Below are 72089 nucleotides of genomic sequence, written 5' to 3'. Positions count from 1 at the left end.
TCTGCTAAGATTTTTCAAATCATTCAATGAACAAAAAGAATTTTTCAAAATAGGTTGACGGGAAAGCTATAAGCATTTGAATATTTTATCAAAATGATGGCCATATTGTTTCCATAGCAACATGAAATAAGATGGCAGATTTATTGAAGAAACATATGAAATTAATCTATTTGAAAGCTCATTTGCTTTTTTATTTTTTTTTTTTTTTTTGCTTTTTTTTTTGGTTGGGTTTAACGTCGCACCGACACAATGTTAGGTCATATGGCGACTTACCAGCTTTGATGTTGGAGGAAGACCCCAGGTGTCCCTCCGTGCATTATTTCATCACGAACGGGCACCTGGGTAGAACCACCGAACCTCCGTAAGCCAGCTGGATGGCTTCCTCACATGAAGAATTCAACACCCCGAGTGAGGCTCGAACCTACATCGATGAGGGGCAAGTGATTTGAAGTCAGCGACCTTAACCACTCGGCAAAGGAGGCCCCTAGCTCATTTGCTAAATATAGAATACAGCGGTGTGTAAATGACGTCATAAGCACACTAAAATAGCCGCCTTCATGATCAGACATTCTTTTAAATTTCAAACTACCATATCTTTTTCAGTAGTGGTTCGATTTTAAAACTTCTTTCACCTGTATGAAATATCTGAGGATGGATTTCATATAAAATTAACCTATGGTGCGGCTTTCCTTGCCCTGTTAAATATATCCCCCCTGCACATGCTTCTTGTCAGGGATTGTAGGAGGACTTAGGACAAACAGCAGAAGATTCTGCTTTATCTCCATTTTTCATCCGCACTAACTCAGATTTATCATTTATCTTAGTGTTTCGGACAATTTTGAACATAACAGAAAATCAGTTTCACTCACATCGGAGTTTAGTATCTTTTTAACTGAAGTAGATATCAAAAGTACTTGTCTGTTCATTCTTGTCCGACTGTCACTCAGTTTGCATCGCATGGCAGACTACACCAGTTTCCTGTTCGCTATGTGCACTTGGTTTCGTTGATATGAGCCCTGTATTGGTGGACTGATAAACGTGTACTTTGTTTCACACTTAATGTAAGAATTTGGGAAAAGGATAAAACCTTCTCTACATTGTTCAATAAAACTTGCACAAGACATAAATCATGGAAACTTGTACAGCGTAGACAGTACAGGCAACTTGTACAGTGTAGACAGTACATTGTGTCCACCATTAGTGTCTTTTTGAGTGGCAGCTTCCAGACAATTTTCGTCTACAAGATCTTGTAGCGTTTAGAAATCTTCCTATTCTTCTTGGAAGGTTGTGCTGTCTAATGCTCAGATGAGGAGCACCTTCCCAGTATAGTATTTTGTTTACAGATTTTTTTAATTAAATGTGTATTGAGATCTATTGAGATCTATTATCGCATGACTGTGGCATTTTCCTTTGAAGTTTAGTGTTTAATAAATTCTGGTATCGCCACGGTTAGCCGTGCTCTAAATTCCGTTGCACTCGGATATCGCTCACAGTTTCAAAGGAACATGTGTTTTTCTTATAACACGTTATGGGACTCTCTTTAGTCTATTTATAGTCAAAATATACCCGTGTAAGAATATAAACAAAATTTATGCTGACCACATTTATTTAAAGCTACCCTTAATATTTTAATACTGTGAGTAATTATTCAAAACCAAAAAAGCTTTTCGAGTGCAGAAATATAGTTTTACGCCTAAAATAAGTAATCTACAATTATAAAAAGTATTTCCCGTCCCGAATGCTTTGAGAATTGCCTTTTGCAGAACTATTTGACTTAAACAGTTCAGATGAAACTTTTTATTTCTCACTGTAGATTTTGGACATCTCTTCATTGATTAAAGCGTTTGCATCTTCACTGGTTTTCTCTGTTGCAAATCTGTCTGTCAGTGAGCTATCTCCGTCAGGCTATACAGATTTAACGGCAGAGCTGAAAATGGAAAAAAGCAATGTATCTCATGTTGCGTAACGTTAAATTTATTAAAGATTTTCACAAAAATGACCAAAGCTATCCTTTACACATCAAATCATTTCATGTGTTAATGTTTAGAAGACAAGAACTCAAGAATTTTAATAAATGCTGAATGTTCGGGAAATATGACAAATTTCCTTCAAAATGCAGAAAAAACACTCTGAATTCATTTTATTTCTTTGAACTGAAATGCAGGAAAAGTTTGTTAGCTATCCGCTATACCCTAAAACACTGTACTTTAAACTTTGGACAACAATACATAATTCTCTATGGCAAATGATGAAGTATTTAAAAAGTATTTTAAAATATCCTGTATGCAACACAGTTTACTAGATATGAAAAGCGAATGTAAGCATTTCATTTTTAGTGGACACATTTTTTTGAAATCCTTAATCAATGGTTTGCAAACGTTATCTCTACGTGGCTCGTTTGCTACCCAGATAACGTTCCTCGAGATTCCCCCGCGCATGATGATGATACCAGCCGGTAACACACTTGTATGTATTATCTAACTTATACATACAACCACCATTTTATACTGGGCTTATTTAAGAAATAAACATGGCAGTGTTATCAGCAGACAAAATTTATGTTTTGATTGAATCATATGCTCAAAGGCGATGTTTTATATCAGACAACATCTACAGACTACCATAACCGGGATCTGAGATAATATATTAAAAGTAGCTTTGCTCGTCAACTGGATATGTATCACTGTAACTAGAGTTTCTCTCAATCAATGTTTTCACTAATGATTCATTTTTTAAAAGCACAAATATTTTATATTTATAAACACTTTGTATCAGTTCGGCCATCTTTTTTATTTATCTGTCATGATTTCCCTCCATTTGTAATTAATGTGTCTTCAAAGTTCAAGAAATATTGCAAAGGAGTAATTGCTTGTGCAAAAGATAAATTTTTTAGTGATTAATTGGGCCTACAAGATCTTTCTTGAAGTAAGTAGACGGGGCATTAAAAATGTAAATGTCATGAAAAATATCTGGAATCATATAGATCTTCAACTGTGATAACTCCTTCTGTGCCAGACTTAAGCCCTACATACTTATCTACATACTGCAAGAACATCTTGTAAAGCCCATTAATCACTAAATAATTTGTCTCTTTTACAAGCAGTTAGTGTTTTGCAATATTTCTGGAACTTGGAAGACACGTAAATTTTAAATGGAGAGAAATAATGACACATTAGTGAAAGTTATAGTTATAGTGATACATAGTCAGTTGAAGAACAAAGTTACTTAAAAGATATTAATTTAGGAAATATTATAAATCAGTCATATTTTGCCAAAGTTTTGAAAAGTGTTATTGTACAATTGTGTTACGAAAAATATTTTCTAATATGTGAATTTGTGGGAAACATTATTGATAATGTGAAAATACTTTTCTTAGAACGCTGAACTTGTTGTTGTTACTATTCAACCAGATTACTATATATCATTTATTATTAAATAATATAAACTTGGCTTTTGAGCATATCGTTCAACTAAAACATCATTTTTTTCCCGCTGTCCACACTCCCATGTTAATTTCTTAAATATGCCCAATCATACAATGGTGGTTGTATAGATTTCGATACATTTAATAAAAATGTAAACAAAATACTATACTGGGCAGGTGCTCCTCATCTAAAACCCTTTATCAGAGCATTTAGACACCACAACCTTCCAAAAAATAGGAAGAGTTCTAAACGCTACAAGATCTTGTAGCCGTAAATTATCTGGAAGCTGCCACTCGAAAAAACACTAATGATGGACACAATGTACTGTCTACACTGTACAAGTTGCCATGATTTATGTCTTGTGCAAGTTTTATTGAACAATGTAGAGGAGGTTTTATCCTTTTCCCAAATTCTTACATTCTTACGTTTATTTATTTTATCTCGAAAACAAGATCATTATATCTGACTGCCTTATGTTTTCTTTCAAGGTTTAAATTGTTCGGAGCCATCTGGGAAATTGATCGGAATTTCATGATGAACATTCTTTACATTTCAAATCTGAAATTCTAAAGAAATAATTTTCTCTATTTCAAGACTTACAATGCTTTCGAGGTCGTAACTCAATGCACCTAGAGACATGAAAGCAGTATGGAGTCGTCGTGTACGGCATACTTTTTCCAAGTAATCTATGCGACAAAAAATGCTTATGGTTAAGTAAACTATATATATTTGAATTTTCAGAAACAGTTAAAATTGATTTGGCTGACGGTATAAAATGCTTTTACTGAAAGTGATCTATTTTGATTAAAACAATAATAGCAATACAATAAAAATATAATATTTGAAATCATTGAAATAAATTTAAGAATGACAAAAAATAATAAAAGTGTTCTCATCTTACATTTTGGTAATGTTAAAGATATTGACAAAACAGCAAAATGTCTGCGTTTAACTATAATTAATGTCTTTTATCAAATTGTCATACATGAAATGCTAAATAATGACATTTTAGTTTTTATGAACAAAAGCATAAACAAAAAGATAGAGATAAAATCTTATATACAATGAAATCGCCTGAAACTATTTAATTAACCATAAAGAAAGTTATTTTAACGAGCCATTTAAAATAAATACAAAAATAAATGATAGAATTAGTATCGCTTACGCCGCGCCGCCGTTTGTTTGGATTATTGTATTAGATATGGATACCGTTCAAATTAAAACTTGAAAGAAATCGGTGACCCTTTGACTTTGTAAAAGCGAGGTATTAACCTGTGTTTATCTCCTAGGAAGGTATTTATTTCGTTCAAATCGACGTAGCCTGTTTATAGTAGTTTTGTATCTTGTCATCTATAACTGTTCTTTGATAACTGGTTTAGCGCAGATATTTTGTATAATTTTTACGTCCATTAAACATAATAATTATGACTAATTTGAACGCCAATAATACAATTTTTCGTACTTAAGCAATCCAGTTATAGAACTTGTTCAAAATATACAGACCATACACGTTACAAACAATTAATGTATAAGTTTCTTGAAAATTGTTAAAGATCTGAGATCTTCATGTGTAAACAAAGATTTTTGACAGTTGTTTCAAAGATGAATAAGTCACATTTTTGGAGTGTGCTCAGATGAGCTGAGAAAAAGAAAAAGCCCTACGTGTTTGAACAATGATTCTCATAACCTGGATGCTTAAATGCAAGTATTATAGGAACCAATCAAAAGCTGATTTATATATATAATTATCTGCGTAAGATATAAAAAAATCGTCCTCTCTTTTATAAACCAGAAACTGATTTATTTCCACATTTTTACATATTTGACTCAGTGTCAGGCAACAAGGACATGTCCCAAGTCCTTGACATTTCATTTCAAGTTGTAGACTCAGATTCAGGCAACTAGGGACATGTACCAAGTCATGGACATTTCATTTCCAGTTGCAGAGTCAGAGTCAGGCAACTAGGAACATGTCCCAAGTCCTGAACATTTCATTTACAGTTGTAGACTCAGAGTCAAAACTCAGAGTCAGGCAACTAGGGACATGTCCCAAGTCCTAAACGTTTCATTTCCGGTTGCAGACGCAGAGTCAGGCAACAAGGGACATGTCCCATGTCCTGGACATTTCATAGGGACATGTCCCAAGTCCTGAACATTTCATTTCCAGTTGCAGACTCAGAGTCAGGCAACTAGGGAGATGTCCCAATTCCTGAACATTTCATTTCCAGTTGCAGACTCAGAGTCAGGCAGCTAGGAACATGTCCCAAGTCCTGAACATTTCATTTACAGTTGCAGACGCAGAGTCAGGCAACTAGGGACATGTCACAAGTCCTGAACATTTCATTTCCAGTTGCAGACTCAGAGTCAGGCAACTAGGTACATGTCCCCGTCCCAAGTCCTGAACATTTCATTTACAGTTGCAGACTCAGAGTCAGGCAGCTAGGAACATATCCCAAGTCCCGAACATTTCATTTACAGTTGCAGACTCAGAGTCAGGCAGCTAGGAACATGTCCCAAATCCTGAACATTTCATTTACAGTTGCAGGCTCAGTCAGAGATGCTTTAAGGTTAATCACTAAATTTACACCATTCCAAAAGTTACAATTAACACAAACACTTTTGCTGGCTCTTCATATCAAAGATGCCTTAAAATAGGCATAAATTAAGAATCTCTCCAAGAATCGATCCATGTAAACATTTTCATTTTATAATGAAAAATATACAATGATGTCATTAAGTGCTATTGTCTGCGAAATGAAAATTGAGACAGATATATCTAAAGAAATTACAAGAACTAGTTGATATATCAGAATCTGTTTTGTTCAGCAACATCAAACTGAGCTCTAAATGAAGTGCAAGTGTAATCTGGGAAGAAAATGATGTAAAAACTAGTCCGTCAATATGACAGTAGCTTAATTCTAATCAAAAGTCAATGGCCTGATATCAAAATAAAATGTCAAGTGGTATCAGGTAATTTGAAAGGTAGCTGCATTATAAACAATGATATTGAATTGTTAGATCTAATGCCATTATTTTCATTTAAATAAATTTATCATATATACAGTAAATTTAAATTCTTTTATCAGATTCCTCATTTCTCTAATTATTTGAAATATCATCTTATAAAGTTCAAACTGATGTTAATTAGATTGTCACACTTCCATAATTGGATAAATTGATTATTTTTCTTGCTGGATTACTTTCATTTAAAGTAATTTATTGTTGTTTGAATCTTTTCATTATATTATTTTTAATCTCTGATCATGTTCAACCCTTACATTTCATTTTGATAAGAGTTAATATTGATTAGATTATTTCCACAAAATAGTTAATCTCTGAAACAAATTGCTCAATTAAAGACTTTTCGAGTAGATCTTTATACTAAATTATGTCATATGGTCTATAGTTGTATTTTCGGGTTAAAAAGCTCTATTTTATGGCATTGAAGTTACTTTAGTGTTGTCAAAAGTAATTTTAGACATATCTGTAGATAATGTTCTTAGTATTCTTATCTGGTAAATAACTTTGTTGTTTTTATAACACCCGTTAAATATGTTTGCTAATCAAACTACAGATGATCTGATCATATGTAGATTCTTTATCTTAAGACCATTTTTTAACTGTCGTGCATTAGTACCATTATCATGATTATACAAAATCAGTGTCTTATTTTCATTTTCTTATGGCAGTTATTAGTATACGGATCAGCAAATACATTTTACCTTTTACCTGTTTAAATGAAAATATAGGTATTAGAGTCATAAGAGGCATTTCTATTAAAGTAACTCTGCATACTTGTTAGCTCGACTTTTCGAAGAAAAAGTAGAGCTATTGTACTCGCCCCGGCGTCGGCGTCGCCGTTCGTTAAAGTTTTTGATGAATAAAATCTGGAAAGGAGATCCCTCGGAAGCACCGAGAACAATGCAAACAGTGAAAATTGCAGACTCGGTTTGATTGAGTATGTTCATGAGCAGTAATGGAAAATGCAACACTGCCCACGCCCCCTAACACCGGCTTAAGCAGTATTTAATCTTCAAATCTAAATGAATTGAAATCAATGATCCCGAAGGACCAGAAAATATAACAAGACCTGACACCCGTTTTAGCATTGAAAGTGATACTTAGTTAAGTGATATGTTTGTCATCATGGATTGATTTATCATTACAGGCCGATGATTTTTTAAACATATGGGTACAATTAAAAACCAGTTGAATAAATGTGAAACCTGGGCGGATGAATTGTTATTATCTATAGCAATATCACCGTGTTAAAAACTGACTTTTTAAATACTTTTTCAACATAACTACTGAATTTTACCGACGTTTTTAATTTCCTTCTCTGTGAAGTTTGACTTATATGATTTATGTAGATTCGCCTTAATCAAATGCATTCTCTCAGTATTCGAAGATCTTGCAATATTTTACATGCGTATACAATTTAACTTAAATTGCTTAACGAATTTATACAACCAGATATTACACAAGGTGAGAAAATGTGTATTGAGTCCGGACTTGAGTGCCCAACCGACTGCACTACCCTTAGCTCCAGCTGTTTCATTAAAAGGACTAACGCACATATTGTGCATGAAAATGTAACTGTTAAAAATTTATAAAATAATGAGTTCCCTGAATGTGATTAAAGGTACAAAGTTACTGCTAAAGATTTGCAAGATATTCTGACAAATAATCGAATTAATGTGCAGGTACGGTGCTTCTAAAATTATGTAGAAAAGTTACATTCTTTTTGTTTTTCTCGCAAACATCTCACTCTTATTTCCACACACTTTAGCCTTTTAGTCATATAGTATAGGCATAAAGTATATGTTCTATTCCATACGTGATAGGAATAAATAGTTTGAAAAATTGTACTCAAACTGTGGGCGACTAGCTTTATTGTGTCATAAATAGTACCGCACTGTATTTCAGTGGTACATAATAGTTGCAAGAGTCGTAAGCCTGTCCATAAAAACACAGTACAAAATCGTGTAAGAATTGTCACAGTGTGAGAAATAGGTGCGCAATCAGTCCACTCCTTGAACCATTGTAGACGATTTTATACTAGTTAATCATTTATGTGACCAAATTCGTATCATTAGTGATATTATGTTTTTGTTAAATTTCTTCCAAATATTGCAGTTATTATACAATTATATATATTCCAAATAATATTAGACCGCAGTGCAACTAAATCAGAGTCGAAGGAAAATATCGGCAATCACTATTTCAATATTTACTCATAAAGTTTGAATTCTGTTAGATTTTATATTACACAGACTCACGTTCTTTAAGATTTGTTCTTATGATTTTTGATATTTTCCTATTGGTGAGAAAACTCGGAGGTGTTGTCATATAAGCAAAAATCCCACAAAGAATTGACGAGTACTGACACAGACTGATTTACTGAAGTTGATTGATTCCAGTATCTTTCATTTTGATTACAACTTTAATTAGAACTATTTAAAAGCAAACATTTCCCTCTTTTCTTTTAAGAGATATAAAGTGATAAGCAACTAACCAGCCGTATGAATAACACCTGAAAATATTCTTTGGTATAATCGTTTGTTATCTACTTGGTATAAAAGAGAGTTTTTTATATTTCATTCACCATATGTTTGATTGCCGCTGAGTACGTTTCTGTTGCGAGTGCGTTTGCATTTAAGATTCATATGTCATAAATGTAAAGATAATTCTTTGCCATTAGGATATCCAGGTAGGCCCATAGTATCTGCATGCAATTCCCCTACTGATAACATATCTAAATATCTAGACTATGTATTGCAACCACATATGCAATCATTACCTTCGTATATCAAAGATACTACGGATTTCCTTTCAAAACTTAAGAATTGCAGTTTATCATCCAACAGTTATTTGGTGACTTTGGATGTAACCTCTCTATATACGAACATTCCACATGATGAGGGTATTGAAGCCTGCAGATTTTTCTTAAACAGGGACAAGAGTCTGTCTGATACTAGTTTGTCCGTAGAAAGTATATGTAAACTTATTGAACTTACACTTAAGAATAACCATTTTCAGTTCAATGGTGATAATTACATTCAAACAATGGGGACGGCCATGGGCAGTCCGTTCGCCCCTACCTATGCATCATTGTTCATGGGTAAGTTAGAGCAAGACTTTTTACAAGCCAGCAGCTGAAACCTACTTTGTGGCTTCGGTTTCTGGATGATGTTTCATGATCTGGGATCATTCACTCGACGAATTGAATAGCTTTGTTAAAGCCCTTAATGAATTACATAGCTCTGTTAAATTCACGTATGAAATTTCAACGAAACATGTGTCATTCCTGGATGTTGATCTTACGAAGATACCAGTAATAACATATGCACCAATGTACATGTTAAAAATACTAACATCCATCAGTACCTTCTCTACTCCTCTAATCATCCAAAGACTTGTAAAGACGGTATTCCCTACAGTCAGGCTAAGCGATATCGTCGTATTATATCTGACGATAATCAATTTGCTAAATCTCTGGACACTCTACGTGAATTTTCAAATCCAGAAATTACCCAGACAGTGTAATAGATGCTGCATTTAACAAGATGCATAATGTTACACAAGACGAAGCTCTGAAATACAATAACAATTCTGATCAGGTTGATATTGTGCCTTTTGTTACTGAATATAATCCCTCCCTCCCTAACATTGGTAGTATCATACATAAATACTGGGATTTATTTAAACTATCGCCAAATGTCTCAGTCCAACAGTTGCATTCCTCTAGACCCGTGTTAGCATACAAACGTGGTAAAAATCTTAAAGACTTCCTTGTAAAGTCTAGATATTCTGCAATGCCCCCTACCCCATCAGCGCCCGTTCCAGCAAATGCTACCGACCTAGATGTACACATTGTAGCAAGATAGTAGAAACTGATGAATTCGTTAGTTCTTCTAATTCTTCTATGTATAAACTTAGATTTAATACAGACTGCACATCATCAAATGTCATTTATGTCATAACTTGTAAAAAGTGCAACATGCAATATGTGGGTCAAACACGACAACAGGTTTCTAAACGTATGAACAGTCATAAATTTGACATTAACAATTTCAGCGATCCAGCATATGCTAGCGGTTGTGGCTGCCCATTTCAACAGTACTCATCACAATTTAGATGATTTCAGTTTTTTACCAATTGACATTGTTGATAATGATTTAGATAGGTTATTACGTGAAACGTCCTGGATTCACCGGTTAAATACCGTGCACCCATCTGGCATGAACACCAGCGTATTGTTTACTATGTGATTACAGTTACCAAGTAACATTTAATAGGGTCTTATATACTAACTTTTTCATAATATCCCTACAAGTTAAATATTTTCACTGTATAGTATTGTTTTTAATATATTTTCTAACTTTAAAATAATATTAATAATTTTTGTAGAAGTTAAGAATATATCGGCTCTATTTTCCAGCATTTTGATATTTTATTGCCGTTTTATTACCTCCCCTTATTACTGCTTCAAGGTTCCCTTTTCCGCCGTTTGACTGCATTTTGTCTTTAATCGTATTTTAATGAAAGTTTTTAATTTTTTGATTGTTTCTGTAATTATATATGTGCGGTTAGCTTTTAAATTAATGTTATTTTACTATTTATGTAATTATAAGTAGATCTATCGTTAATTCTCGCTTATGCTTCACATGTATACTTCAAAATTTGTCATGTAGATATGTTGGGTTTTATTTTTTTCTCTCTGCTTCATATTGCAGAAATATGTTTTCGATAAATACCCGCCGTATCATTATGATCCGTATCTATATGTACATTAATACAAATATATTCTATATTTGCGCTTTTTGTCACGTTGACGTTCGCGTCCAAACGGACGTGACGTCGTTTGTTTTGTAAGTTGTTATTTCTGACGAAGACATAAAGGTCGAAACTAGTCAAGAATGTGTTGTCTTGGTATTTTTAAATCCTTTTGAAGTATTCGTAGAAATCTATCAAATACCAAGGATCGGGTTTTCTGTTTACAAAACAATGCTTTATCATGTAGAAACATAGGCCCGGCGTCTCTGCTATTAATTTTACCATGTTTCAAACAAACAAACCAATCAGTAAACGTTAAGCAAAACGGGACCCTCATAAGCGTGTTATCAGTTTTTTTCTTTTTAAAATATGTACAGGGTTGTTTCTCTTTTAAAGTTCATAGACATGAAATTTATTACTTTTAAGTATACAATTATCAAACGGAACAGCGCTGTATGATGTGTCTACTATTAACAATTACAAATGTATTAACTGAGATAAAACATGACAGCAGTTGTATCAAACGTGTGGCAGTAGTTACGCATAAAGATACGTTACAAGAGATGGAACATTATTAAACATAATATGTTTACGCATACTTCAATACTTTCAAATCATAATTCAATATGTTTAAGAAAAATCTTTGTATCTGAGTCTGACAAACCAAACTGAATTCATTGACAAAATTGTAGAAAGAGTTTGAAATTTAAGAATTTAAATCTTAAAAATATAAAGCGTAATAGTGTAATATAAAGCTATAATTATACCCCCACAAAACGAAGTTTGAGGGGGGGGGGGGGGGGGGGGGAAAGAATATTAGGAGTGAGCTTGGTGGTCGTCCGGTCGGTCGGTCGGTCGGTCGGTCCGTTGGTTTTGCATGGCTTCCGGATGATAACTCAAGAAAGGATTGACCAATTGAAATAATTTTTAATACACAGGTGTAACATCAGAAAATACAGGTCAAGTTTGAATTTGGGGTCAGTAGGTCAAAGGTCAAGGTCACAGTGACCCTGAACAGTTAAACGGTTTCCGGATGATAACTTGAAAACGCTTGGGCCTAGGATCATAAATTTTGGTACACAGGTGTAACATCATGAAATGCAGGTCAAGTTTGACTTTGAGGTTTGTAGGTCAAAGGTCAATGTCACAGTGACTCAGAACAGTTAAATGGTTTCCGGATAATAACTTGAGAACGCTTTGGCCAAGGATCATAAATTTTAGTACACAGGTGTAACATCTTAAAATACAGGTCAAGTTCTACTTTGAGATCAGTAGGTCAGAGGTCAAGGTCACAGTGACTTGGAACATTTAAACGGTTTCCGGATGATAACTTAAGAATGCTTGAGTCTAGGATCATAAAAATTGATAGGGAGGTTGGTTATGACTAGCAGATGACCCCTAATGATTTTGAGGTCAGTAGGTCACAGGTCAAGGTGACAGTGACCCGGAACATTTAAACAGTTTTAAAATTTCGGACAATAACTTGAGAATGCTTGGGACTAGGATCAGGAAACTTAATCTGGAGGTTGGTCATGTCAAGCAGATGACCCATATTGATTTTAAGTTCCAAAGGTCAAAGGTCATTTAAACCTTTTACGGACAATAACTTGAGAACGCTTGGACGGAGGATCATGAAACTGCATAGGGAGGTTGATCATGACTAGCAGATGACCTCTGTTGATTTTGTGGTCAGAAGCAAGTTCGGCTTTGATATTGGCTTAGTTCTGTGACAAGGCCATATTGTGGGGGTATAATTCGTCACTCTTGTGACAATTCTAGTTTAAAATATTCACGCATTTTCTTTTAATGTCCTGAATGTCTTCCAGACAAATATGTCTGCTAAACCAGACATTGCAATCCCTTGCTGACAAATCAAATGGAGGTGATTGACAAAATAAGGAAAATGCATAAAAATTGGGAAATGTAATATTCGGCCTTAATTCAAAATGATCATGCATTTTCCTTGATTTTTAATGCCTTATACTATTAGACAAATGTATCTGCAAAACAAGGCACTGCTGTCCCTAGCTGACAAACCAAATTGAAGCGATTGACAAGATTGTAGGAAGAGCATGAAATTTAAGGTTTTGAATGTTTATTGTAAAAATAAGCTTTATATAATTCAAATAATCACCCATTTTTGATATTTGTGAATGGCTTCCAGACAAATGTGTCTGCTAAACCAGGCATTGCCGTCCCTAACTGACAAACCAAATTGAAGCGATTGACAAAATGAGGAATTTTAGAAATTAAATGTTTAGTGTAATATTAGACTATAATTCAATATATCCACGCATTTTTTTTTGATATTTGTTAATGGTTCCAAGACAAATGTGTCTGCTAAACCAGGCCTTGCCGACCCTAGCTGACAAACCAAATTATTGACAAAATGAGGAAAATGCATGGAATTTTAGAACTTAAATATTTAGTGTAATATTATGCTATAATTCAAAATAATCACTCATTTTCTTTGAATTTTGTAAATGTCTTCAAGAAAAATATGTGTGCTACACCAGGCATTACCATCTCTAGCTGACGAATCAATTTGAATCGATTGACAGAATTTTAGAAAGTGCACGAAATTTAAGAATTTAAATGTTTAGTGTAATATTCGCACACCCTATCCCCCTCTTCCTCTTGCGAGTGATCAAAACAATAAATAGACATGCGAAAGGTAAGAAATCGTCTTCATATTAATTATTTTGCATAAAGCTGTATGTGTATTCAAGTTTAACCGTAAGTCTAACATAAATATGTATATATGGTGATATAATATATAAAACTGACAGGTAATGTTTACAAAATGCTGCTATAATGTTGAATGATCGCACTTATCGCATAAAAATGCACTCGACCAAGTCACGAAACTAATGCATAGCACGACAAATTGATTTGTCATCCAATAATCAATGATGATTTCTGAAATAAGTATGCATACTCCATAAATATATTTTAACAAAATGTTTCATATCTGTTGCGTTTTTGAATAAAATTAATTTCTATCTAGTCGGTGAAAAAATATTCACTGTATTTCGACTTGCCAATTTTGATATTTGATTTGAACGCGTATTTTCGAGTGACACTGTATTCTATCTTGCGAGTACAGTAGGCGATTTATGTCCTTTAAAAGCGTAAATGGAATATGGAATAAAAAAAATGCATACAAAATTGTTTCTTGATCAGTCGTCAGGTATATAATGTCATTGAATTTCGAACCCCTCATGCTATGACTCTCTTTTCTTCTTAATTATATAATGAATTGAATGCTTCAGCATCGTTTACATGCAAGTATTTAGTGTTAGATTCACACATATACTGTCATAAAATACAGAATTAGAAACTGAAAATATACAGGGTTCCTACTATGTCATGCAAGAAATTAACCGTAGATTTCCTATGGAAATCACGCGAGAAAATATTACCTGACGATTTCAAAATACCGATGAGATGAGACAGGACGGGACTATAGGTTGACTCCCGTCTGTCCGTCCGTCTGCCAACAAAATGATCTTCTGATATTTTAGAAACTTTTGCACCCGCAAGTATCCTGCGAATGGACGTATAAATAGAAAACGATAACGAAATCATTATCGGAAAAGCCGATTAAAACTTTTCCTTTGATTTTATCCGGTGACCTAGTTTTTGACCCTACTTGACCCAGATTTAAACGTCACCTATAGATTATCAAGATAATATTCTGACAAAGTTTCATTGAGATATGGTCATAGATGTGGCCTCTAGAGTCTTAACTAGCTTTTCCTTTGATTTGACCTGGTGACCAAATTTTTGACCCATCTGATCCAGATTTGAACTCGACCTAAATATCATCAAAAGTAACATTCTGAAAAAAGTTTCATTAATAAATGGTCACAAATGTGGCCTCTGGAGTGTTAACTAGCTTTTCCTTTGATTTGATTTGGTGACTTAGTTTTTGAACCCAGACGACTCAATATCAAACTCGTCCAAAATTTTATTGAGGTTAATATTCTGACTAAGTTTCATATAGATTGGGCCAAACTGTGATCTCTAGACTATTAACAACTTTTCCTTTGTTTTGACCCGGTGACCTAGTTTTTAGCCAAAAAAGTGACCTCTACAGCCAATTTTTGCCGACGACGACGGGCGACGTGAACAGGGTGACCACAAAAGCTCACTTTGAGCACTTCTTGCTCAAGTGATCTAATATTTTTTCCTTCTACTTCTAAAATGGGGACTTATTTCATTCACAGAATGTATTTTCAGTAAAATAAAACAAGTTTCATGTCTTTTTACCAAACTCGCAAGCACTTGTACAATACTTAAGCAAGCATACATACAGTCAGAAAATAACACCAAATCTTCTTTCATTGACAATTATAAACAAACTGGAGAATTTATCAATGATTTTATTTAATTTTACAAGACTAGTATTGTTTCTCTATCCATGAAACAGTGGAATTTACATATAGGCTATTCTTCAAGCAAGAAAATAAGTACTTTTGACGCCGAGAAGGTACAATTTCTGGACAAAATCAGTGATCAATCGATTTTTTTGGCTATAATTCTACCTGTAATCTGACTAATACATTATATACAAAAAAAAATCATGTTCAGCTTCCAATAAAATATACATATACATATCTTCAAAGCAAATCAGTCACTTTTAAATGCTGTTTTTCAACTTTAAGCTGTCGGTCTATTGTTTTGATCACTCGCAAGAGGAAGAGGGGGAGTACACTGGCTTATAGGGTGTGATTCGGCTACAGTTCAAAATTATCACGCATTTTTTATGAATGTCTACAAGAGAGAAAAGTGTCTGCTATACCAGGCATGGCTGTCCGTAGCTGACAAACAAACTTTGAATGAATGACAAATCACGCATTTTTCTTTGATATTTAATAATGCATGAAATTTTAGAACTTAAATATCTAGTGTAATATCAGCTATAAAATAGGGTTATTATAACAGTAGCTTGATCTGGGATGCAGTATTCGGCTCGAGTGGATTTTGCCAGATCGGATCTCACGAGGCGCGCAAGCGCCGAGTGTGATCCGACCTTGCAAAATCCACGAGAGCCGAATACAAAGTCCAAGATCTAGCTACTGTTATAATGACCCTTTTATTATATACCTTTACCATTTTGATTCTTGTTTTGTTCTTGAACGAAATCTTCAATGTTTATCGATATTAAATGGAACTTAGTGAAGTTTTTATGTGCGCTATTTATAGAAATGTGTCGGATCATGCATATTAATGAAAATAGTCCGGCAGCATACAATACGGAAGGTACAATACGGAATTTGAAAGGTACAATACGGAATTTTTGTCTGTCTGTTCATATTTGATTGTGAAATACAAGCCGAATGTTTACAGAATTTATATAGGTATATAATAATTCAAAATATCACGCATTTTCGTTGATGTTTGTGAATATCTGCAAGAAAAATATGTCTGTTAAACCAAGCATTGCAAACTAGCTGACAAATCAAATTGAAACGATTGGCAAAATTGTAGAAAGTGCACGAAATTTAAGAATTTAAATGTTTACTGTAATATTCGGCTTCAATTTAAAATAATCACGCATTCTCTATGATTTTGGTGACTGTCTTCAAGACAAACCTGTCTGCTAAACCAGAAAGCGCATGAAATTTAGTGTACTTAGGCAATATTTCAAAATAATCACGATTTTCTTTGATTTCTTTTAATGGCTATAAGAAAAATGGGTCAGCTAAACTAGGCATTGCTGACCCTAATGACAAACCCATTTGAATTCATTTACAAAATTGTAGAAAGTGTATGAAATTTAAGAATTTAAATGTTTAGTGTAATAGTGTAACATAAGGCTATCATTTAAATTATCCGAGCGTTTTATTTGATTGTTTTGAATGTCTTCCAGACAAATATGTCTGTTAAACCAAGCATTGCCGCCCCTAGCTGACAAATCAAATGGAGGCGATTGACAAAATGAGAATAATGCATGAAATTTAAGAATTTAAATGTTTAGTGTAATATACTGCTATAATACAAAATATCCACGCATTTTCTTTGATATTTGTTAATGGCTTATAGACAAATGTATCTGCTAAACAAAGCATTTTTGTGATTGTCTTTAAGACAAATCTGTCTGCCAAACCAGGCATTGCTGTCCCTAGTTGACAAACCAAATTGAAGCTATTGTCAAAATTGGAGAAAGTGCATGAAATTTAAGGAAATAAATGTTAAGTGTAATTTCAAAATAATCACGCCTTTTTCTTTGATATTTAATAATGGCTTCAAGACAAATGTGTCTACTAAACCAGGCATTGCCGTCCCGAGCTGACAAACCAACTTGAAGCGATTGAATAAATAAGGAAAATGGATGAAATTTAAGATTTCAAATGTTTCATGTAATATTAGGCTATAATTCAAAATATCCACGCATTTACTTTGATATTTATGAATAGTTTCAAGACAAATGATCTGGTAAACCATGCATTGCCGTCCCTAACTGACAAATCAAATTGAAGCGATTTACAAAATGAGGACAATGCATGAAATTTAAGATTTTATGTTGAATATAACAATACAGGTGAAGGGATTTTTGGTACACATGTATATAACCAAAACATTGCAGGTAATGTTCGACTTTGGCTGCGGTCTAATATTTTGAACGAATTATTGCCGCTTTTCGACTTTTTGGACAAAAATACCTTGTCTGCACAAAACTTTCAAAAAGGCTCATTCTGGGGCATTAGTCATCTACTGTGACATTTCTTGTTTTCAATGGCTTTTTCATTTTTTTATTGTCCACAGACACTTGATTGCAAAGAAAAATAATAAAAGCAAATTGATGGGGGGGGGGGTGGGGGGGAGAGGGGGGCGTGGGGGGGAGATGGGGGCGTGGGGGGGGGGTAAACCGGGGCCAGTGTGGGATTCGAACCCATGACTCTCCGGGAACGTTGGATTTAGACTAGTTAAACTACTTTACAACAATTAAAATCTTGTGATGATAAACATTTTAAACAAAAGTGTGCAGCCAAGAATGTCCTCTAGAACAATGCGCTTTTTCAGACTTTTTCCGAAAGGACGAAACATGATAAGATATACAAATGTACGAAATGGCCCCATAAATAATAAAGATATGAAAACTCCATGATTAAAATTTTAACTAAGGAAGATCATAATCGTTAGAACAGTGACTTTAAAAATCTTTAAAACCAAGATATTTGTACGACTTAGATCTTTAATTTAAAAGTACTCGAGATCCGTGACTTTTCGATTTTCATTGTGAGCCGGACCTGGTATCAGACTGAAGGTTTGCTGAGAATATTACTCAGAAAAATCAGCTTGAAACTCGGTCCAGCTCATTGAACTCACACTTTTTCGCATTCTTAGCCGCATTCTACTTTGAAGGGAATAGGATAAAATGCGCTCTTCTCTAAGTAACCGAGCATCTGATCAGACTGTGTGTTTATAAGGAAATGTTCAGAGGTTTATTTCTACTGCAAAAATGAAACTGAAAGAAGATATTCTGATGATTTATTAAATGTCAGATCTTTTTTTTACATATAATAAAGACAAAGTACCTATGCGAGCGTAGCGAGCGAAAAAAATGCATATGTTATATATTTGACCAGAGCAAGAGACAAATTACGTATGCGAGTGGGAGAGAAAAAAAAAAAACGAGTATTTTGCACATTTGTCACCCGGAACTGAAGACAAATTACCTATGCTCCGGCGATTTGGGGTGGGAAGGAAGTGCCATTGCATGTTTCAATCTTTATAGCAATGAAGAGACGGTCTAAGACTTTAAATCTGCGTCAGACAAATACTTATTCAAAGACATACCTTTCTCAAACGTTAAGGCTATGAGATCTGTGAGTGCTTTACCGAAAAAGACACTGAGTGCATGCTTCACTTCATGCCAAACAAAAGATGACTGGTTATTCATGGAACAATTGTCTCAGATTGGTCGAAAAAGAACCCCAGAATGAAATTATTCACCACTTGTCTTGGTGAAGGATTTTAAGACCTTCTTTTGGAAATAGCATGGTGTTAGCATTGTAATATTTATGTTTCAAAAGGTACACTTTATGTAACATTACCACTGTTACACGTTTAGACAGAAAGACATATTATCAATACAGATTAAGCGTTACACAAGTGGAGATGCTTTAAAGATTTAAGCTGCTTTAGTACATGTACTTATACTTGTAATAACATTTTGCCACAGTAGCTGTCTTTAAGTGTCAGAGAATACCAGTGGTACACTCAGTGTTATAACCGTTTTAAATGTTTTTGAACGGATGACATGTTTTCAAAGTGTAAAGCATTAAGATTGTTTGTTCACATTTATTACATTTGTGACCATTTTTTTCACATTTGTAACTGGATTCAGATTTTGTAGGTAAGGTCTCTGTAAACGGTTTTACTGATTATATTTATGTTTAAATGTTTTTGCGGTTTCAGCAAAAGCATTCTTCACTCACGGATGCAGTAAAAGTTATCAAAATGTATTAAACGCAGATAAGTTGTCAGCCACCCGAATTGTATATCTACCAGCTACTATAACATATATTATATCTCTAACAGATAATGCTTAAGATTTATATAGAAATCATTTTGTCTTTCCGCGGGTACGTCTGTTATTCCTTAAACAAGGGTGAAATTTCTCTAGGTAGCTGTACAATGTCAAAACAAGTCTGGCTCTTGACGACACACATCGTGTTAAGTCTTAAGAAATAAAATGGAATTCCCATAATGAAATATCAATGCAAGCAGAAAGTTTTACTACATGGAAAAAAATTATGATCAGCTGAATCTTTAAACTCAATTTTTACGGAAACAACAAATTGATGGACAATTTAAGAGTAAGGCGACGTAATGAATTGACAGACACAATGTCGTCCATCAAATAGTCACGGAGAACATACGCCCTGCCCGAGAATCGAACTCACGACCCCGCGATCCGTAGATCAACGCTCTACCTACTGAGCTAACCGGGCGGGCATCTGTCATTGCAAATGAAAACACAATCCTAAAAGGATAATCTGTTGCATGAAATGATCCGTTTCTGTCTGCTGTCTACACGACAACCAAAATTACAAGAAATGGCACAGAAACAAAGCCTGATAAAATAAATTACTATGTCGGCAAAACATCAAATCGAGATATATAACGCACAACAAAAAGGCATACCGATCTGCTTCTTCTGTCATAAGGTACTAATATGGTATATTAGTATTCTTAATTGATAAAGCACAGAGATCACGATAATGCTTACACCTTCGGAGCTCATTACATCCTCCATCCCTGTATATGAAATGAATTGTAACATTTGTCATGCCTTACTCTGAATTTAGAATACAGTAGCTGGTAAGTGACTTTGTTATCCACGAATCGACAAATGATAACTCCTGGACGGTTGCCATATGAATTATCTTTACTCAGTTTTCAGTCTGAAATGTTTACCATTGTTTGATAAGATGTTATTGAATGTACAATGTCAGTTCAAACTGACTAATAACGAATACGTAACAACATATTTATATTGAAAACACAAATGTTCTGCTTCTTAAACCTCCCCTTGCAAATATATACGGGTACAAGCAATTTGTTGTTGTTTGATGTTATATACACGATATTTATGTTGTTTGATTGTTCTACCGAGATGTCTTTTGGAAGTCTACAAAGCATGACACCTGGAAGTAAGAACTTTTAAAAGTGTTGTATATTACATCTAAGTCAGGTATGGCAATTAACGATAGTGAAGGCAGCACCATTGATTATGCTTTTCGCATCATTTATTCCTACAGTGAAGATAATGACTTATTGTCTCCGGAGGTAGCTTGGCATACAGAAAGGGTTCTAATAGCATTCAAAATAACTGGAATGTTGGCTACATCCGCTTCGTCAATTCCCATTTTTATCCCAAGTACGGTATTTCGTATCTAGACAGACTTAATGTTAATAGGACTTTTATTATCAATATATGTAACTGTTCTCTATAAATATGATTTACAGAATGCATTTAAAGGTGCTAGGAAACATCATTTGCTTTAGTGAAAGATACCTCAATGATTATGGTAGCTGAGATCAGATCCTGTTATATGTTTCAGCTTAAAATCTTAAACTCATCGTCCCTGTAACGAAGTTCTTTGGAAACATGAAATGAAACCAAGCAAAATATAGCAAAAATAAATTTCAGATGGATGCTGTCCATGGTAATTGAGATGGAGTTTTTCCGAGCACCATAAAGGTCATTTTAACAGGGTTTAGATATGATAAAATTGCCGTTTGCTATTTCTATTTTACATTTTCTGTGAGACACAGCATCTAAAAGACAATGTTATTGGGGAGATAGATTAATGGTTCTTGCATACCAGACGGGGATTTCCGGTATTTTTACCGGTGCTGGAAAAAGGAAAAATCCATTTTACACCCCGGGGTGTAAGATGACTCTCGTGCTTTATATAACGTATTACGAACTACATATATGAAGAAGGTTTATGTAGTTATTTATATTTAACGGAATAAAAATGCAATACCTTGACAGTTCCTCTTTTTTCTGATAGTGCATTTCTCCATTCAAAACACGTTTTTTGTCAATAATATATAACGTAACACTGCAACTGATAAAACAAAGCCAGAACTAAACATTGTTATTAATTTTTGAAATGACATGACGTCTTTCCTGTTTACGGACGTTGCTTTCCCGCGCTTTGTTTAAATACGCTGCTATAAGAATAGTTCTAAAAAGAAAGCCGTTCGATTGATTTTATCTTAAGTATAAATTCTTGATATCGGTATGCAAGAGAAAGATTCTGTCACTGGTTATAGGTGCAGATGGGAATATCCGGCTCCCGGGAACTGTTTAGGCGGTAACTCGGCTGGAGCCTCGTTACCGCCTAAACAGTTACCCTCGAGGCCGGAAATTCCTTTTTGCACCAACAAACAGTGAAAGAATCTTATAAAATAAGAGCTGTATCTGTTTAATAGTAGTTATTATATCAATGAAACTATTGTAATGCAATTCTAATGCGATCTTTGGCATATACTCTACGAAAAAGCATCTTTAACGGCATGCCTGGAGACATGCCGGGGGTCTATACTCTTACTTAACTTAAAGCTATACTGTGCCTGAAAGGGCGGATTGACCCTTAAATAAACTTAAATACTGACTGACTGACTGAAAAAATATTTGGATATCTTGCCACATAATGTAGCTATAACTTTTTGTAAATTTGAAACTATGAATCACTCTTTACCTATTGAGAAGGGAAGACATTACAACATTGAACGTTGTGAAAGAAAATGGTCACGTTGTGACAAGCATTCAATTTGGGATGAATTTCATTATCTATTTGAATGTGGCTTTTTCAGTGCCAGTAGAAAAAGTTTTGTCCAAAGTATTATTTTAACCATCCTAGTTCATTCAAACTAGATGAGTTAACACAAAACTTTTTAAACTAGCATTATTTTGCAAAACCATTTTGTCTAAGTTTAAATAATTTCATTCTCCATATAAAATATACTGATCTCATAGTTGGATGCACATTTGTAACTCTTAGTAACTCTTAGAAATAGTAAAATGATTTATAGCTTTTAAATGTTTTAGACATACAATATGCTGCTTTGTTGTTTATTACACTTAGCATTGTCTTTGTAATTACTGGTCTAATAGAGAAATGAAAGACTGAATAGGATCGGCACTTTAAACATGAATTGCTCGATTCATGGATTTGCCGATCCTATTTTGTCGTTCATTTAACATGAACACCGAAATAATATATTTCGTTTATTAAGTACATGTAAGATTAAAATATCTTTCACTCTTAAAGACAGTATCTTACATTTTCACTCGTCAGTACGGTACTCGTGAAAACATTGCACATGGTGTTTACTCGTGAAAGATATTTCAATATTAACAAATAAGATCGGAAGTCTCAATATTGAAAAAAAAAACATTATATGAAAAACAATTCAATTAAGACAATAACATGAGTGTAATGTCCGCTGACGTCTTTATTACTTTCGACGACGTCTTTGAAGTCATTTTTGGCATCTTTTGAATTTTCCGTTGGCAGCGAAAGTGTTAAAAGCGTTAAAGCATTTGTAGTTTTATACTTGTACCTGTGTTAATAATGAACGCAAAATGATTTACAAGTACCAAGACAACACATTCTTACTAGTTTCGATTTTTATCTCTTCGTCAGAAATAACAACATTCAATCTAGCAAACATTCTAACAAATATTCATCTAGATTGAGTCACAACTGTTGCCTTTAGAATGTTCACAAACTTTTCATTTGATTTGACCATGTGACCTACTTTTTGACCCCAAATGACCCAGATTAAAGCTGGACTGAGAGATCATTAACACAAACATTCTGACCAAGTTCGACACTTGAAATTTTGTCATTTTTTAACATTTCCGTAGCACTATTTTCTTTTCTTTAAAAAAATAAGATTGAGACAATTTGCTCAAGCCACTGAACTTTTTTTATAAAATCAATACGCCTTAAGTATATATAAATAGAATGATTTATCGTGTTTTTAAACATTGGCGTGCTTAAATCGAGAGCCAAAAAGCGTTCTTTTCGACGCTAGAAATATTCAACAGATATAAAATTTATGAATTAAAATTATGAACACTAAAATTGTGTTTGTAATTGTCATTATTTTTCTCATATGATTTAAATACTTGTGTTGAAAGTAAATGAACTTCTACAATGTGCGTTAAAACGAGGAAAATTTTGTTGTGAATACGTGAAAATCTGAAAACAGTAACTGAACAAATCGACAATGGATTTGGACATTTGGAGGCAAATTCAATGGAATAGACAAATATAGCTTACTAGGTAATTATTGTTGAACTTAATTAGGTTAGTGTTTCATTTCGAGTGTATACTTTTACTAACCTCATTAATTTGGTTTCAGTGTGATTGTGTGACTGTACTGTCTATGTGCCTGCCAGCTTAGCTCACTAGGGGGAGCTTTGGTCTACGGATCGCGGGGTCGCGAGTTTGATCCCCGGGCAGGACGTATGTTCTCCGTGACGATTTGATAAAAAACATTGTGTCTCAAAATATTCGTCCCCCCACCCTCCGATAATTCATGTGAGGAAGTTGGCAGTTACTTGCGGAGAACAGGTGTGTGCTGGTACAGATTCTAGTAACACTGATTAAGTTAACTGCCCACAGTTACATAACTGAAATATAGTTGGAAAACGGCATTAAACCCCAAAAATTAAATGTACTGTCTATTTCCTTTTTGTTGATTAAGGGTCATTTTAACTGTAAATATGTTCGCCTTATTTACACAATTATTGTAAATTGAATGCTAGTATTAAAATATGTAAAATGAATTGCGCAATATATAATTTCTATAGACGTATCCTGTAGCGACAGGCTTGATAAACAACTAAATTTACTGTACGAATAAATTAAGTCTAGTTTATTTTATGTATCTAATCGTATAAATGCATATTCAGAGCTTAAGTATTACCCATTTATAGCTATAAAAGTAGACAGTATGCAAATGTAACTGTGTTTATATGTCATATGTTTGCAGAAAGAATAAGGTAAACATAAGCTCCAACTAGAAAAAATGGTTAAAAGTTATTTCGCGACAAGTTTTCTTTTTAGGAAAATTGGCGCAGTGACATGCCTGTCTTAAAATGCCATGAAACATCGAACAATTATTTTATCAAGCTGAAACTTGGTATTTGTCATGTTAATATAGTAAATGAAACTTCCATTATTACAAAAAGCCACTTTTTCTGATCATGTCATCAACTGACCATCATACATGTACCTAAATAATTTATTGAAATATTTTTCCTTCAGATACGAAATTAAAATATTTTAATTGCATTGGAATTCATGTGTTTGATTTTTAATCAATGGGGCTGCTTAGTTGATGTTATAGAAATGCTACAAGTGCCTGACAGGAATATTGTTTTATCTGCGTAATGAATCATGGCTTTTTAACGAAATTTATTACAATACAAAACTATTTTTGTCACAGGCGATCATTTCATGTTCGAGTTCTAAAGCTTTGGTTTATAGCACGCTGATAAATACTTACGGTAACACATAAGCCAGATTTTGAAGAAAAAATATTTAAAATAACATTCTCAGTTATGTCAAGTATATTAAAATAAATTTCATTTCCTTATGTCAGCGACAAAATTTTTTATACCCGTAAAGGTAAAACATTAATATAATATTTTTACCTGATTTCCTGTCTGAAACGCGATTAAAACTCAAGCGTGTAAAAGGGTAGTGTTATTATTAAAATGTGCGTTGATGAATTTTTTTGTCATACATGTACTGACCAAACTTATACAGTTAGTGAAATTACGCAGTGATACAAGATTTAATACCAGTTTGATTACGTACAACACCGGTATTTTCTATATGAAAAAAAAAACCCCTCAGTTTTAGTGAAAAGAGCTAATTATTGACACTCTACACAATTTTTAAAATCGTTCTATGTCACAGATAACAGTTGTTGTATGCTATTTTTGTAATTCATATTCATAAGATAATATCAGTACTTTAGTCTCCATTCATGAAAAAAAGGTTAACAATATGATATAAAATGTAGTCTTTAAAAATGCATTCAAATAAAGACATAATTTCCGCAAGATTAAAGATATTGGCAAAACAGCAAAACATCTGTTTTTATGTACTAAATCTGTCAATATCGATTCATGTTTTGATCATTGCAAACATTATATTAGTATATTATTTTTCTTTGTACCGTTAAAACCGATAATTCATTATTTGTTGAAATGTAGACATTTTAGTAATAGTGAACAAAAGCATTGAACAATACAACAAATATTTAATTACTACAGAAGATCGTTCCTCACAAGTTATCAAAACTGTTTATTATAGTTAAACAATAGAAATTCACACACGTCGCGCCGCGTGGTCTCAAATGTCGGTGATTTTGATCATTATATCAGAAATGGATAACCTCCAAATAAAACTTGTAAGAAATAAGTGACCCTAGCGTAATTACACCTGATTTGTCTCTCTGGGAAGGTATTCATTTTTTTACAATCGACGTAGTTGTCAAGTGCAATAATAATTTTAAAAAGAAAATAAGAAAAGAAAAAAAAAAACAGCTTCGAATATTGTCTTCAATAATTGTTCTTTAGTAGCTGGTTAAGGCCAGAGCTTACAAATAGTTTGTTAATTTTACATATGGCAGATATTTATTTTGTCACGTGATCCGATTTGTAAAGTTGGAATTGCTTTGTATACTCATATACCTTTATGTATGGTGTGAGTTTAATAAAGTGCTTGTTCTGTTCTGTTCTGTTCTGTTCTGTGTAAAAGGTATTATCGGTTAGCATGATCAATGGTGCCTTGAAGCTAATTACTTGAAATTCTGCAGTTAAAATAGTACTTATAGACATCCATCTAAAAATATTTAAGTTGAAAAAATGGATATTAAACCCCATTATTATTGTGGGTGTTATCGTCATTTATGTCAGTAACAGTGAGATATTTCGTCATTTTCTCAAACATTGAATCTATAAAATAGAACAATATAATGAATATCAAGATGACATTATACACTGAATTCGTCAGATTAAACAAGAAGGACTCATAAAAATTGTTTGAAGTACACTGGATATCTGAGAAAGTTAGAAAATACACGAAAATTGAAACTGAATATTCATCAAATCTCTGGAGAGTACATTTTTCTTTGCAATTGCATTAACATGATAGTCTCTATTTCTACGTAAAATGATGGCTTGAACAATATGAACAGTGTGTTGCCTTTTAAAGTCATGATGCGAAGGCGTTAGTTTTAGCTGTACTATCCAATACAGAGGATAATTAAAAATTATTAAAAATGCTAAACTAGTTTTGTAGAGAAGGTTCCTTATATTCACCTATTTACATTAAAAGTCGAGTTCACCTAGAATTTGAAATATTTTAAAATACCACATTCATATTTATTTTGCTCATTTCTTATTAAATCTTATTGTCAAAAGTTTATATTGCAATATTTCGAATATTGGTCACTGGTTCTACATGCAAGATCACGGAAATCAGGTTTCCAAAGGTCTCTGGAATTTGACTCAGTCGACTCTTTGGCTGAGTGATTAGGGTATTGAATTTTCACCCATGCGATCCGGGTTCAAATCACATGGAATTTTATATAACATAAGTCTATCTTCTTCGATTTCTGTTAAGATGGGGTTCGTCTGGGAAACAGACTTTATCTAGTGCCTAAAATGGCACTGTGTGTGCCAATATGGCATTCACATCACATATGATGATTCCTTTGAAGAGGGGCAGTCTTACCGTCGCTTACGCCTAGCCAGTAGTCTGACAACTACGTCAGAGTGTCGACTCATTGGCTCAGTGGTTAGAGCATTAGACTTCCTCCCGTGCGAGCTGAGTTCAAATCTCGCCTCAGGCACGTGGGACTTTTTCATAGTAAAAGTCTCTACTTTTCATTTTTTTTGTCAAGCAGTTAATTCGTTACTCGTACGAACTTTATCTTGTGCCTAAAATGGCACTTTCTTTGCCAATATGGCATTCACGTCGTCATATATGATGACTTTTTTGAAGATTAAAACCAGCCTCTGTCAACTGCGTCAGGGGGTCGACTCTTCCGCTTAGTGATTAGAGCATTGATCTTCCACCCGAGCGGCCGGGGTGTGAATTCCCTCCTCAGGCACATGGGATTTTTCATGATAAAATTCTATCCTCTTTATTTTCTGCTACGCTCTTACGTAGGAAGAATGGTGTAAAAATAATGTTTGTTTCCGGTATTTCGACCTACCCTAAGTTTTTTGGCCCAGCCTTAAATGTTTTTTTATTGCCTTGGAGAATATCTTTTCTTCAGCATTTTAACAAAAAGTTGCAAGACTGATTTTTTATGCCTTAAACTTGGCAGTGATGTTAGAAATCAACTTACTAATGCATTTAAGGCATAACCCCCTTATTTGTATTCATTTTTTGACACAAAAATAATTTCCGAAAAGTCTTATTTAAATAAAAAAGTAAATAAAAATAAATAAATAAATAATAATAATAAAAAAATCCGATTTACCTACCCTAAATTTTTTGAGCATGTTATCGGAAAAAAGAAGGTATTTAATGCCTCCGCTGCTATTTCCTATGTAGAAATAAAAATTTATAACATATCTTTATCAACATTTCTAGCCTTTCCCACCTGCGAGACTACTCTAGTCTTGGAGGTCTGTATTTAGGCAATCAAAAGATACCAAAAATATTGGGTTGACCATAATGCAGTGAAACCATGGTCACGTGACTGACACACGTGATGAAAAGGCTGATATGGCGTAGGTAAGACATCAGGAAATAGCTACTTTCACTTTCATTTTACAAGACAGCTTCATTTCAACTTTTAGCTTAAAATCATTCGTAGACAATGAAGCATCAATAAAGCTTATATCTGACATGAAAATGGCCTTTAGTATGCGCAAAGTTGGCCTTGGTGTCCAAGACAAATTCATTTCGTTCGTTGTTTCGACTTGGCTTGATGTCTTATATCAGCCATCATAAATAAAATGTCAATACCTTCAAAATATCTATATCATGAAGATTAAAGCGTAAAGGAAAAATATCAATGTCAGTAATAACCAATACGCTCCTTATATGTCGTCAGTTTTCTGATCTGAATAGCGATATTATAGAAATCGTTTTATTTGCGTCTTGAGGCTTTTTCGTAAATGTGTTGTTTTTTTAAATCTTTATATAATGTAATGAAAAATCGTGTTGAAATGCGATATACCAACAAACATAATGACCTTCTAACGCTATAACTGTATTTGTATAAACGTTATACATTTCTTTGTCAACGCGACAATAAGTAGTAATATATTATATTTATTATCTAACATAATTAAAATTTAATTATGTTAGATAATAAATATAATATATTGTAAATGTTGAGGTAAGCAGATCCTTTAAAGCATAAGCACGAGTTTCGTATCTGGATAGAAAATATATGACCAGACTGATAAAATTCCTGTGTACATCGAAATGTGTTCAAAATAAAACCCATGTACTAAAATATGAGCCCGATTCATGTGATATGTATAATCTTTTGAATGCCGGAATCCATAGATTCGAGCCTGGTTCCCTTCCTAGGCAGTTGAAAAATAAATCCTTCAGAAAATTACACAAATTGTCCATCACTATTTCATCTATTTTGTCTATGATTTAGTTAGAAAAGACCGGTCCCAAGTCTCTAGCCCTTCCTGTTAATGAAATATCTATCAGGAAACAAGTGCCTTTAATGAAAGTAAGGTATGGCATTTAACGACAGTGAACGTAGCACCATTGATATAATTATGTTTAACTTTATCCTTTTCGCAATATTTAATTTTTACATTGAATATAATTACTTATTGTCTCCGGAGGTAGCATGGCATACAGAAATTATTCTAATAGCGTTCAAATAAAATGAAAAGTGTAAAATAAGCAACTAGATCCGCTGTGGTAATTGCCGTTTTGTCGCAAGCACTGGTAGCTCGTAACTAGACAGACTTTACCTGAGATCTGATCCTGTTACGTTCTTTCAACTTAAAATTTTACTCTCATCAGCGCTGTAACGAGATCCCTCGGAAACATAAAATGAAACCAAGCAAAATATAGTAAAAAAAAACTTCAGATGGGTGCTTTCCTTAATAATTAAGATGGAGATTTGATTTTTTTTGGGAGCACCGGGTCATTTCAACAGGGACTAGATATGATAAAAATGCTATTTACTATTGTATTGCAAGCAAACCCGTTTGTTGATTATATCTTACTTATTATCGCCTTTCTACTATCGTCAGATTTTACACAGAGACTAATCCCTTAAAGGAAACACATTTTCTATGTGGCACAACACCTAAATGGCAATGTTATTGGCGGAGATAGATCAGCTGGGTCTGTTTAAAAGTGAATATTACATAACTGAAACTATTGTCACGCAATTCTAATGCGACCTTGGCCGTAGCCAAATTCAATATAAAGACTTCGAAGCAACCCACCCGTATGCATATCTTTCTACTACAGTTTCTATTTTTGGCGGATGCGAATTTGGCTGTATTTTGTCCGGGGAAATCTACTTTTAACTTTGACATTTTATCGCTTAATTGTGCTCTTGACATTCTATTTCATTGAGGCGAAACAATAAGTATTACAAAAGGTTTGAGGCGGACTGGCTCCAGGGTGACCTTTCATCACTGAATGTGACCTTGTCCTTGGACAACGGTCTGTTGGTATGAGCGACACTTCGTGTCATTTAGGATGACATTGCTGCTAAAAACTCATTGCTCCGTTCATGTTAAAGTTACGGCCAGGACAAGCTTAAGAATGACATTGTACCCATAACCTAGACATTAGCTTAAATGGGACAGAGGAATATGGAGTATAAGCGCGACAGCCAATCAAATTGAGGCAATTGTTCCAGCTAAATAATGAATTGCGCTATGGATATCACAGTTACGACCGGCACGAAAATTAATATATCATGAGACTTGAACGTATGGCCTTGATTTGCGCTTGCCACTCTTAAAGAAAAATACATCTGGAGAATATATAATTCATTGCTCATTGATGCTCAAAATTTTTATACGACAAAACGTACACAATAACGTACATAAGGAAAGCGTGTATATATTAAACATAAATTTCCTTGACTTTGCTGAATTCAAATTGAGCGATCTAAATAAAGTATTAGGGGTAAGCAGTTAATACCAAAGATGCGTTGAATTAGATGATTTTAAAAAGTAAACAAATAACGCAATTTTAACTGCAGCTATTTTTTTTTTCTCGCCTAAAAACAGCAAATAATAAAATACGGCCACCCCATGATATTATCAGTTAAACGGTAAAATTACAGTTATTGAACCACGCAGCATTTGTATTCATCACGCCAAGTAAGATATGTAGGCCCAAATATCAAACATTTAGATCTGATAAACAAATTGATAGAAGAGTAGTTAAAAAAATCAGTAAATTTACATTTTCAAGCTTTTGATTAGGACATTTAACTTCATAGACGTAATATTATGCTATTTTCAGATATCTTATTGTTATTGCAAGGCTGTAGAAAATTAATTTCGACATAAATCAAATGATTACGACAATTGAAATCAAATCTTTAATGTGCCTTTAGTACTTGAAAACCAATTTACTGATAGATAATTATGTTCTTTATAATATTTCAACGACATCACGGGTACCTCAATAAAATGTATTGTATTTCAGAAGGCCTTACAAAGTTTACAGATCGTCAATGAAGATTTTAGAGATAAATGAGTTTGGTTTAAAATGCCAATACCGGCAATACGATATATCAACAATTACGCTCTTTACGTTTTAAAATTTGTTTTATGGTTCAAAATAAGGGATAATACATTGTATTATGTATTGTAAAATCCTTGTATAAAAATACTGAAAATGATATTTTGAGAAATGATATTTTGAGTGTTGCTATGACCTGTGTGAAAGTTTAACAATTATTTTTATGCAATCTAGAGCATCTTGAAAAAACTCCAAAACTAGATATATGTCCTAAGTATATGCGTAAGTGCACTTCACAGTAGGTAACGAAGAACGGACACCGTGAAAGTATCAATACACACAAACTGCCTTTTTGAATTGCCTGTATATAAATCTCTGTAACTTAGATTTAGAAAAACTACTTATTTAAAAGGATATCTGAAGGGAGAGTTACTATAATAAGAAATAGCTGTGTAACATGTTTCAAAAGGTTTTCATATAACCTTGTGTTAAATTTTAGGCTGAAGCCCAACGGATGTGATAGTCCCATCAGGCTGCCTTTTTAATATATGGAGCGGAGTTTCATATCAGGGGTCCACGGCCATGGCCTCGTGCTGCTGGAAAATGTTGATAGCCAGGAATCGTGCGTATGTATGACCTTCAATATGTTATCCTTGTTTACACGTTGATAGCTAGGAAATAGGATCGTGCGTATGCGTGCCTTTCATTATGTTATTCTTGTTTACATGTTGTTAGCCAAGGATTTGGATCGTGCGTATGCATGACTTTCGGTATGTTATCCTTGTTTACACGTTGACAGCTAGGAATTAGGATCTTGCGTATGCGTGCCTTTCAGTATGTTATCCTTGTTTACATGTTGATAGCCAGGGATTTTGATCGTGCGTATGTGTGACTTTCAGTATGTTATCCTTGCTTACACGATAATAGCTTGGGATTAGAATCGTGCGTATGCTTGACCTTTAGCATGCTATCCTTGTTCACACGGAAAATGTTGATAGCTAGGAATTAGGATCGTGCGAGTGCGTGGCCTTCAGTATGTTATCCTTGATACACAACCTGCGCTCGTGCGCTTTTCAGGTTGAAACGTTCAAAAATAACTCCGTCTAAACAAATGAACCATACGGTAAGTGGCATAAAAATACATTTACATCGATAACTTTCAACTTTTTCGAAAGCATAGGCACCCATTTGTGAGAACATTGCAAAGCTTATACCTATTTCTCATACAAATTGATAAAATTCTAATTCTTGCTTGCAGAATAATATCTGATGTCTAAATAAAAGCATACTTCTGTCCCTTGATGAGTGTAATGTTGGCCATTAAATTGTTTTTTTCCCTGCATGTGACATTACTTGTCACATGTCGACCAGCACCAAGTTTCACTAATTCGGGATTATGTAATCAGTATGTTAACAGATACATTTTCCTTATAATTATCTAAACAATGTTAACGACAAATCAGTTATGCAATGAAGTTCTACAATCAATTACATACATACATTTACAAGCTCAAGTTCTTGTGCAAAACAAGATTATGCATCAGCATAAACTATATGTCCTTTACTTTGAACCATTGTATAATCGTTGTGGATTCTTGTAACGCAAACAGCCACTGTGTCTCCCAAGATATCTACCCTATTTGAATTAATCCCCAGATAGTAGTCAAACTACCCTATGATTAAACCTCTGTCAAATAAAACAAATAGAACATATCAAGTTACAACTGAAATGATCTGACAAAACGTTTTAAACTTTGATGACGTGGTAGAATACCAAATTGTGGGTTTTTATTACTCAAAATAATTTAGTGATTTGTGCATATCTAACAATAGTAAAGCAAATATTTCAATCTGACTGAAATACGTGATCATAATAAGACTTATGATGATCACGTATTTCAGTCAGATTGAAATATTTGCTTTACTATTGTTAGATGTGCACAAAACACTAAATTATTTTGAGTAATAAAAACCCACAATTTGGTAAAGGTAAACGTAGCATTTAGGAAATGATTTAAATCAGATTGACAAATATTTAAATCAGTGATCGACATTGGGTTGAAAAAAAAGAGATATAAAAGCCTTATCTTCATTGTGTATTTTTTCTGCAGTTTTCTACTATACTCATAATACAGATATTTAAACGTGTGGGGCTTAAAAACCAGAAATAGAGAATATTAGGTTACTGTCTTATAAATTTAAAAAGCCTGCCAGCTTATCTCAGTAGTTGAGAACGTTGGTCTACGGATCGCGGGGTCGTGAGTTCGATCATCGGGCGAGGCATGTTCCCGTGAGTATTTGATAAACGACATTGTGTCTAAAATCATTAATCCTCCACCTCTGATACATGTGGGAAAGTTGGTTTGTACTGGTACAAAATCCAAGAACACTGGTTAGGTTAATTGCCCGCCGTTACATGACTGAAATACTGTTGATTAAAGGGGTTTAAACCAAAACAAACAAACAAAATATAGTCGGAGAAAATATAAAATTTGAGGTTTTATTTATCCTACCGTCTGATCTAAAAATCATTCTTTAAATAATTTGTTTGTGGTTATTTCAAATACTGTGTGCATACGCTATATATCTGTACCAAGGTCCCACGTACCTAATAAAAGTGCGTTTATATAAGAATAATTGCATAAATATGTCCATTATTTTCAAAAAACAAGAAATTCAAAAAGAAGTCCACCAAAATTTATCATACTCCTTGAGTTTTGCATTTCCTTTGCATGAAAGTAGGATAAAATGTTATATGTATGGTACAGACTCGGCGTTATATTATCTTTTAAAAAATCGTTGTTAAAAATGTACCTTACCAATTAACAAAATATGTCCACCCAATTATTATAAAGCTAAAATTATAGCTATTCTACTATGCAGCATTTGTATAAATCACGTCAAGTAAGTTATATAGACCCAAATTTCAAACATTTAAATCTGATATCTATGTAATAGTTGTTGTTTGAGGAATAGATCTGCATGATGTTTATAAACATATGAGGAATTTTGTTTTCATCTGTAATTACCATGCAGGTCTTTAGGCCTGGATTTCCTGTTATTATTTGGAAACGCTGGTGACAAACAAGTAATTTGTCTTTCTGGCTAAGATGTTTTAAAGATTTTATTTGACATTTTCCAAACTGTTTTAATGACATGTAGATATGATATTGATAGTTACTAGTGTATTACTTTAAATGTAGAACCAGAAAATTCAATCAATGCAGCATTTCGTCCGCCTCGAGCCCACAGCCCGAGGGAGGCAACGTTTTGTCCTCTTAGTTATCTGCACATCGGACAAAATGTCAATAGGAAATGCATATTTTTAGTTATATCGCTATTTAGGTTCGGACATCGAAATCTAACTTACGGAAGTATCGGAATATTCATGAAGGCCAAGTCAAGATTTAGATAACCATTAAACAATGTCGCCAGTTTCATTCGATTGTGTCAAAATTTGGTAGAGATGAAATAAAAGGTTAGAATAGTGGTTGACTATATTTTACAGATATTTTGAACAAAGATATTACTTTCTCCTTGCGTGCAAAGTTGACGGCATAATAATTTGTACAGAGTTTTGAACAAACAGACCTTTAACGACAAAATTTACTTTCAAAGAAGACTGTTTTGTTTAAATAAGATATCTCCATAATATGGTTATCAAGCTATTATTCTATTCAACAAAACGGATGTTTCAATGACATTGTAATGTAAAGACCGGTCTCTTGTTAGTCTGTATTTTGTTCTTAAGTGTGTAGTAGTTTACTTTTACGTTATGTTTGCAAAACTTGCAGTTACTTGACATTTACAGGTGTTACAACCTTTTTCCTGCTTACGCTACTTTCAATAATATGTGGAATAAGTATTTACTATAATAAATTCTAAAATGAAGTAGTTTGAATTAATCCAGTGATATGAATTTTTGAAAGCCGAATTAAAAATACATAGCTGTTATAATATTATGTTTATTTCTAAACAAAATTTACGTTCCCCATGTATTTGTAGAGAAAAGAAAATTAATTACATTTTCGTGTAACAAGATTAGGGCACTAATATTATAGGTTATTTACATAAAATGGCGTCATTCGAAATAAATCTTTCAAAACAACAAATTTTTCAGCATGTTAATTTCGATCAAGTTTTGCATAGAATGTGTATATGACACTAAAACTGAGAGAGTGAGTAAAATTCAAGTCAAATATGGATAGAAATGAATTAAGAATGTAAATTTCCTGCATTATTTCAAAAGCGTTGCAACAGTTTACTACCCTCTGCACAACATTTTTGATTACTTAGAACAATATCTTGCAAAAATCTTAAGTCATTTAATTTGGACCACTAGAAACTTTTGGAGTACTCACTTTAAATAAAATATGTCGGTTAGTTCCTTTAAAACTTAATCTCGAATACGACGCAGCTATTTATTTTACGGTCAGGAACTATTTTGTTATCGGAATGCGAATAATAACAAAACTGTCTTTTATTTTCTATCTAATGCGGCAAGTGGCCGTAACCTCATAGCTACGGATGTTCCGTTTTAGCTAGATTTCATTTTGTATGATATATATGGTGGTGTTTAAAGTATATTCAAACTGTAGACCTACACTATCACTTTTAATACAACCTGGCACTTTATGTCTATATAGAAAATATTTTGTCATGAGTTATATATCATAAATAAAAGGGTCGTATATTAATATTTTATTATTTCTTATATTCTCAGCTAGGTTTTCTATTGTTGTCGGTGCTTGAACTCTGAGTAAGTTTGCTCATAAAGTGTATTCAGTAATATTTCGCATAGAGACGCTCCACAGAATAACTGTAACTGTATTGTTTATGTTGTCATGATGGTAAATCAACATGTTTTTGTATAAAATTGTTGGGAAATACTAGTATCTAGAGACAAAGTGACACTGATATATATTAGGCTAAAATATATGTAATAAACTGAAAATACTTCAGGCCTGACCGGAAATCGGACCCGGGATCTCTCACACCTAAGGCAGACACTACACAACGCCGCTATAAAACCTAGCTCAATAGGAAGTTAGTATAAATGCACCCTTATACTTTACCCTACTACACCCCTCCCCCAATCCTCCATTTTAGAATTCGTCCTCGAATTCCAGAGTTTTGACCTCTGTGGGACGTTCCAAGTTGGCCATTCGTATCTACTTGTGAGCTGTTTACATCGGGTGCCAAATGTAACAGTCTGAAAATACTTCAAGCCGGGCGGGGAATCGAACCCGAGACCTCTTCCACCTAAGGCAAACAGTCTATCATGTTGTTATAAAAGCTAGCCCAATAGCAAGGAAGTTTAAGTGCACCTTTATACTTTACCTTATTAAATGTGTTTTAATGTCTAAATAGCGGAATAGACGTAACAGTATGCTATTTGCATGAGACATGTATTTAAGTTCATATAATAGTTTCGTTGTAAAGTTGTAAAACTTTACTGAAAGAAATTGACTGAACAAGTTTGCATATATATTTGTTTAACACATTAATTCAGAAAAAGGCCTAAATCGACAGCCTGCCATTTTATAGTACAACTGTATAATTTATCTGTATTTGTAAACTTAGATTTATAAAGCTTATGCTGTGAACTGTAAGTCACTAAGTTGAGACGAGCCTTTAAGTAGGTGTTACTGACACTTTATTATCGTCCTTTGCTCACATGAATAGATTCAGTCAAATTGACACTACCATCATTCAATGTGCAGGTGTTCAATGTTCCATTTGAAATTTAAATAGATTTAATTGAATGCGACACATCGCTCAAAACGATCCTTATTTATGTATGCATAGGTCTTTTCCATTGCAATCAAATACGGAATGATACTTGGTCTAGATGATTTTGTATAGTCTTTTGTCCTCTTTGTATGCATTCAATACTTGGGGTGATGACACACCATAAATTATTGTCGTAAAAAAATTATATTTACTTTAAACCAAATAAATTCCCCTAAACAAGTCGTTTTTAAATCTATTTTATTATTAAAATTTAATAAAACGTTATTATCGTCTTCTATTCTACAGTTTAAATTGATTTGAATAGAAATCCTATATCTAAAGTGTTTTCAATGACAACACTCATTTAACGTTTTAAGTTTTAAATTATACATAACCAATACTCAATCATAATCAATTTATTAAAGTTTTCAAACTGACACGGCTCCATTATTAGATAGCTTGACCCTGAATGCCACCTAGCATATAAGAAGTACATATTTGTGTATGGTTGCTAGCAACGGGTGTGGCAACTACTAGCAACCCAAATATCTATCTGACTTACACGGATGGATAAAGAAAACAGGTTCCGTTCTGTATAAAGGCTTCTTGTTGAGTCTCTTTGAAATTGACAAAAAATCTACCATAACAATTTGTATATATTTGCATCATCAAAGAGCTAGATAGTAATGAATTTCTACTTTGTCTTTGATGTGACAATGCATAACCCTTTCTTGGCAAAAACCCGAATTTGGCTAGATTGTTCTGGCCCTTTTTAGCCCTTTACAATTACGTATCTAAGTTATTAACAGACAGGCAGTTACCGTAATAATCAGATTTTTTATTATTCAAATGTTGCTTGAGATGGCAAGGGAAGTCTTCTAGGTGAGGAGGGTAGGTATCATATTCTAACCCGCTGTTTTCTGAAGAGGCAATGCGGCGAATGTGTTAATAACTTTTAAATTAAACTTGGGTGTTCTTTCTTGTTAACGTACCTTCGAAACATCTTATTTCTAACGTAAGTAATATTTTCGTATTATTTCCATTTCAAATTCCACAGCTTAAAAAATTTACAGCAGTACCCTCAGTCTGACGTTTTTATTGAAAAAATCGTTCTGCAAAGTGTCAACGTGTTTGAATAATGTGTTAAGATATACAGGTCACGGACTTCGTTTCCATGGTAACATCTATCTAATTCAAGAAACCACGTTTTTCTATTGAAATTTGAACAATTTTAAACATTGGGTCTAGATTTAAGTAGTAAATTATCAACGAAAACAGGAAAATAGATATTACAAAACAAACTGCCCATTTTTATTTGAAAATGGCCATAATAAGCAACGTTGCACCCAACTATCTTCCCTATAACATCAGTTACCATCATCCATTTTTTTTACATTCCGCATAATATTTCAATATACCAAGATATAAGAAGCTACATTTTCATCATTATTCAGTGCGAACGACTCTTTAAAAGTGGACTATTTATTTAATGACGCACATAGCAAACAAACTATTTCCATATATGGTATTCAAGCATACCACCGGTATTCAATGAAACAGGTGTTTCGTAGACCTTTAAAACAATTTCGCAGGAGTCTATCTTTTTTCTAGCATTTTGTAGTATTAAAAGTTCAACGTTTAAGTTCTGTTTGCAAAATATGCACTTATTCGATGTTAAGAGCTAGTCTAATTTGATGTCCACATGTCACTTTTTCACGGCTTGCTACACCTTGAAAGATAAGTGAATTATACATTTGATATCAAAACTTCTTGAAAAATACAGATGATTTGTACTTGCTCGCTCGGAATAAATCTATGACAACTGAGCACAAAATACATAGAAATAAATTAAACATGATGTGTGCAATAATATTATTTACAACAAATTGTGTCATTTAAATGAAATCAATTAAAAGCGACAACTAAATTTTAAAAGAAACATTCCATTCCATAGAACCTTAAGCTCCATTTCGAAACGTGTATGTATTTTCTTTCATATACTTAATGAAATCGTTTGCTATTGGCGTAATTTATATTGAAAGTAAATTTGTGACTTTCTGTGCTTTTAAAGGAAATTCCGACAGTTTTTTATGCGCATCTTTCTGCGCAGCCGACACATTCTATGGAAAACTGAACTGAAGTCAAAATTTGTTGGAACATGTTACAGACAGTCTTAAATATGACTAATCTTGAATGAAATAACATTTTTGATAAGTTTTATCAGTAATCAAATGTTGATACTGGTTTATGTTGTATTGATAAGTATCATGCCTGACAGGTATCTTGCTATTTTTGTGGTTGTGTTTTCACATCGCATTTTAGTACAAAGACATTGTTGTTCATACAATGTAAGGTAATTGACTTAGTACTGATAAGACATTATCACCTTTCAGATTATTTAGTATTCAATTATAGAAAGAATTAAGAATTTTTAAAACCTTTTTTAAGTTCTAGCAGACATACATGTAATCAGTTTGGCCGGTTTCGCGCATTTTCCGTCCGAACAGGTGTTGTATGCTAGCGGTCTTAACATAAAAATTAGCCTGGTGACCCATACATTTTTAGCCATTTTTATGCTCACAATACAATTGTCTATACATAAGAAAAATAGGAAAAAATTCTATGAAAGAGTTTTTTTCAAAATTTAAAAAAATATTCTTCACTATGGGCATTTTTCACTGAAAAAGTTCACAAAAGTAAATATGAAACAATATTTTTTTTTATTTGTACCCATTATTGTAAGGATAGAGTATTACAAATATGACTATGATATCAAATAAGTAAATAATAAAATCTGTAAAAAAGAAAAAACTTATTGTGCTGTCTTGATGTACATTTTGGTTGGTATTTACAAGAAAGCAGGAAATTATGAAAATGTTGAGAAATCGCTAGCAGTTTCAGCAACAGTGGGTGTGTTCAAAACAATTTTTCACAAAAACAAGCCTGGTGACCTATTGTTTTTATTTGTTCATTGTTTTCAGCACAAATTTTCCTAACATATATGTGAATTTAAAAAAATTCTATGAAAGGAAAAAAACTATAGGAATTCTCTTTAAATGTAATACTATATTTAATTGAGAAACAAATCATGCTCAGGTCATGTGCTTTTTACATAAAACCGATACGCTAAATAGAGTACATACGCTGTAACGATCGTTTACAAAGTTTAAAATGTTTTAACACAGCTATTAATTACATTTGTAGTTATAAATGAATACCTGTTTGAATATTATTTTGTAAAAGCATAAGAAATTCGAAATATCTATGGTTTAAACAATGATGTTAGAATTAAACATGCTCATACAAAGTGAAAGTTTTTAGTGTTGTGAATACGTGAATATCTGAAAAAAAAAACGAAAAAAAAAACAAACAAAAAAACTCAACAATGGATTGGAACGTTTAGAATCTCAATCAATGGAAATAGATTAATATAGCTCAGGTTACATTCGTAACACTTCTATCGATCTGTTTTGGATGATATTCAATTAAGAAACTGTTTTATTGATAGGGCATATATCAATTAACCCTATTACATATGTTTCAGATCCGAATAATATATAACTTTCTTCTAGTGTATTATCCCTAACCAAAAACTAAAACTTTCAGCAGACACAGTTAACAAAACTGCATTTACGAAAGTCAGTTCTTCAACAGATCTTTAGTCGCCGTACGTTTTCCGAGCCTGTCTCACTGACCAGCAACAAAGCCACGACGCGGTGGTGTATGTGCCTGCGGCTTTCTCTCGTCTAGTTCCATTGCCTTCTTATTTAAAGGGACTTCTCAAATGCATTACGTGTGCAATAAATATACTACATCGGATAATAACTGATTGATTTCTAAAATAATGAGCGGGTCAATTGACAGTATTGCTAATATTCTTTTCATTTAAATGACATCACTAAAGAAATGTCCAAACATATTGCAATGTAATCGCTGCAGTTTGTAAAATTAGATATTATCTAATCATATTTTGCACATAATCCTAATTGGCAAGAGTAAAGTTATAAAAGCTTAGATTTTCTCTAGGATGAGGATTCAGTATGTTCACAGACACATTTTCCTTACAATTATCTAAACAATGCCTACGACAAATCAATTATCAGTTCGACATTGAATTACATTAATACATTTACAAGCTCAAGTTCTTGTGCAAAACAAAAATATGCATCGGAATAAACTTTATGTTCTTTATTTTGAACCATTCTTGTTAATCGTTTTGGATTCTTGTCGCCCCAAACGGCCACTGTGTCTCCCAAGAAGACATCTGCCCCTATTTTGAATTAGTCCTTGGACGATAAAGTCAAATTACCATATGGCTAAACCTCTGTCAAATAAAGCAAATATAACAATTCACAATAAATATAAGTCTGAAATCTTTAAACGCATATTCTATAATATACACTTTGCGTGCATGTCAAGTAACAACTGATATGATCTGACAAAACGTTTATAAACTTTGATGACGTGGTAGATTACTAATGGGAAACTGTGGGGATTACCCAAAATAATTTAGTGTATAGCGCAGATATCTAACAATGGTAGGGCAAACATTTAAATCTGACAGAAATACGTGATCATAAAAAGGTAAACGTTGCATTTAGGAAATGATAAAAAATCAGATTAACAAATATTTAAATTAGTGATCGACATCGGTTTGAATAAAAAAGATATAGAAGCCTTATCGTCATCGTGTATTTTTTTCTGCAGTTTTCTGCTATATTCATAATACAGATATTTAAACGTGTCAGGCTAAAAACTGAGGAACAGAGAATATTAGATTACTGTCTTATTGATTTAAATTTATTAAGTGAGTCGGAGAAAATATAAAAGTCGAGGCTCAATTTATAAGACAGTAACCTAATGTTCTATTTACTCTACCGTGATCTAAAAAAAATTCTTGAATCAAAATTCAAAATTTACTACCAACTAGTTCCGAGTCTTGCATAAAAATTCAAAAATTAATACGCACCACCATTACACAAACAGGTCTATAAAATCCAAAATATTATAAAATAAAAGCTGAAAAACAAAGGCTTACCTTGTTTTGTTTTGTGCACGGCCTGTCTGTTATGATAAACATGAATGAATAGTTTTAATTTGTTGCCAAGTGAAGTTTTGTCCGAAGTTCAGTTGCAAATCGGATTGATCACATTCAACATGCAAACGTATACACAAGCCAAAACGCCGCTTGACAGCAGAAATAGGCAAACCGTTCCCTCAATGATTTTATTCAATAACACTCTATTCCAGATGCAATATATTCTTTGAATTAAGTGCAGAATGCTAAAATCATGGACAAGCGCTATACATGGGTCATTTTCCGTTTCTCCGATCGTTTCCGTTGTTAAAACTTTGTTTGTGGTAATTGCAAATACGGTATGCATAGCTATATATTTGAACCATGGTCTAATTAAAGCGTGCTTTTAAAAATAATTTCATTAATATGTCTTTTATCAGTTATTTAAAAAAAATCAAAAAGAAAGCCACCAAGCTTCATCAAGTCACGAACCTGATAAAGCAAAATTTATCATACCCCTTGATTTTTGCCTTTATTTTGTATGGAGGTAGGATTAAATGTAATTTATATGTCACCGACTGGGCGTTATATTATCTTGTAAAAAAATGGTTGATAATAAAGTCCTTCACCAGTGAACATGAGTCAATAAGTTAACAAATATCGCCATTTTAACTACAGCTGACTTTATATCGCCTAAAAACGGTAATTAACAAAATATTTCCACCCAATGATTACAAAGATGAAATTTAAGTTATTCAACCATGCAACGTTTGTATAAATCACGTCAAGTAAGTTATGAAGGCCTAAATTTCAAACATTTAAATCTGATGTCTATGTAATAGTTATTGTTTGAGCAATAGATCTGCATGATGATTATAAACATGAGGATTTTTGTTTCCATCTGTAAACACCATGCAAACCTATTCCTGGAGTGATAAATTACCATATAGTCCAGATTGCTTTCGTGATTGTAAAACGTTCACTGTATAAATGTAAAATTCGAAACAAAATACAAAGAAAGGAACACCATCACTTACTGAAATGTGTCGTGTACTAGATAATATAACGAAATGCCAACGACATTTATATTGCATGAAACACTCGTGAACATGGTAGACATTGATATGATTATTGTTATAGTTTCATTCTGATATCAGCAATGCAAGTAAACAGACTGTTTTGTACTATCAGTACACCAGGGTTTGACAACTATGTTATTTATCTTTGTTTAAATTTATATAATTGAAGAAACTGTAAGTCAATTTCTTTCTAAGTTTGCTACTTACATATTCATTAACATACACATTAAAATTCGCTTAAAGCCAACTCCTCGGGACGAAAAATGTGTTTGTTTGTAGCTGGAGTGTCTTATACATGGACAAATCAAATTGATTTATATAATTAATTGATTAAACGAGAATTTAAATTCTGCAGATGTCTTTATGATACTATAAAAGGTACTTTTTGGGAACTTATTTCATTATTCTGCTACTTGATTGCTACTTTCGTAATATTCTTGAGCATGTGCAATATCAAAATTATATTTCTATATGTAACCTGTACAAAATTACATTTATAAATTAATACAATGTCACAAATTGATATATTTTTTTGAATAGGACATTTTGCCAAGTAGTATAACACTACAGTAGTACTTTATCTCGTATTATAATTATTCTACATTTTTCAGATATCATAGATATATCTCATTGTTATAACACGGTTGTAGAAAATATAATCCAACAGAAATCAGATAATTATTGTAACAAATTTGAAAGGATATAACACTGGTACAAAGCTTAAGTCATACGATATATAAGTTCAAAACGAATTCAATGAGAGATAATATGTTCATATAAATTGGTGATTTACATAATTATTTTACAACGGGCATCATGGGTACCTAAATCACATGTATCATATTTCAGGTGACCTTGAAGGCATTTGGTTTTAAACGCTATTACGATGTATCAACAGTCACGCTGCTTTTAAAATTTGTTTTATCGTTCAAAATAAGAGATAATATTATAAAATCCTTGTATTATAATACTGAAAATATCTTTTCGAGGGGTTACAAATATGAAAATAAACTCTATTTGCAAAAGTTCCAAAAACATTTGCGTAAGTTACTGCACAGTAGGTTATTGATAACAGACACCTTGAAAGTATTAGTACATATTAACTGCCTGTTTAATGGTCCTTTGCATACAATTATTCTATTGAATAAGTAATTAAACTGTAACCTCAATCGTTTAAACAGCCATTCCGCCCTGTTTAATTAGCTCAGTTAATTCATTGCAACCCAGTTATATTTCCTTGTCATGTAGGATCATGAAGTCCATTCAATATCCATATAATAATTTTCTGCATAAGCCAGCGTTAGACGGCGTGAAAGATCTTGCAGGCTTCTATTATTTTGGTTCGTTGCATACCATGTTTGCAAAGGATATTCTTATAAATTCTATTCTGTTTATAAATAAATATGTGGCAAGTTTTATTGGTTATTTGACAGGAAACAACTTTGCATGTATGAATTCTTCCTATATCTGTCATATAGAGAACAACTCAATTAAAATGCAGAACCTAAACATGTGTCAGAATTACATAACCGTAGTTGTTGAAACTATTGCGTTAAACCCAATAAAAGGTGAACGATCCTCCTCCCAATAAAAGTTACTGTTTGCTCGAAATAATCAGGCTGTGTGTTTTATAAAAGCAGGATTATGTTGCTCAATAAGTTATTTTTAAATGGTCTTTGCTAAATAGTTATACATTTTTATTCCGCATATCCAGTTGTCGTCTTATAATATTTGTTTCAAATTTACACAATTTGGAGAAAAAGAAACAACAGTTATGCAGTCAGCAAGCTTAGTAGGTAAAGTAAAATTTCTGTAAATGGAAATGGAATAGCCGCGTGTTCGATGTTCGGAAAGATGTGGTTTGACAGAAGGCGGTGCATCGCTCATCCATTTTGTACTTTAGTGACAGGGGATTGATAAAAGAGGATATTTCAGTGCACGAATTAAGAAAACAAGTTGTATACATGTTTTATGCGACAAAATACGCATGCAAATTCTAACCCGCAGGTCAGCTTAGTTTTTGATAACCAACCTGCGCTCAATCGCTTTTCAGATTGATATGCTAAAAATTAACTCTGTGAAAACAAATGAGCCATGCAATAAGCTGCATAAAAGTAAATTTATATCTATAGTTTCAAATTTTTCGAAAGCAAAGGCACCTACTTGTGAGAAGAAATAATCCCCACTGCAGAACTTATACCTATTTCTCATACAAATCTGATAGAATGCCATTTTTGCTTGCAGAATAGTATCTGATGTCTAAATAAAAGCATAATTCTATCCCTTAAAATGCCTGTTGCAATTAGAGAAACCGTAAGCGAACAGCATTGATCAGGCTGGTCTGGGTCCATGCTGGTCGCAAATACACTATATTGGTTTTCTCATGGTGCGGCTAAGATTGTGTCCTTTAGATAAATTTAATGATAACGCTATTGGCAAAACAGCAAAATATTTATTTATTCATGGTTTATATCAGCAGAGCCGCTGTTTACTCACTAACAATTCTATATTTGCAAACTGTTTGTTTTCCTTGTACAGTTAAAACCGACACATTGTCATACATGAATTACTGAATTATTGAAATGTTTGTAATTATGAACAAAAGCATAAAACAATAGATAGAGATAAGCTGGTAATGTTGTATACAATTACGTGGCATTGTATAATTACCATAAAGAAACATTTAAATTCACCGCGATAGCCGTTCTCAACGAGTTTCAAATAATAAGTAATCTGAACCGGGTAGTAACCCTGTAGAATTTATACCATTTGTTGTCTTTCAGACATACATATTATAATAAATTATTTGGATCATTGTATCACATATTGATGACATTTATCAAATTACAATCTGAAAGAAATAGGTAAGCACGCCGACCTTAAGAAAACTTAATATTACCTGTCTTTATCTCAAAGGAGGGTATTTATTTTTATTTAACTGACCGTCACGTATATGTTTGCACGTGCAATATAAAAACATTTTTATGAAAGTTTCGTGTAATGATTTAAATGAATGTCCTTTTATAACTGGTCCAGTGCAGTTTTTGCATATATTTGGTTTATTCTACATGTATGCTAAATATAAAAGCTACTTGTAAAGCATTAATTTTAACCGCAAATGACATCGCCAGAATCTGTTAACGTATTAAGATTGATTGCATTCTCGAATTGATGGATTTTGACCGGAAGACAATAAAATACAAGGAAAACGTAAAATGACTGGTGGCACTTTTAACAATTTATCGTACAAACAAACAGCATTAACTCAACTTAAGAACAAAGATGTAAAAAAAACGACCGAATTACACACTCAGGTATCAATTCCATTAAAGTGACTGGCCTCCAAATCGTTCGACAATAAGACATTTTGTTAGATATCTCGAAACAAATGCTACATTTCTTAAGAAGGTTTTAAAACTTACTGAAAAACTACATGTATATGTTACGGAAACACATGAGAATTTGCTGTTTTTACTACTTTCAACGATGAAAATCGAAAACAGTTTAGTTTGGCTCCTTCGTTGCCAAAAGTGTATTTTCCGGTGAATTTAAAATTTAAGTTATTTACGTTCTCGCGTCTCCATAGCCATTTTATGTTTTCTTGTTCTAAAAGTTTTATTTTGACTCCTACATTGCCAAGGTGTATGTACAGAACAAAACATATACTACATTTTTTAAGTATGGCAATTGTAGATTATTTTTCTTTGTACCGTTAAAACCGATACGTTGTAATTCATTATTTGTTGAAATGTAGACATTTTAGTAGTTATGAACAAAAGCATTAAACAATATAACGGATATTAAATTACAACAGACCACCGTCAAAACTGATTACAGTAGTTAAGCTATAGAAATTCTCATACTATACGCTGCGCCGCGTTGTCTCAAATAATGGTGATTTGGATCATTTTATCAGAAACAGATAACCCTCAAATAAAACTTGTAAGAAATAGATGACCCTAGCGTAATTACACCTGATTTTGTCTCCTAGGAAGGTTTGCAATCGACGTAGTTGTCAAGTGCAATCATAATTTTAAAAAGAAAAAAGAAAAAACAAGAGAAAAAAAAACAGCTTTGAACATTGTCTTCAATAATTCTTCTTTATTAGCTGGATAAGGTCAGAGCTTGCAAATAGTTTGTTAATTTTACACATGGTATATGTAATATTCCAGATATTTATATTATGGTTGAAAGGTATTATCGGTTTTAAAATGTAAGCACGATCAATTGTTCCTGGAAGCTAATTACTTCAATTTCTGCAGTTAAAATAGTACTTATAGACATTTAAATGAAAATGTCAAAAATAGAGAAAAATGGAAAGAAGTTGACATAATGAATATTAGACCCCATTCTTATTGCAGGTGTAGACTCTCACTACTGGATGCACATACCATTAAACATGGTTTAAAACCCTGTTAAATATCCATTAAAATAGGAAAAACCCGTTAATTACCACCATTAATTATTGCATTACTTTATTTAACAGGTTTCACAATATCAATGGGTTACATGTCAAAATACCATTAAAACACCCATTTTTGACCATGAATCATGCCATTAAAAATAATTTTGGTAGCTAAAATAGTTAATGGCTTTGAAAAGATGGTGAAATTCTGTATATTTTGAATTTAACAGGATTATTCACGGCCCTTAAATTTGGTTTTAATGCCCATTAAATGTTCAGGTTGTATAGATTTCCTTTAAGAGTAAACTTAATGGCCCTTAACAGCAATGTAATGCCCATTTAATCCTACATTCTGTAAAATGTGATTCGTATATATTCTCCTTTTGGTTTTTGGCTTGCTCTCCTTTTGAATGCTTATTATTCCAGTCTCATATTGTTCTAAAATGGACTTTAATCACAATAAATATATACTACGCACACATCGTCTATAATATATCATGATGTTATATTTAGCTGCATTAAAGCTATTTTCCCTTGATGCAGTTACGCCATTTTTTTTTCAAATGTTTGCCAAATTGTGTTCTTACAAAAAAAAAGGATTTATTTCAATGAAAGTCGGATAATTTATTTGATAACATCAATCTACAACATGTTGGTAAGGGTGAATACTTATTGATGCATGCAACTTTTTCTGTTCTTTGTTTTTCTTGTCGAAATAATCAGCATTTGTATAAGAAAATGTGTGGGGTAAGGAATTTACATTATAAAGTGTGTTCAGACTAGTTTAGATTTTCAAATTTTCCAGTCTTTGAGTAGAAACTAAGGTTTATAGAGAACACATAATTGTGAAGATTTACAGTCTGATTTAAATTTATTTGGGGCTTGGGCAGATCAATCGCTTCTTCGTTTCACTGAATCAAAGAGTGTAGTACGCTTGATTGGAGGTGGGAGAAGCTACTTGTGATGCAATCCCTCAAACATTTGCTCTTAGCTGTTTAAGTGCATGCACGTGAGCACTAAGTACTGAAGTAGAGCTAAATTGTGACTGCCCATTCAGCGCTGACTTGCTTTTTGAATACACCTGATGCCTAATGTCTGTACCAATAAAAACTTGGTCAGAATGTTTGTCAATATTATAATGTTGAATAGTTAAAACTACCCACATGGTCACTTGATCTATTAAACCGGTACCTGTAAACCCTTCTCAGTACAACTCAATACAAAACAATATCCATTTATTTTCCCATTTCATATGAACATTATGATAAAATAAGGGTACAATATAACAAATGTTTGAACGAGGCTGTTACATGTGTTTACATTACAAAATAATAAAAGAAAAAAGAAGAAACAAATATTCTTGTAGCATTTTACAAAACAGTACATATATATAGATACTATTACATGTGTAGTAATACGTAGTTTAAATCAATACGGCAAATATTAATATGTAGTTGATTATCTAAAGATGTCTAAATTTTGATGGCAAATTTTCATGGCCCTTAATTTAATATACAATTAAAATATTATGAACCCATTAAAATTAAATCTGACATATTTAATGAGACCATTAATCGTTTTTTAAATAATTAACGGCCATTAACAGAGTATTAAAAAAATAATGGCCCCATTAGTTCTTACTAATTAATGTGGAATTAAGGGGTTCTTTTTAATGGCACATTAGTTTTATACCAATTAACATTTTCATGGAGTTTTAAGGAGCCTGTTAAACTTATTTTAATGGTTTATTTTAAGCAGCTTTTCATGGTCATCAAAGTCACTTTTAATGCATGTCATTAAAACTATGGTCATGAAAATCCCATTAAATAGTAAGAAGTAATGGGTGAATTTTAATGGTGACCTTTTGAAGCTCTGTTAAAATCGTTTGAAAAAATTAAGGCCAATTTCATGACCCTTTTAATGGCATGTGCATCCAGTAGTGTCTGTTATCGTCATTTAACTCGGTAACTGAGATATTTCGTCATTTTCTCAAACAAATGAATTCATAAAATAGAACATTACAATGAATATCAAGATGATATTATACACTGACTTCATCAGTTTAAACAGAAAGGACTCATACGAATTGTTTGAAGTACACTGGGTATCTGAGAAAGTTACAAAATACACGAAAATTGAAACTGAATATTAATCAAACCATTGGAGAGTACAAGTTTCTTTGCAATTGCATTAACATGATAGTCTCTATTTCTACGTTAAATGATGTCTTGAACAATATGAATAATAGTTTGTTGTCTTTAAAGTCATGATGCGAAGGTGGTCTTGTTTTAGTTTTAAATTGTACTACCCAAACAGAGGATAATTCAAAATTATTACAAAGACTAGTTTTGAAGATAAGTTTCCTTGAATTCACCTATTTATCTTAAAAGTCGAGTTCACATAGAATTTGAAATATTTTAAAATACTATATTCATATCTAGATTGCTGATTTCTTCTTCAATCTTATTGTCAAAAGTGTTTACTGGAATATTTTGAACACTGGTCACTGACTCAACATGGAAGATCATGGAAATCAGGTTTTCAAAGGTTTCTGGGATTTGACTCAGTCGACTCTTTGGCTGAGTGGTTAGGGTATTGAATTTTCACCCGTGCGATCCGGTTTCAAATCCCACCTCAGGCACATGGAATTTTATATAATAAAATTCTATCCTCTTCAATTTCTGTTATGCCTTAAAGGCGTAAGATGGGGTTCGTCTGAGAAACAGACATTATCTAGTGCCTAAAATGGCACTTTCTACGCCAAAATGACATTCACATCAAATATGACGATTCCTTTGAAGAGGGGCAGTGTTACCGTCGCTTACGCATAGCCAGTACGTCTGACAACTACGTCAGATAGTCGACTCATTGGCTCAGTGGTTAAAGCATTGGACTTCTTCTCGTGCCAGCTTGGTTTAAATTCCGCCTCAGGCACTTGGGACTTTTTCATAGTAAAAGTCTCTACACTTCATTTTTTATGTCAAGCACTTAGGTCGCTACTCGTACGGACTTTATCTAAAGCCTAAAATGACATTTTTTTCGCCAGTATGGCATTTACGTCGTCATATATGATGACATGTTTGAAGATTAAAACCAGTCTCTGACAGCTGTGTCAAGGAATCGAAACTTTCACTTAGTGATTAGAGCATTGATCTTCCACCCAAACGGCAGGGGCTCGAATCCCACACGAGGCACATGGGAGTTTTCATGATAAAACTCTATCCTGTTTATTTTCTGTTACGCTCTTCTTAGGAAGAATTTATATTGAGCTGGTTTCAAAAGCGTGTAAAAAATCGTTTTCGGTATCTCGACCTACTCTAAATTGTTGGCCCGACCTCAAATGTTTTTACGGCCTTGGATTATTTTTTCAGCATTTTAACAAAAAGTTGCAAAACTTCACTTTTTATGCCTTAAGCATGGTCAGTGATGTTAGAAATCAACTTACTGATTCATTGAAGGCATAACCCCCTTATTTGTATTCTTTTATTTTGACACAAATTTCGAAAAGTCTCACTTAAATATGAAATAAATAAATAAAAAAAATAATAAATAAATAATAAAACAATAATAAAAAATCCGACCTACCTACCCTATTTTTTTAGCATGTTATTAGAAACAAAGATTTTTTTAGGCCTAATGAACTTTCATATTGGTATGCATATTAAATGCCTCCGCTACTATGTTCTATGTAGAAATAAAAATATATAACATATCTTTATCAACATTTCTAGCCTTTCACTCCTTCGAGACGACTCTAGTCTTGGAGGTCTGTATTTAGGCAATCAAAAGATACAAAGACATTTCTCTTTGCAGGGGCCTCCGTGGCTGAGTGGTTAAGGTCGCTGACTTCAAATCACTTGCCCCTCATCGGTGTGGGTTCGAGCCTCACTCGGGGCGTTGAATTTTTCATGTGAGGAAGCCATACAGCTGGCTTACGCAAGCTCGGTGGTTCTACCCTGGTGCCCGCTCGTGATGAAATAATGCACGGAGGGGCACCTGGGGTCTTCCTCCACCATCAAAGCCGAAAAGTCGCCATATGACCTATAATTGTGTCGATGCGACGTTAATCAAAATAAATCCTCTTTGCAATGAAGCATCAATAAAGCTTATATCTGGCTTGAAAATGACATTTAGTATGCGCAGAGTTTCAGCTTTCTGAGAATCTCTATTTCATTCAACAGGTAGAAATACAATCAATGTTCAGTTAGCCTTTTAAAACAGTTATGTTTATACGAATTAAAATGTTTCAGTTATATTGGAATTTCATGCGTTTGATTTTTAACCAATGGGACTGCTTAGTTGATGTTATAGAACTACTACAAGTGTCTGACAGGAATATTGTTTTTATTTGCGTATTTTTATGGCGGGATAATTTTTGTTGGTTTAATGAATTCGTAGAATGTTTGTTTTCATTTTACATTCTTAGAAAGAGACATTTTTGTTGTTTACTCCGCACCGGAATTTGATACTTTAAATCAACACAGCTTTAAAATAAGGTCCGTGAAGTTGGCAGTTGGTTAGGCATTAGACATTCAGAAAGACATTCGAAACGAATGCCTCTCCGAGAGGCATTAGACATTCGGAGAGACATTCGAAAAGAAAAGGTGAATGCCTATCTAAGAGGCATTAGACATTCGAAGAGACATTCGAAAAGAATAGACGAATGCCTATCTGACAGGCATTAGACTTTCGAGAGCCATTCGAAAAAAAAAATAGACGAATGCCTATCCGAGAGGTATTAGACATTCGGAGAGACATTCGAAAAAAATAGACGAATGTCTATCTGAGAGGTATAAGACATTCGGTAAGACATTCGAAAAGAATAGGTGAATGCATATCTGAGAGGCATTAGACATTTGGAGAGACATTCGAAAAAAAAAAAGGTGAATGCCTGTCTGAGAGGCATTAGACATTCGGAGAGACATTCGAAAAAAATAGATGAATACCGTTATGAAAGGCATTAGACATTCGGAGAGACATTCGAAAAGAATAGGTGAATGCCTATCTGAGAGGCATTGGACATTCGGAGAGACATTCGAAAAAAATAGATGAATGCCTATCTGAGAGGCATTGGACATTCGGAGAGACATTCGAAAAAAATAGGCGAATGCCTATCTGAGAGGCATCAGACATTCGGAGAGACATTCGAAAAAAAATAGATGAATGCCTAATTGAGAGGCATTAGATATTCGGAGAGACATTCGAAAAGAATAGGTGAATGCCTATCTGAGAGGCATTAGATATTCGGAGAGATGTTTGAAAAGAATAGGTGAATGCCTACCTGAGAGCCATTAGACATTTAGAGAGACATTCGAAAAGAAATGGTGAATACATATATGAGAATCATTAGACATTCGGAGACACATTCGAAAAAAAATGAATGCCTATGTGAGAGTCATTAGACATTCGGAGAGACATTCGAAAAAAATAGACGAATGCCTATATGAGAGGTATTAGACATTCGGAGAGACATTCGAAAAAGTCAAGGCGAATGCCTATCTGAAAGGCATAAGACATTCGGAGAGACATTCGAAAAAGATGGGCGAATGCCTATCTGAGAGGCATTAGACATTCGGAGAGACATTAAAAAAAATAGATGAATGTCTATGCATAAGACATTCGGAGAGACATTCGAAAAGAATAGGTGAATGCCTATCTGAAAGGCATTAGACATTCGGAGAGACATTCGAAAAGAATAGGCGAATGCCTATCTGAGAGGCATTAGACATTCGGAGAGACATTCGAAAAAAGAGGCGAATGCCTATCTGAGAGGCATTAGACATTCGGAGAGACATTCAAAAAAAATAGATGAATGTCTATTGAGAGACATTAGACATTCGGAGAGACATTCGAAAAGAATAGGTGAATGCCTATCTGAAAGGCATTAGACATTCGGAGAGACATTCGAAACCAATAGGTGAATGCCTATCTGAGAGGCATTAGACATTCCGAGAGACATTCGAAAAAAGAGGCGAATGCCTATCTGAAAGGCATTAGATATTGGGGGAGGCATTTTAAAAAAATAGATGAATGCATATCTGAAAGGCATTAGGCATTCGGAGAGACATTCGAAAAAGATAGGCGTATGCCTATCTGAGAAGCATTAGACATTCGGAGTGACATTCGAAAAAAATAGATAAATGTCTATCGGAGAGGCATTAGACATTCGGAGAGACATTCGAAAAAAAAGGTGAATGCCTACCTGAGAGGCATTAGACATTTAGAGAGACATTCGAAAAGAAAAGGTGAATGCATATCTGAGAGGCATTAGACATTCGGAGAGACATTCGAAAAGAATAGGTGAATGCCTATCTGGAAGGCATTAGACATTCGGAAAGACATTTGAAAAGAATAGGTGAATGCCTATCTGAGAGGCATTAGACATTTGGAGAGACATTCGAAAAAAAAATAGGCGAATGCCTATCTGAGAGGCATTAGACATTAGGAGAGACATTCGAAAAAAATAGGTGAATGCATATCTGAGAGGTATTAGACATTCGGAGAGACATTCGAAAAAAAGGTGAATGCCTACCTGAGAGGCATTAGACATTCGGAGAGACATTCCATAAGAATGGGTAAATGCATATCTGAGAGGCATTAGACATTCGAAGAGACATTCGAAAAGAATAGGTGAATGCCTATCTGAAAGGCATTATACATTCGGAGAGACATTCGAAAAGAACAGGTGAATGCCTATCTGAAAGGCGTTAGACACTCGGAGAGACATTCGAAAAAAATAGACGAATGCCTATCTGAGAGGCATTAGACATTCGGAGAGACAATCGAAAAAAAGGTGAATGCTTACCTGAGAGGCATTAGACATTCGGAGAGACATTCGAAAAAAATAGATGAATGCCTAATTGAGAGGCATTAGATATTCGGAGAGACATTCGAATAGAATAGACGAATGCCTACCTGAGAGGCATTAGACATTCGGAGAGTCATTCAAAAAGAATAGGTGAATGCCTACCTGAGAGACATTAGACATTCGGATAGACATTCGAAAAGAATAGGTGAAAGCCTCTCTAAGAAACATTAGACATTCGGAGAGACATTTGAAAAAATGGATGAATGCCTATCTGAGAGGCATTAAACATTCGGAGAGACATTCAAAAATGTCAAGGCGAATGCCTATCTAAGAGGCTTAGACATTCGGAGAGACAATCGAAAAGAATAGGTGAATGCCTATCTGAGAGATATTAGACATTCGGAGAGACATTAGAAAAAATAGGTGAATGCCTATCTGAGAGGCATTAGACATTCGGAGATACATTCAAAAAGAATAGGTGAATGTATATCTGAGAGGCATTAGACAATCTATTTACTTCGAATGTCTCTCCGAATGTCTAATGCCTCTCAGATAGGCATTCGTCTATTCTTTTCGAATGTCTCTCCGAATGTCTAATGTCTGTCAGATAGGTATTCACCTATTATTTTCAAATGTCTCTCGGAATTTCAAATGTCTCTTAGATAGGCATTCACCTATTCTTTGCGAATTTCTCTCGGAATGTCTAATGTCTCTCAAATAGGCATTCACCTATTCTTTTCGTGTCTAATGCCTCTTAGATTGGCATTCACCTATTCTTTTCGAATGTCTCTCCAAATGTCTAATGTCTCTCAGGTAGGCATTCACCTATTCCTTTCGAATGGCTTTCCGAATGTCTAATGTCTGTCAGATAGGCATTCGACTATTCTTTTCGAATGTGTCTCCGAATGTCTAATGCCTCTCAGATAGGCATTCGTCTATTCTTTCGAATGTCTTTCCGAATATCTAATGCCTCTCAGATAGGCATTCACCTATTCTTTTCAAATGACTCTCCGAATGGCTAATGCCTTATAGGTAGGCATTCGTCTATTTTTTTTTTCGAATGTCTCTCCGAATGTCTCATGCCTCTCAGATAGGCATTCACCTATTTTTTTCGAATGTCTCTCCGAATATCTAGTATCTCTCAGATAGGCATTCACCTATTCTTTTTGATTGCCTCTCCGAATGTCTAAGCCTCTTAGATAGGCATTCGCCTTGACATTTTTGAATGTCTCTCCGAATTTTTAGCGCCTCTCAGATAGGCATTCACCTATTCTTTTCGAATGTTTCTCCGAATGTCTAATGTCTCTTAGATAGGCACTGACCAATTCTTTTCGAATGTCTCTCCGAATGTCTAATGCCTCTCAGATAGGCATTCCTCTATTTTTTCCGAATGTCTAATGCCTCTCAGATAGGCATTTACCTATTCATTTCGAATGTCATTCCGAATGTCTAATGCCTCTTAGATAGGCATTCGACTATTCTTTCGAATGTCTCTCCGAATGTCTAATGCCTCTCAGATAGTCATTCACCCATTCTTTTCGAATGACTCTCCGAACGGCTAATGCCTCTCAGGTAGGCATTCGTCTATTCTGTTCGAATGTCTCTCCGAATATCTAATGCCTCTCAGATAGGCATTCATCTATTATTTTCGAATGTCTCCAGGAATGTCTAATATCTCTCAGATAGGCATTCACCTATTCTTTTCGAATGTCTCTCCGAATGTCTAATGCCTCTTAGATAGGCATTCACCTTGACATTTTTGATTGTCTCTTCGAATGTTTAATGCCTCTCAGATAGGCATTCACCTATTTTTTTCGAATGTCTCTCCGAATATCTAATGTCTCTTAGAAAGGCACCCACCTATTCTTTTCTAATGTCTCTCCGAATTTCTAATGCCTCTCAGATAGGCAATTGTCTATTTTTTTCGAATGTCTCTCAGAATGTCTAATGCCTCTCAGATAGGCATTCACCTATTCATTTCGAATGTCTATCCGAATGTCTAATGTCTCTCAGGTAGACATTCACCTATTCTTTTCGAATGACTCTCCGAATGTCTAATGCCTCTCAGGTAGGCATTCGTCTATTCTATTCAAATGTCTCTCCAAATATCTAATGCCTCTCAGATAGGCATTCGACTATTCTTTTCGAATGTTTCTCCGAATGTCTATTGCCTCTCAGATAGGCATTCGTCTGTTTGTTCGAATGTCTCTCCGAATGTCTAATGCCTCTCAGATTGGCATTCACCTATTCTTTACGAATGTCTTTCCGAATGGCTAATGTCTTTCAGGTAGGCATTCGTCTATTTTTTCGAATGTCTTTCCGAATGTCTAATGCATCTCAGAAAAGCATTCACCTATTCTTTTCGAATGTCTATCCGAATGTCTAATGTCTCTCAGGTAGACATTCACCTATTCTTTTCGAATGACTCTCCGAATGTCTAATGCCTCTCAGGTAGGCATTCGTCTATTCTGTTCGAATGTCTCTCCGAATATCTAATGCCTCTCAGATAGGCATTCGACTATTCTTTTCGAATGGCCTTCTGAATGTCTAATGCATCTCAGATAGGCATTCGTCTATTTTTTCTAATGTCTCTCGGAATGTCTAATGCCTCTCAGATAGGCATTCACCTATTCTTTACAAATGTATCTCCGAATGGCTAATGCCTCTCAGATAGGCATTCGTCTATTTTTTTCGATTGTCTTTCCGAATGTTTAATGCCTCTCAGATAGGCATTCACCCATTATGCGAATGTCTCTCAGAATGTCTAATATCTCTCAGATAGGCATTCGTCTATTCCTTTCAAATGTCTCTCCGAATGTCTAATGCCTCTCAGATAGGCATTCACCTATTTTTTTCGAATGTCTCTCCGAATGTCTAATGCCTCTCAGACAGGCATTCACCTATTCTTTTCGAATGTCTCTCCGAATGTCTAATGCCTCTCAGATAGACATTCGTCTATTCTTTTGAAATGTTTCTCAGAATGTCTAAAGCCTCTCAGATAGGCCTTCGCCTATTCTATTCGGATATCTCTCCGAATGTCTAATGCCTCTCAGGTAGGCATTCATCTATTCTATTCGAATGTCTCTCCGAATATCTAATGCCACTCAGATAGGCATTCGACTATTCATTTCGAATGTCTCTCCGAATGTCTAATGCCTCTCAGATAGGCATTCACCTATTTTTTTTCGGATGTCTATCCGAATGTCTAATGTCTCTCAGGTAGGCATTCACCTATTCTTCTTGAATGACTCTCCGAATGTATAATGCCTCTCAGGTAGGCATTCGTCTATTCTATTCGAATGTCTCTCCGAATATCTAATGCCTCTCAGACAGGCATTCGTTTATTTTTTCTAACGTCACTCCGAATGTCTAATGCCTCTCAGATAGGCATTCACCTATTCTTTACAAATGTCTCCCCGAATGGCTAATGCCTCTCAGATAGGCATTCGTCTATTTTTTTCGAATGTCTTTCCGAATGTCTAATGCCTCTCAGATAGGCATTCACCTATTATTTGCGAATTTCTCTCCGAATGTCTAATATCTCTCAGAAAGGCATTCGTCTATTCTTTTCGAATGTCTCTCCGAATGTCTAATGCCTTTCAGATAGGCATTCACCAAGTTTTTTCGAATGTCTCTCCGAACGTTTAATGCCTCTGAGATAGGCATTCGTCTATGTTTTTTCGAATGTTTCTCCGAATGTCTAATGCCTCTCAGACAGGCATTCAACTATTATTTTTGAATGTCTCTCCGAATTTCCAATGCCTCTCAGATAGACATTCGTGTATTCTTTTGAATTGTTTCTCCGAATGTCTAAAGCCTCTCATATAGGCCTTCGTCTTTACTTTTCGAGTGTCTCTCCGAATGTCTAATGCCTCACAAGTAGGCATTCACCTATTATTTTCGAATGTCTCTCCGAATGTCTAATATCTCTCAGATAGGCATTCGACTACTCTTTTCGAATGTCTCTCTGAATGTCTAATGCCTCTCAGATAGGCATTCGTCTATTCTTTTCGAATGTCTCTTCGAATGTCTAATGCCTCTCAGATAGGCATTCGCCTATTCATTTCGAATGTCTCTCCGAATGTCTAATGCCTCTCGGAGATGCATTCGTTTCGAATGTCTATCTGAATGTCTAATGCATAACCCACTGCCAACTTCACGGACCTTTTAAAATAACAAACCGTACTGTCATTATTAATTCCAAACTATTTGATTTACGCAAGTATTGAGTTAAGGAATAAAATAACTTTTTCGATGTTCATGCAAAGTGAACGACAGAATAGGGTTTGATTAACAAAGTCTGTTGATATCAAATAATATGTAATAATTTCTTCCTTCGTACTAGTATGATATATAGTAAGTATACATACGACGTTATTAAGTGGGATCTCGCGACTTTCCTCTTACTACTGAAAGTGCAATGAAAGAAAAATACGGCGGGAAGTAAGGGGTTTTGCGGGGACGTAAAAGGCTAAAACTCGCAAGAACTAAGTAAGTATCTTACCCATTCCACCCCTTAGGCGAATACACCGCACAATAACTAAGACATAAATAAAGGTGTTTGCCCGTTTTTGCTTACAAGATAAAACTGAAGTAAAGAGCCAGAACTACCAATATACTCGTTTTGTGAAATAATTCAAATACTACAGTATCTTACAAATAGATTTTTTTGCATTGTCATGACGCCGAAATACCAATCATGAGAGGACAGAATCTTGTTACGAAATAAAAAATCTCGGTAAAGTTATTTTTTGGTAAAATCTTTTCAAACTGTCCATCAGTATAATATCAAGTTTGTGATATCAATAATTTGTAGCATATATGACATTATTATTATACCAGATTTATATAGCGTCCTTTTCATGATAAACACATTCAAAGGCGCTTTACATATAGCAAACGCAGCCACACAGGGCGCGAAATTCATTCACTACTAGTACTGACACAGAGCAATCTGACCAGAGGGACAGAGTGAGATAAAGCCCCTAGAACAGAGATAACAGAGAGAGAAACAGGCCTGTCCGGCTAACTTAGCCTAGCTTTTTGTGAATAGACAGTCTTGATCTGGAACGTGTCTGGTGTATAGCACCGATAAACGCAAAGCCGTCTTTCCTGGGAAGAACCAGTACAGGCCTCTTAGTCAGGTGGGAGGTACTCAAGAGCATCTCAGAAATCCCCAGTTCCTGGACCGAGTTTCGAACCCCGGACGTCTGGATTGGCAGACAAGTGTGTTACAACTAGACCACCGGACATGGAATATATACGTTACGTTTCGTACACGGCAACGTCATTCTGCTTTCATTTTCCCGCAATTTTTTTGTGATTTACTTGTACTCATTGTACTGTTGAAATTTTGAATATACAAACTTGTATTTGTTTTTAATTTTCAGATTTTGAAAGGTCAAATAGTGATCTCAATAATTATTTTGTGATTTTACTTCGACTTTTGTCACCAATAAGATAAGGTCTAATGTAAATTAAGGCACCGCCTAGCATGGGGATTTATCTTTTATATATCCACTTACGAAGAAATATTTAAAACTCAAAGGAAAGTAAAACTTCGCTCTAACAGTGAACTTTACATTTAGTGTCATCATACCTCTTACAGCGAATATCATACCTTGCCGTGACAATGACGTCATTCACCGGGTTCTCGCGATTTATGTTCTTTTTTGCACTCTACACAGAAACGTGACGGCCTTTACACTTTCTTACTGTTTTAAAAGTGTCTTTAGTTGCATGTGCAGTTTTCATTACGAAAAATAAATAAAAGAATCATGTTGGCGCGGTTTACGAATTTCTGTGACTGATTCATGGTGCTCGGATGCTCATGCAGTCAATCAGACTGCGACGTGTACATTAACCGGAACCGGAAAACATCGGAAAAAAATGCCTCAGTATATGCAAACAACAAAGATGAATAACTTTATACGGACGTTACCGTCTCGGGTATTTTCATCCCCGGCGCTTTGCGCCGTGGTTAAGTCCCCTATTATTCCATATCTATTTTATTTATCCAATCGTGAACGTTTATTTGCAACCCATTCATACCGTATTGGACGCACGGGCATACAACAATAACTAGAACCTTTAAACATTTTCACATATTTTTAGTATTATACAGTTCTCTATTTTAAAATATACTCATAGCCCGAACGACCGTCAAAATATCCGAATTAGATCCATGTGATATCTATGAATATTGTTTTGTTTATCAAAAATGTAGAAATTTTACATTAACGAAAGAAACAGATTGAATTTAATTCATCATTTTAAATTACAATACAGATTATTTTCCTTCTTGTTTTCTCAACTTGTAACTCGTCCAAATTATATCCCCGTATTGTTCAAAACAATGTTGATTTTAAAAGCTAATAATAGAACAGCCCAAATATATTGTGTCTATCAAAATGTAGAATATGTTACTTAGCGCATAAGAAAATTCGATCTGCGTAAATAGCAGTACTTTGTAAAAGAGTTACACAACACTTTACCATTTTCTTTTGTTTTCAGCTTACTACATGTGCAATCGGTTTTTTTCCTGCTTTTGAAATTCTATCATGAAGACTCGATTCTGTCGATTTAGAACGTGTGTTAAATAGTATAGACAGCTGGTCACTACAAAATATATCTTTTTATTAATATCATTTTAACATTGTATATCAATGTGTACTGAATTCCATTATAGTATTGTATATACAGTATAATGCAGGCCTATTGATACCGTCTCTTACAGATAAAGTAAAAAAAAAATGGACCACAGGGCGCAGCTTGAGAACAAGAAATACAGGAACTGGGTGAGAGCCGGGCTTGGTTTTAAATATGTAAAAGACGGCTTGGAGCCATTCTGCGACCACCTTGTTATTCAGCTGCATACTGATATCTTAGATAAAGTTAAACAGAAACACACTCTTTCGGCAGTTTCATGTGGCCTTTGCGATGTACGCACACTCCAGCCGGACCATGTTCAGACTAAAACTAGACAGTGTCCTCTCGGTCAAACACATTGTAACTGTCTACATCCACGCGGGAAAACGTCTTGTCGCAACAACGTATGTGGTGCCATATACGACGAAATTATTAGGCGTCACGCATCCACTCCTCCTGCTCCATGCTGGAGAAACACAGATGCACATCAGTGGTGTACTGAACCTTGGGCTGTTGCAAAATGTTTCATAAATGCTCCAGGATATGAACACAAGCTAAGAGCAACTGAGTTTGACTGTTCCGGCTTGTTGCATCTGTTGATTGATACCATAGAGTTCCATCAACATATCCAGAGTGTTATATCTGGCAATGATGCTTTCTCAAGGGTAAGTAACATATATACACATTATGCTTAATGTTTACTTTCAAGTATATATACGGTTACAACAACAATGACATTAACATGATTAATATACTTTTTAAAAAATGTAATGAGCAGTTTGAAAGAATTTTATGAACAAAACATGTACTTGCAATCATTTTCGAGCTTATCATTGTATTGAAAATGCAATAGCTTCTTTCTACCTCGCGTAATCGTAATTTCGTAAACAGATATGTGCGCATGGGCGGCAGGTAAGTACTACAACATTGACAAGAAGAAAATACGACGTAAGAAAGTCGAAATAATGAAATCATGCAAAACGTTGACTGAATCATTTTCAAATTGGATAACCATCAAACCATGTAGGCTGCTTTTCCAAAACAGAGATAAACCAGAAAAGAAACAAGCATAGTGAAAATGACACTGTATAAAGACTAAAACCAAAAGTCTTTTAGTATGAACAGTAAGAAATTTCTGTTTCCTATACAGAAATTCTAACCTGGCATTTTCCTTTTTATGCCCCCACTTTGGGGGCATATAGATTTGCTCTTGTCCGTCTGTCCTTCCGTCCGTCCGTCCGTTCTTCCGACAATGTTGTGTCGCGCGTAGCTCTGAAAGTATTTGACGTACAGTCACAAAACTTTACAGGAATGTTGGTCAGCATGTGTAGTCAGCATGTGTAGTTGTGCACCTGGGGTTTCGCGTCCGGATTCATTCAGTCATGTAGAAGTTATGGCCCTTGACTTAGTAAACAATTGGTCATTTTAATGTTGTGTCACGCATAGCTCCAAAAGTATTTGACCTAGAGTCACCAAAGTTTACAGGAATGTTGGTCAGCATGTATAGTTGTGCAACTGGGGTTTCGCGTCCGGATTCATTCAGTCATGTAGAAGTTATGGCCCCTGACTTAGTAAACAATTGGTCATTTTAATGTTGTGTCACGCATAGCTCCAAAAGTATTTGACCTAGAGTCACCAAAGTTTACAGGAATGTTGGTCAGCATGTGCAGTTGTGCATCTGGGGTTTCGCGTCCGGATTCATCCAGTCATGTAGGAGTTATGGTCCCTGACTTAGTAAAAAATTGGTCATTTTAATGTTGTGTCGCGCATAGCTCCAAATGTATTTGACCTAGAATCACCAAAGTTTACAGGAATGTTGGTCAGCATATGCAGTTGTGCACCTGGGGTTTCGCGTCCGGACTCATTCAGTTGTGTACGAGTTATAGCCACTGACTTAGTTAAAAATTGGTCATTTTAATGTTGTGTCGTGCGTAGCTCCAAACATATTTGACCTAGAGTCACCAAAGTTTACAGGAATGTTGGTCAGCATGTGCAGTTGTGCACCTGGGGTTTCGCATCCGGATTCATTCAGTATTGTAGGAGTTGTGGCCCCTGACCTGGGAAAAAATTGTCATTTTAGTGTCATGTAGTGGGGGCATCTGTGTCCCATGGACACATTTCTAGTTGATACTAGAGTTAGACATTTATTCACCAGTAAGACTCTGATCTAAAGTTGCACGTAGATACTTCAGATGATTCAGATGTGAAATTTATAGTTTGATTGAAGATTTTCTGCTAGTTTTTTTCAATGTTTTTTTACCAGAGTCATCCGCATAAAGTAGATCTAATTGTGTGGTAGTGGTAGTAGTGCTGGTGGTCTGAGATATTCGTTTTGGTCTGTCTCTGAAAATCAAAGTCCAACATACATGTGTGTACTATTTTCGATCGAATATTTCACACATATATCACACAGGTGATCTTTTCGGTCGAATATTTCACTCGTAATATACGTATATTTGTTCTGTTACATACACGACCCAACAATGACATCACATTTCATCTAATAATGCTATTAGAATAGAAATAATATGAAATTACTACGCCTGACGTATAGCCGCCCATTATGTAAAAATTATCTAATTGAAATACGTTTTGTATCATATTATTTACAATGCCCCCACCTCCACCATTCCTTCGAAGAGGGAGGGGTATATTATTTCGCAGATATTGGCCGATTTGTCGGTACATCAATCGGTTTCCGCTAAATAACTCAAGATGATTGATTTTAAGTGGAGTGGGTCAAATGTCACGGTTACAGTGACTGGAAGAGTCAATCGGTTTCCGAATGATAACTTAAGAATGTTTAGGCCTAAGATCATGAAAGTTGATAGGGAGGTTGGTCATGACCAGCGAATTACTCCTTTTCATAATATTGAAGTTGGTGGATTAAAGGTCAAGGTCAATGTGACCGGGAATAGTTAAACCTTTTCCGGAGTCATAAAACTTAATAGACAGGTTGATCATGACCAACAGATGACTTATTTTGATTTTGAGGTCAGTAAGTCAAAGGTCAAGGTCACAGTGACTCGAAACAGTTAAACCATTTCTGGACAATAACTTGAGAACGCTTGGGACTCAATCACGAAACTTAATATGGCGGCTGATCATAATGAGCAGACGTCTGCTCATGATTTTGAGATTAGTAGGTCAAACGTCAAGGTCATATTGACCCAGAGCAGTAGAACTTTTTACTAATTGACTAGAAAATGCTTTCCACCCGAGTGACATAGCCCTTTTCAAACGTAAGTCAAATAGTGTTCGCTTTACAAAAAGTGTTCATTATACAAATCTCGGTTACAAGACACTAGTTCGCTATACGTATATACGGAACCTCGGTTATAAGGAACATTTTTAGAGATCCCAAGCTATTCCTTATAAGTGAGGTTTACTGCACCAAGCCTAAGATATGGTTTGAATATAAACGAACCTTTGTACCATATCTGTCACAGATTAACAAAAAGGAATTAAAAACGTTATAAAATGAAGCTTAAATTTGATTCAATCACGTGTAAGATAAAACAAATACATGTATTCCTCTTTTTCCTAAAAAGTTTAAACGATAAATATATCAAGTTTTTGTCATTATTTTGTGATAGACATGTTTAGGATAAACTTGTGTAAAGGGAGGTAACAATAATACTATCCATTCTTAATTATAACCGGATTCTCTCTATTTAAACATAGATCTCGATTACAAGACTATTCTCTAGCTGTGGCCGCAACATCAGTTCCGTCGGAACGAATATTCTATTCCGCCGGACTTTTGATAAATAAGTTGAGAAACAGACTGTCCAGTGACCTCGTGGATAACATTATTTTTCTGAACAAAAACAAAGTGTCTAAGGACATTACTTCTGTGTAAGTGCAAACACTCGACCTTGTGTGAACATTATAGACTCAGTTACGACTGAATTTGATTAAGTGATTTTGTAATAGGGAAAATTTCAAAAGACATTATACATGTATATCCAATTATATATCCAGTCAATTTGAAAACGTCGTTGCTAAAGACAATCTATTGATATTTGAAGTTTGCATTGTTGTTATAACTTTAGTTGCTAGTTTACAGCGTGAAAATTGTTTTATTCACCATATCTATTATGCTTTTTGTGTAATAAACGAAACAAACTTTCTACGTCGTTTCATTACTGTGTTTGTGTAATCAACGAAACAAATCCATCTTTTCATAATGAGTTTGCAATTATATTAAGCCAATTTTTGAAAGAAAATATTCTGGCACTACAGTATTCATCAGACTTAAAAATCCTTCTCCCTCAACGACACTTAGTGGCATATAATCCATAACAACCATATTCGCTATCGACTGAGTTATTTTCTCACTTTCAGACGATGACACTTTTTTCAGTGTTGAAACAAACTCTGACAGAGATGTTTGCTTTTTTGTATCGTCAGTATTTCCACTGTTAATTGATGGATGTTTTCCATTGAGTTGATTCCGGAGGTTAGAAGTTCCTCCAGAATAAGCAAGGGTAGTCTCACACAGGTTGCACTTAGCCGATTTTCGATCATTTGCATGTGTAAAGTACTTCCAAACGTCGGAAGTAGTCGGAGGCATATTGCTAGCAAATTGTATCAATTGTTACGTCTATAATATTAAGAACTGATTTAGGACATTGAAAAGTTTGTTCAAGCTTTTTTTTTCAACAATATCCAAAAAATTAATTCGATACAATTTGAGTAAATTATTACGGCGTATTAAGGTAATGTTACGGCGTATTAAGGTTATGTTACGGCGTATTTAGGTGATGTTACGGCGTATTTAGGTAATGGTACGGCGCATTTAGGTGATGTTAAGGCGTATTTAGGTAATTTTATAGCGTATTATATGATGTTACGACATATTTAGGTAATGTTACGGCGTTTTAAGCATCTAAGTAATGTTACGGCATAATTAGGTATTGTTACGGCGTATTTAGGTAATGTTACGGCGTTTCTGGGTAATGTTACTGCGTATTTAGGTGATGTTAGAGCGTATTTAGGTGATGTTATTACGTAGTTAGGTGATGTTATGTCGTATTTTGGTGATGGTAAGGCGTATTTAGGTGATGTTTTGTCGTATTTAGGTGATGGTAAGGCGTATTTAGGTGATGTTATGTCGTATTTAGGTGATGGTAAGGCTTATTTAGGTAATGTTACGGCGTATTTAGGTAATGGTACGGCGTATTTAGGAGATGTTAAGACGTAGTTAGGTGATGTTACGACGTATGAGGTAACTGCATATTAAGGTGATGCTACGACGTTTGTAGGTGATGTTACGGCGTTTTTAGGTAATGGTACGGCATATTTAGGTAATGTTAATAAATATATAAATTCAAAGATGTACTGTTCTTTTCATCTGTTGACACATACTATAAGCAGTATTTGGGGTATTACGGTAACACATACAAACAAGAGATTGTTTTTCACGAAAAAAGTTTGTCTCACACATACATGAAAACAAAGATTGTAAAATGCCACATATTTAGGGCAGTTATCTCTAAGGTGAAGGTTGGTGGAATTCTACAGTGGTATAAAAAGAAAAAGCACGAGCATTATAGAAATTGCTAAATCAAGGGTCACAAGTCTGCTGAGATTCATTAAATTATTTGCAAAACTACGTCCGTGAGTTTTAGTTAACTTCGTCCTTCTGGCATAAACCAGGTAGTGTAAACATTGTTAAACACAACAAGTCAAGGGTCATAATTCCACTTATATTCACTGAAACGGAAGATTGCGGTGACATGCACTGTTAGGCTTGGCAGTGATTACTTTTGTGTAATTCTTCCTCTTGATAGCCTAGCAGTTGCGTGGAAAAGGTAAACTATGAAAAATCATCCAATGAAAATTAATAATCCGGAACATGCACTGAGGCTTGGTACTGATCACTCCTGTAAGATACAATAGAACAGAAGTGGGCAAAAGCTTAAAATTGACGAAACAAGGATCATAACTCAACTGAAGTTCATCGAACCAGAACATGACGACGACATGGCAATGGTCACTTCTAGTGAAGTTCTGTGAAGGTCCGCCTGGTGGTGTCAGAGGAGTTGTGCATAAAAACTTTGTGAGATAGACAGACCGACGTACAGACTTACAGCACTTATAGCAATATATCTCCCCGTTACATGTAGGAGACATAAATATGGTCGCAATGAGGCATACAAAACAACATTAAATAAAATTAAATTAAATACAGAAGAAACATAAGACGATACCCTGGCGGTATAGTCAACGAAAAATAAATGGTTTAAGTATATCTTGTATTTAAAAAAAAACACGATTGACCTGTAATCGAGATCTATGTTTAAATGGAGAGAATAGTCTTTTAATCGAGATCTATGTTTAAATGGAGATAATAGTCCTGTAATCGGGATCTATGTTTAAATAGAGAGAATCCGGTTATGATTAAGAATGAATGGTATTATAGTTACCTCCCTTTACACACGTTTATCCTAAACATGTCTATCACAAAATAATGACAAAACCTTGATATATTTACCGATTTAAACTTTTTAGGAAAAAGAGGAATATTTGTTTTATCTTACACGTGATTGAATCAAATTTAAGCTTCATTTTATAACGTTTTTAATTCCTTTTTGTTAATCTTTGACAGATATGGTACAAAGGTTCTTATATTCAAACAATTCCTTAGACTTAGTGCAGTAAACCTCACTTATAACGAACAGCTTGGGACCTCTAAAAATTGTTCCTTATAACCGAGGTTCCTTATATCCGTATAGCGAACTAGTGACTTGTAACAGAGATTTGTATAATGAACACTTTTTGTAAAGCGAACACTATTTGACTAACGTTTGAAAAGGGCTTTGTCACTCGGGTCGATCATGAATCTTTATATGAGAAAGTTGTGAGTCAAGTACCGGTCCTCACCTAGAGGAAAGATGGCAAGGTAAACTGGCTGCATGTATATGTGTTGAAATACGGCGATTAAACCTAAACTAAGCCAAAATGTACGTCGGTAAGAATGACGTGATTTGTGTTTATTTTCAGGTTTCTTATTTTTTATCTTCTATTTAATTAGAGAGCACTAAATAAGTTGCAGCATTTACCTTGCTCGACTGAATGTTATTTGAATCAATCCTAATATAAATAAAACGTTCAAATAATTGATACAAAGTCTGTTAAAGTAGATCACCAATTAAGTTTAGGACATACAGTGCATAACGACTGGATAACGGCGCCATACATACGGATGAAAGTTTAAATTATACCTATAGTTTTGCTATTGTCCATTTTAGCACTTGCTATAATTTTTGAAATTGGAAATTTAGTGAACTTAACTATTTGCCATTGTTAATCACATGTGATTAACACATTTGTTCAGGATGGTATGACATGACCCTGTCCGCGGCTAAATTCCGTTCACTATTGTAACCATGAAATACATACTACATGTAGCTCTCGAACATAATCTCGAGTAAATACAAGTTAATGATGATATCATTTATTTTCTTTTTATCATATCCGTCCACTTACCTATATATGTCACATGTTAACACATAATCATGTTAGAAACGTTTGGTCTTTGATATGATCTAAAAGTTTTTGCAGCTTTCGTGAATGAATAGGAAAGCAGAGAAAATCATACTGATACAAAGATTATAGATTAAATGCAAAATTATTGGACGGTTGCAAGTTTCGAACCATCAAAACAATCACTACAAAAATGAAAACTAGTACATGTCTATCAACTCAACCTACTGCGCCTTCAAGTCAACTCTTGAATCTTTTTCCTATATCTTTTGTTTTAATACATGTTGCTAAAAATAGAAACGCCATAATATTGTACGGTACTTATAAAATCGCACATGTATGAAACATTTAGTGAATACAAATATAGCGTTATCATTTTGCTAAACTTCGATCCAATCCCTTACTTGATCTAGGTCTGCCTAAACACCTTTACTAAACTTTCAATCCAATCCTTACTTGATCAAAGTCTGCCTAAGCACCTTTAAAAATAACTATACCATGAGCCGCGCCATAAGAAAACCACCACAGTGCATTTGAAAAGTAGAAACAACGATGGTGAAAATTTAAAACCACGATGAAGAAGTGCCGAAACCACGACTTTGTAAAGTCGAAAAGTCGAAACAACGATGGTGAAATTTGAAACTACGATGATGAACGGTGGAAACTACAATGATGAGACGACGAAACCACAATGTCTTAGAGTCAAAACAGCGATGGTGAAAGTTAAACCCAAGCTGTTGAAAAGTCGAATCTACGATGTCAAAAAGTTGAACCAACGATATGAAAAGTCAAATCTACGATGTTGAAAACTCGAAAGTATAGTATTGAAAAGTCGAAGCAACGACACCGCGATGGTGAAAACCTGGTGTTAAACTTTCGATTCAATCCGTTACTTGATCAAAGTTTGCCTAAGCACCTTTAAAAATAATTGTACTATGAGCCGCGCCATGGGAAACCAACACAATGAATTTTCGGCTAGCATGGATTAAGACCAGCATGCGCATCCGCATAGTCTGGTCAGGATCCATGCTGTTTGCTGACGGTTTCTTTAATTGGCATAGGCTTTGAAAGCGAACATCAGGCTGGTCTGGATCCATGCTGGTCGCAAATGCACTATGTTGGTTTTCCCATCGCGCGGTTCATATCAATTTTCTTATCTGATTTAAAAACATCTCCTTTTATTAAACCTAAATGTCTTCCGGGTTGATTTCTTGTATTTACAATCTGGATTTTAAACGTAATTTAAATGACATGCACAGCTTTGATATTAGGAATAGTTATACAACTAAATTATCTTAACAAAGGAAAAACTGTTAACAAACATTTTTGTTTTTAAGTTCATAACCTTTGAAACTGTGATTTAACTAAAACCATTTTATTCAAACATGAAAGTATATACTGTATGCATTACACATTTACACATCGCATAAACTTCAAAAAGAGGAAGGTCTATATGTTGCAGATGAACCTGTCTAAGCGGCCACAGGTATTATTTGTTGTTTCTTTTCTGTTCGTTTTGGGTTAAACGCGGTTTGTCAGTTGTGACGGCGGGCAGTTAACTTTACAGGTGTTCCCTGGATTCTGTACCAGTACAAACCTGTTCCCCGCAAGTGACTGCCAACGTCTATACATGAGTCGGAGGTGGAGGACGAATAATTACAGATAAAATGTCTTTTATAAAATCGCCAGGGAAAAATACGTCCCGCCCGGGTATCGAACTCGCGACGCTGAGATGCATATATCTGCGCTACTCTTATTGAGCTTAGCGGGCGAGTCCGTCACCTGTATTAATCTGTCATTCGCCTTAAGAAGCGACTTCTCAAGTGACTTTTTGTTCTAATTTCGACATGTATTAGGTATGAACATTAGTCAGTTTAATAATAATATATCATTTAAAGCTTCTCAACCATCACCCCTACTTTCTTTACCCAATCTATAAAAATACATATAAAATTTACTTGAAGTTAAACACTTGTCATGCTGGATATGGCCTTTGAGATCAATGTAGGTCATGATCAGACTGCACTGTTCGTCAATCAGTCAGTTTCTGTTTGGTATACACCCTTTTAAGAGTTAAATCTTCTACCCAAACTAAAAGACGGATATGTTAATAATAAAAATTTAACAACGTAAGGGTTAATTTTCAACGCTAACCATGATTTAAGTTACTTTTTTGCGATGAGCTGACTTTAAAATTTATAGCCATGACAGTGTGTGCTTTACACATAATGGTCAGTCTATAACGGCTTACACAGATTTGACTGTATGCTTTTTCAATAGACCAAATGATGATACATAACGGCTTATACAGGTCTGACTGTATGTTTTTTCAATGCACAAAATGATCATCTATAACGGCTAATACAGGTTTGAATGTATGATATTTCAATACACAAAATGATCATCTATAACGGCTAATACAGGTTTGACTGTATGTTATTTCAATACACAAAATGATCATCTATAACGGCTAATACAGGTTTGAATGTATGTTATTTCAATACACAAAATGATCATCTATAACGGCTAATACCGGTTTGACTCTATGTTATTTCAATACACAAAATGATCATCTATAACGGCTAATACAGGTTTGAATGTATGTTATTTCAATACACAAAATTATCATCTATAACGGCTAATACAGGTTCGACTGTATGTTATTTCAATACACAAAATGATCATCTATAACGGCTTATACAGGTTCGACTGTATGTTATTTCAATACACAAAATGATCATCTATAACGGCTAATTCAGGTTTGATTGTATGTTATTTCAATACACAAAATGTTCATCTATAACGGCTAATACAGGTTTGACTGTATGTTATTTCAATACACAAAATGATCAGTCTGAGTGTAATGACTTATACAGGTTTGACTGCATGCTATTTCAATACACAATATAATCAGTCTGTAATACAGGTTGAATGTATGTTATTTCAATACACATTATGATCAGTTTATAACTACTTATACACGTTTGACTGTAAGTAATTTCAATAAACATTATGACCAGTCTAAAACGGCTTATATATAGGTTTGACTGTATGTTATTTCAATACACACTATGATCACTCTATAGCGACTTATACAGGTTTGTCCAATATGCACAATGATCAGTCTATAACGGCTTACAGGTTTGACTGTATGTTATTTCAATACAAAATATGATCAGTCTAAAATGAGTTATACTGGTTTGACTGTGTGTTATTTCAATACAAAATATGATCAGTCTAAAATGAGTTATACAGGTTTGACTGTGTGTTATTTCAATACAAAATATGATCAGTCTAAAATGAGTCATACAGGTTTGACTGTATGTTAATTCAATACGCACTATGATCAGTCTACAACGACTTATACATATTTAACTTTATGTTATTTCAATACATTATGATCAGTCTATAACGGATTATACAGATTTGATTGTACGTTAATCCAATGCGTACTATGA

General features: G+C 34.2%; 1 long non-coding RNA gene across 1 annotated transcript; it reads left to right on the top strand.

The window, feature by feature from the left end:
• The first annotated feature begins 23685 nt into the window (after positions 1-23685).
• On the top strand, positions 23686-61802 carry LOC128549475 (uncharacterized). Its single transcript, XR_008367738.1, has 3 exons — positions 23686-24019; positions 31950-32076; positions 61229-61802. It is a non-coding gene; the product is annotated as an uncharacterized LOC128549475 (long non-coding RNA).
• Positions 61803-72089: the final 10287 nt, after the last annotated feature.

The sequence above is a fragment of the Mercenaria mercenaria genome, chromosome 16 (genome assembly GCF_021730395.1).
Source record: "Mercenaria mercenaria strain notata chromosome 16, MADL_Memer_1, whole genome shotgun sequence".
NCBI lineage: Eukaryota > Metazoa > Mollusca > Bivalvia > Venerida > Veneridae > Mercenaria > Mercenaria mercenaria.
Note: the sequence above shows the minus strand (reverse complement) of the source record. Positions and strands in the feature narration are given on the sequence as shown.